This window comes from Narcine bancroftii, chromosome 2 (assembly GCF_036971445.1).
Source record: "Narcine bancroftii isolate sNarBan1 chromosome 2, sNarBan1.hap1, whole genome shotgun sequence".
Classification (NCBI taxonomy): domain Eukaryota; kingdom Metazoa; phylum Chordata; class Chondrichthyes; order Torpediniformes; family Narcinidae; genus Narcine; species Narcine bancroftii.
The window spans coordinates 90,999,433-91,071,521 of record NC_091470.1 but is presented as its reverse complement, the minus strand read 5'-3'; the positions used below and the strand labels follow the sequence as shown (position 1 = coordinate 91,071,521).

Genomic DNA, 72,089 nt, shown 5'->3' with positions numbered 1-72,089 from the left:
CTAATACCTTTGACAATGGGTAACAGGATCCTACACACCTGATGCTGGAATGGCAGCAGGTACATGGATGATTGTTACGATCAAGGACAATTAATGTCATTTGAACATCTTAGGTAGAATTACAATTTGTAAAATAAGATATTCCACTGCTACCTTCAGATAGTATAGTTTTTTGCAGATCAAATTGGGTCCAACATTTTGCCAATGTATTCCCTGTTCCAAGCAGTAGGACCCAAACGAGGTCACCATAAATCCAGACAGAGGTGGGAGTCAGCCTTAGGAATAACAATTGATGAGCGGTGCTGGTTGGCCCAGCATGACAGCGATGATCAATGCAAGATACAGTAACAGGCCAGTGCAATATAATTTTTTTTGGTCTCAGCTGTACCTGACTCACAAAAAATATGCAGGTCAATAACTGATCTGTCGGATCATTGTTTTAGATGCCGCATTGAGATAGGACCCTTTGTGCATGCGACATGGATATGTACCATAGTGAATTCCTTTCTGGACAGAACTCCAGAACTCAGTGAATTCTGAGGGAAAGCTATTGGTAAAGAAATCTCGTAGGAAATTGACCTGTTGCTGCTGGGTAATATAATGGACCTAAGACTTAAAATGATGCTTCCAAATTCAATTCCTAATGATCGCGTTGGCGGCAGCCAGGAAGGACATAGCGGTTGTCTGGAAATCTGACATTTGCCTGGGTATTGTGCAATGGAGCAGGAAGCTGCAAACCTGAGTTCTCCTGGAGACAGTTACCTATAACTTGAGGGGAAGGTATGGCAACTTTCATCAAAAATGGCAGCCGTATCTGAGACATATAGGAGAACGGTTGTGAAAATAAGACATCTTTGCCTCGCGGTCTGGCTCACTACGATTCTTTCACAATGACTAGAGAGGGGGTTGGGGGCACGGTGTGCGCCTCAGTCCAGCCAGGAAATGTCAGGAAAACAAAGTGAAATCGCCCGAATCTCTAGCCGCTGGGCAAGGCCAGACCCATCAGTCCTCGTATTTCCAACATCCAGAGTGTGTTTTTATATTTCCATCTGTAGTTTCATTCAATGATTGGTGCAGCTTTTCGTTTTCTGAATGTCTGGGATCGGCTATTCATGGTTTCACTAAATTCCTGTCCAGAGAAGCGGTGCCCTGTTGTTGCATGAATTTCCAACCTGGGAATCCGGTGTCTGTGATCGAACATAATTGGAGAAAAGCGATACATTTTATGATTGGGAATATGTCCATGTGCTGCGGGACATAGATCCTGAAGGAGAATCTACTGTTGCAGGGAACTCATGGATAAGGTAGAGGAAAGGGAACTGCATGTGTTGTCGTGTAGATTGTGGATAACAGATAATTAAGTGGAATTAGAGTTCAGGTCACAGGCCTCAATTATTTTAACTGAAAATCAACGTTGCCTCTCATACACCCCACAGATCTTCCAATGCAGTTCACCGTGAACTTCGACGTTCATTAAATTGCATTCGTTTTTCTGCCAATGTTTATTGTTTCAGGTGGTGTCTTGCATCTGTTGTTCATTGTGTACGGTCCTTGTATTACAGTAAGGCCTCTCTTTTCTGTAAATAATGCTGTACTTTTGGAATAAAGTTCCATGTGCTGTGATAATTCCTTACCACATTCTGGATATGTGGCAAGGACATTCTGGAGACCCACGATCCCTTCACCCTGTAATATCCAGACATCACAAACAACCTGTGAGATCCCCTTCTTATATTTCCCCTATCTATTCAATCTCAACTAGACCCATCTTGCGTTTATCGTCTGAGCCAACCTACCCGCCTCACATCCCCATTGATAAATTACACCGCTTTCCAATGAAGTCTAAATCTATCCATTCAGTTTTAACTCGTGATATTTCAGTCATAGAACACATTACTTGATGTTATGCATATACATATACCTACCATAAAAAATACTTAATCCTGACTACCTTGTAACCATTTACTTTTTTTCATCCTTGCTCCTAGAATCCCCTCAAATCCCCTCATCATACAGCACCAACCATAATCGTTGGCAAGGCGTTCCAAGAACATACAACTCTCGTTGTAAAAATTCAACCCATGGCGTCACCCCTAATTTTTGCCTCTTCATAGAACATAGAACAATGCAGCACAGTGCACACCCTTCGGCCCTCGATGTTGTGCTGACCACATGTTCCTTCGAAAAAGAAATGCTAAACCTTCCCTACCCCATAACCCTCTATTTGCCTTTAATCCACGTGTCTCTCTGAGTCTTTAAATGCCCCCAATGTTTGTCAAGTCTCCTCTCATCCTTCTATGCTCCAAAGTGAAAAAAAACCAGCTCTTATAACCTTGCCTCATAGGATATAATTCCCAATAAAGGCAACATCCTGACAAATCTCCTCTGCACCCCCTCTATAGCTTCCAAGTCCTTCCTAAAATGAGGTGATCAAAATTAAACACAATGCTCGAAGTGTGGTCTCTACTCTTGAATTGAATCCCCCCTATTAGTAAATATCACCATCCCAAAGGTCTTCTTCAATATCCTATCAACCTGTACGGTGGCATTGAGGTATGCAAGGAATTGGAACTCAAGATCTTCTTTTCATCCACACTCTTAAGCAACTGACCATTAACCCTGTTCTCGGTATTATGAATAGCCCTTTCAAAATGTAGCAAATCACAAATCTCCAGATTGAAACCCATCTTCAACCTTTCTGTCTATATCCTCTTGTGACCTCTGGCAATCCTCAGCTTCATTCACAACTTCTCCAACATTCATATCAACTGAAAACCTACTGAACATCCTTCTGCCTCCCCATCCAAGTCATTTATAACAGTCACAAGGACCAGAGGCCTCAGAACAGATTCCTGCAGCACTCCACGAGTTACCATACTCCAAGCAGAATACTTTCCTTCCACTGTTATTCTCTGCTTTCTTCATACAAGTCAATTATTTGTCCACACAGCCATGGTTCCACTGATCCCATGCCTTGTGAAATTCTGTATATGTCTTTCATGGTGAATTTGCCAAATGCTTTGCTAAAGTCCATGTAAGCACATCTACCGCACTATCCTCATCAATTTCTTAAGATACCTCCTCAAAAAGCTCAATTAGACCAGTGAGGCATGACCTTCCCTTTACAAAGCCATTCTGAATATCCCTGAGTAGACTCTTGTTCTCCAAATGATCAAAGATCCTATCCTTAAGAATCTTCTCCATTAGTTTGCTCAAAATTGATGTAAGATTCACTGATCTATAATTCCCAGGACTCTCCCTATTACTTTATACAAGAGGACTACATTTGACATTCTCCAATCCTCTGGAACCTCTCCCATGGCCAAAGTGGATTAAAAGATAATTGCTACTGTCCCAGCTATCTCGACCCTGGGTATATATCGGCCAGTGCTGGGACTATCAATCAATGTTTTAAGAAAATCCAGCACCTGTACAGTCTCTAGCACGCAGGGCTGTTCAATTTTTACCTCACTGTGATCACTGTCCTTTTCTCTTGTGAAAACTGACTCATAGTATTCACTTCGGACCTCCCAACCTCCTCTGACTCCAGGCACATCTTGCCTCCCTCATCCTTTATCAGGCTCATCTTCATTCTCGTAATCATTCTGTTCTTTATGTACACATAGACTGACTTGGGGTTCTCCTTAATTCCACATGCCAAGGCCTTCTTATGCCCCTTTCAAGTTCTCATATCCTTTCTGAAGCTCATTCCTGCCGACCATACACTTCTCATGAGAACCTTCTTTTTCCTATTTCCTATATTTAAAGTATTCTTCCTTCTGCCTCTTGACTTAACTGCCTCACCTACTTCATCAGCAATGCTTCCCTTTTCCTACAAACTTTTCATTATCCCAGTGGGGCAAACCTATCTTGAACCCTGCACATGTTTCCCTCCAAGTCCTCCACATGACCTCTGTGCTTTCGCCCTTGAACATCCATTTCAAATTTACTCTCATGAGTTCCTGGCTTATCCCTTCAAAATTTTCTGTTCTCCAGTTAAGCACTTTCCCATTTTGACTGCTTATGTCCTTCTCTCTGGCTAAGTTGGAACTATAGAAATTGGGGTCACTTTTACCAGAAATCTCCTCCGCTGAGAGTTCCACCATCTGAACAGGTTCATCTCCAGAACCAGATCCAGTATGGCGTTCTACTTTCGTCGGACAGCCAACATACTCTGCCAATCAGTCTTAGAGATGTTGAATAACCCATAACTGTAACTCTGTATTTCCCACACCATTCCAAAATCTGCCTGCTTATCTGCTTCTTGTTATCCTGAGTGCTATGCAGGGGCCTATAGACTACACTCAGCCTAGTGGTAGCTCTCTTCCTATTTCTGACTTCCATCCACACCGACCCAATGGACACTTCCTCTGAAACATCCTTCAGTTCTAGAGCCGCTATACTATCCCTGACCACTCCTCCATTTTCTAACTCCCATCCTATTATTTTTTAAAATATCTAAACCCAGGTACCTGCATCAGACAATCTTGCCCTTCCTGCAGCCAAGTTTCTGTAATGGCTGCAATATTATAGTTCCATATCTTCTCTTGGTTCATCTCCTTCATTCGTAATATTCATAGTGTTGAAAAAGGCACATTGCAACCCCTCTAACTAGACCCTCTTTCTGTTTTGCCTACTGCCTCTCCTTCGTTGCCACCTCAGAGCACATAGTATCATGCTTTTGTCTTACCCTAACCCTTTCTACCTTAATCTCTGCACTCACTTTCTGCTTCCCATGGTCCAAACCCCTGCCAAATTAGTTTTAGTCCTCCCCTACTGCTGTAGAATACCTGCCTGCCAGGATATTGCCAACAATCACCCCGCACCACCTCTATGATTTTTTACAGGTCATACACTCACTAGAAGAGACCGCAATGATCCAGAAATCTGAACCCCTGCCCTCTGCACCAATTTTGTACATTGCTTTGTTCACATTGAAATTAAATGTTGATGCACATGCAAACCATCTAGTAGATGCTACCATCATATTCATCATATGAACTACTTAAATACATAATATTTGTACTCAGAATCTTATCCGTTCTCGGCTGTTGACTGTGCCACTAACATGATTTTAAATGCAATTTAGAATATCCATATACATCACTGGTATATTAGTGAATGTACAGGAAGAATTGCGAATTCGATGGAAGAACCATTGAAACATAGAATGCTACGTCACAGAAGATAGGTCGTTCAACCCTTTTAGCTCCCACCAACCATTTCTCTGCTATATGCATTGACATGTTCCTTTTGATATCCATCCAAGCCTCTCCCATCCATGTTTGTTTTCCAATTTCAAATTTATTCTTAAAATTTATTATCGAGCCCACATTCACCAGATCAGTTGGCAGCTATTAGCACACTCAGTATGAATAACTTTCCCCTAATGTTCCCCCTAGCCTTTCTCTTCTCAGCCTAAAACAATGACATCTCATATATATCTCCCTCAATCTAAGTGGAAAAAGCCTACTCTCATCCAATATGTCTATATTTCCCATAATTTTGTAAACCTCTATCAAATCTTCACATTTTCTTCATCGCACCAAGACCCACCAATATCCTAGTGAAGCTTCTCTGCACTATTTCAATCTTACTGATATTCTTCCTGTAATGAGGCACCCAGAACTCCATACAACAGTCCAAATTTGGTCTCACAGTCTTAACAAACGTGAATATAACATCCAAACTCCTATACTGAATATTTTGATTAAAAAAGTCTAAGATGCCAAAAGATTTCTTTGCAACACTGTCCACATGTGACGCCACCTTCGAGTAACAATGTATCTATGTTCCCATATCTCTTTGCTGCTCCACGATCCTCAGTGCCCTCCCCTACTGTGTATATCCTATCTTGGTTTGCCCTTCCAAAATGTCTGCATTAAACTGTATCTGCCGTTTTTGACTATTTTCCCCTTTAGTCCAAATCCCTTTGAGATTCTTCATTAGTGTCCACAATGGCTCCGCTTTTTCTGTAATCAGCAAAATTGCAAATCCAATTTATCAAAAAATAAGATCCAGAACATTGACATGGACAACAAAAAACAAGACATCTCATCTCACGGAGAACTCACACATTCCACATATTTTGCACCGGATTTTGGCGTCAGCCACTTGTTAAATGGAGCTGTGCTGAAAACATATTTTGATTTCTTCGATTCGTGGACAGGAGTGTATTGCGATCCCATTATAATGTAATTTTTTCTCTTTGGCACGAGGAAAGTGCAGGCTCTCCAATTACCTTGTGGGGATTGCAGCGGCTGACCTCCTGCTGAACATCCTTGATGTCATATTATATTTCCCATTTTCATTCCTGACCATCACTCTTAACTGGGTCCTGATATGGGCAAACATAATGATGTCGTTCTGGTTCACACTGGGTTTTACATTTGATCGGTTTGTTGCCATTTGTTGCCAAAATTGTAAAATAAAATATTGCACCGAGAGAATGGCGACACTTTTTCTCGGCACAGTGACTGTGCTGAGCTGTGTTACAAACTGTCCCTGGTACTTTACAATGGATCCAGGTTTTATCACCAACGGTACACCACGGGGTTGTGTCTGGAAAAAGGCATTTTTAACTTCACCCACGTGGGCTTCGTTTGATTTGTTCATATTATCTTTGACTCTTTTCCTCCCATTCATATTGATTTTGTTCTTCAATGTACTGACCGGCAGATATATTTTCCTCTCTGGTCGGGCCCGCAAGAAGCTCAGGGGCCGCAGAAATGGAGAGAATGACCCGGAGATCGGGAAACGGAGGAAATCCATTGTTTTACTTTTCAGCATATCTGGCAGTTTCATATTGTTGTGGAGTATTTTAGTTGTATACGTTGTGACTGAGCGTGTTTTAGGCGCTGGGTGCTTCGTCGGCAGTAATTTTCCAGCATCGCATTCATGATCCAGCTTCTAAGTACTTGCACAAACATGGGGATTTATGTACTGACCCTGAGAACATTTCGAAAGGAGCTGATGGAGGCGGTGAAATGCCCAGTGACTGTCATCGCCAAATGTATGAAACCTTAGATCCGAGTGTACCAACAGGTACATGAAGAAATGTTAACCATTAGCCGACAGACACCTCACGAGTGCTGGTTACACATCCAAACCGCGAAACCTATCCGCTCATTCAAACAGATGTAATTTAAAAGCCAATAGGTATTAAAGAAATGTTGGAAAATCTGATATTCAGATTTATTGTCAGAGTACACACATCACATGGGACCCTCAGATTCTTTTACCTGTGGGCGATTCAGAATTACCACCTAATGGTAGTGCAAAAAACTGCACTCAACATGTGCAGGTAAAGAAATATAAACAGATAACGAATGTATACTGTCTGTCCAATACAAAGAGAATAAAAAATCAATAAATTGCACAAGTAAGGGGTCTTAAATGAGGTCCTGATTGAGTTTGTTGTTGAGGAGTCTGATGGTGGAGGCGGAGCAGCTGTTCCTGAACCTGGTGGGGCGAGTCTTGTGGCACCTACACATCGTTCCTGAGGGCAGCAGCGAGAACAGAGTATGTGTTCGGTCGTATGGATCCTTAAAGATTTCTGCCGCCTTCCAGTGTAGTTGATCCAGCAACAGCTTGGCATCATCCGTGTGAGTCAATGAGGAAAGGCGGCGGTTATAAAACTGAAAATAAATGTATAAATCCGTTTCCGTGCCACTTTGTTTGCTTCCTGCTCCTCGCCCCGTGATAGACGGACGATCAAGGTGGCGAAGTGAGCAATCAATCGGAGACGCCCATGGAGCCGCGGCATGGATGAGAGTGGTGTTTCATCATACCTGGGCCCACTGATCGGTAGTGAACTCCGCCTCTATGGGCAGAGCTGGATAAAGGCTCTTGAGATCAACGTTTCACTTGTGCTCTTGCAATGCGTGCAGGTCAGTGGGAATACGGGAATTTTTTCGCACAGAGTAGAAGGGCCGACTGACCAACAACTATCCACTGGACACGACAGAATAGATAGACATTTCGGCTAATCTATTGGCCTAATTATTATCTTGCCTTGTTTCACTGATCTGGACCCTGACCATATCCTTCCAGACCACACCGGTACCGTTTTTTTAAATGGAAAATGACAAATACAGCTGTTTTATACCATTTAAGAAGCAGCATGTTCCACACCCTCATTGCTGTCCAATTCTTTTCTACATCTGGACAATTTATATTGACCCGCAGTATTTCTGTCCCTTTCGTGTTTTTTTTTTTTCGGTCCCATTCTGGCACCGTTGTCAAATGGAGTTGATGCACCACAGATAAAAGTGAAGAATCTGCAGTTGGAGAAGATGGACATAGCGAAGGGCGGCACTGACCCTCGGAGAAAGGAAATTAGGATTCAAGTTTCAAAATCTAAGGTTCAAGATTCAATTTATTGTCATGTAATTAAAAACAGAACCAGTTTACAAGAAATTGTTGCAGACAGTTTTGCCATCGGTAGAAATTTCCTGAAAGAGATGCAACATTTTTAAAGAGAGTCCTCCCAGTCACCGAGTGTCCGTGGATTCTCCTCCATCGCTTCTGCAGCAATGCTGATTCCAGCCCAAACCACTGGCTCCCTGAACTCGAGTCCAGATTCGAATCTCTGATACCATCAGGAACCCTTCAAAGCCCTCTGCACCCTCTTGTACCCGGTTCTGTTACATGGTACCACTTCAGCTAGTTTCGAGCCAGTCCCCAGCAGTCCACAGTTTTGTATCGAAATCCATTGACACCCGTCTCCAGCATCCCACAGCCTCCGTCGGTTATTCGCCTCAAGTCACAAGTGGGTTCTTCAGCCAAATAACCCTCACAGCTCTGCTGCCGTGGTCACCGTCCCATCTCCTCTGCTTCCCTTTCTCACATATGTGTGGTCTCCCTGTCATCTGGTGCCCTGCGTCCGTTCTCCGTTTCCCTCAGTCTGCAACCCCTCGTGGCTTCTGTCCAGCAGAGGCTCCACAATTTTGTGTGCATCCCCTGCTGTCAAGGGATTTTAACCAAACTACCGTCAGCTCCATTAATTGGCCATTCAAAGCATAAACGGAGCGGACCCCATGGGAGCGCTGGGTCTCCGCTCCCTGCTCTCCCCTAATCCTCGCCGTACAGCAGTTCCAGGGGCGCTGCCATTTTCTCTTCTTCAATATAGGATCCAATAATGTTATGATCACCTTATTGACTCCTATAAAAACAGAAACAATTAGTTTGGTTGAACATAACCTCTCAGCAGAACCTGTCTAGTTCCCATTCAAGGCTCTGTACTATTGACCAGAACTGTTTCAGTTTATCGAGTAAAATAAATCTACACTGCCGAATCAGATCATTTGAATTTTTGCTGTGAGGGAAGATCGTTAACATACATGAACGCAAAAATCATAAATTACAGCATGGACACTTCAAAATTAAAAATAAACCCAGAAAAAAATAAAGGAACTGCCGATTCTGGAAAAAGTTAAAAAAGAGATAAGCAAGTGCAGATGGGATAAATGTCGTGCAAAAGAGCAAAGATGACAGGATTTTGAAAGAGATATGATTTTATCTGAAATGACTAAATTTGAGACTTTTTTTCTGAAGGTACCAGAGAAGGGTTATATTTCATCTATGTATCAAATATTACAGGATGGTATGGATAAAAAGGGTTGGGATAAATCTAAAAGTAAATGGGAAGTGGATATAGGTTTTATTTTTTCTGAAGTTGATTGGTTAGATATTTGTTATGATAGTGTATCTAGCTTGATAAATGCACGTTATGCAATAATTAATTATATTTTTTTACATCAATTATACTTAACACCTGAAAAACTAAAAAAGTATGGTTTTCATGAATCAGATTTGTGTTTTCGATGCGGCAATTCTGTTGGAACTTTTTTTAATGCTGTCTGGTCATGTACACATATATATAATCTTTTTGGAAGAAAATTCAATTGTTTTTAAAATACCTTTAGATCCGACAGTATTTTTATTGGGTAATTTGCAAATACTGAAAGGTTTGGGATTAGATAAATTTCAACTTGCTTTTGTATATTTAGCATTATCTGTAGTGAAAAAAATGTATTGCTAGTACGTGGAAAGATACAAATATGATTGATATTAATAGATGGCATAATGAGATGAAATATTGTTTAATAATGGAAAAAATTACATATGTTTCACAAGATAATTATAGTTTTTTTATTAATAAGTGGTTGTTATATTCAGAATGTTTACATTTCAATTTAAATTGATTAGATTTTAATATTTATGCTTAATTTTTTCTTAATTTTTTTTTTCTTTATGGGTCTCCTGAGGGGAGTTGGATGAAGGAGGGGGGGGGGTCTTTTCTTTTTTTTCTATATATAAATATAACGTTCATGTTTAGAGTTACTTGTTGTATATGTCATGTACTAATTGTTTTTTGAATGACATCAATAAAGGAAACACTGATGTCCAAAATTAACGTTAATAGAAACTGTGTATTAGAAACGGATGTTAAAATACAACCTGTAGAGAATGCAATGATGGTCATGAAAACCAATTTGAAGAAGTGGAAGAAAGAGAAAAGGTATGGAGGGAGATATGGGTGATTTGAAGGAAAAAACATATTATGAATAAATGTCACTAAGACACAAGAAATACTGACTCAGAAAATTGATGTTTAGAAAGCTTTAGCAGACACAACAATATAAAAATAGTCGGTTTGAAAGAGGGTGAAGAGGGTAAAGATATTAAAGATTTTTTAAAGAAATGGATCCCACAAGTCTTAGGATCTGAAGAATTTCAAGACAATATTGAAATTGAAAGAACTCACAGAGCTTTGACACCAATACCTCATACAAATCAAAAACCACAATCTATTTTAGTCAAATTATTATGCTACTCAAAAAGAGAACTGGCTGATTGACGAGCCAGGGAAAGAAACGAATCACTGGAATATAATGGAAGTTAAATATTGTTTATCCAGATATAAATTTTTAAATATTAAAATAAATGTAAAGCATTTAATTCAACAAAGATAATATTATGGAAGAAAGGGTATAATTTACATTATCCAGGCCCTTTAAACATAATAGATTTTTTTGTTGACCCAGTAAAAGCCAGGCAGTTTGCTGAACAGTTGCGTGAAAATCAAATGGAAAATGTGGAATTAATGCAACAAAAGGACATCTGAAGTTAATATGCATAAATTGGTTTTTATTCAAAGTAATATTGGACTGTATATATTATTATAGATGGTAAAGATTTGATTGTATTAAGTCTTTAGGTTTTTTGAAAATATGTCAATAAATTCTCTGGGGGAGCAAGGATAGTATGCTGCAGGATCAAGTCACTATTAATGTTTATACCGCAACCCAATATGTTAAGGGTGTTGTGGTTGTTTCATTAGTTAGTAAAGACAACCCAGTTAGGACTTTTTTTAAATTTTCCTTCTCTTTTCTTAAAATTCTTACTATTTTTATGTCACTTGTGTCATCAAGTATAGTCAAAAAGAATAATCTTCAAATAGATATTTTTCGAGGAATAGAGTTGGAGCATTTGAAGTGGGGATACATGAATAAATTGAAATTAATATATTGAAGACATTGAAATTTATAGCTACTAATATTAATGAAATAAAGAATCAGGTTAAAAGGAAAAATGATTAAGACGACTTAAAAACATAAAAATACATAGAGCATTTATAAGAGAAACACATTTAACTGACGCACAGCATTTTAAATTGAAGAGAGATTGGGTGGGTTATGCATTTTCCTCATCTTATAATTCAAAAGCTATTTTAATCAACAAAACATTACCCATTAAAAGAGAAAATAATAATTACGAATCCAACGAGTAGATATATCATGATGAACTGTCACTTTTATTCAGAACCTTGGATATTATTGAATATATATCCACCAAAAATGATGATGGTAAGAAATTTATGAAAGAATATTTTATGCTAATGAAATACTCAAGGATCAAACCAATTTGGAAGCTTTAGGGGCGATTGACTTGTGCTTAGTTATCAGTTATCTGAGTTTAACTCAAACTCCAGCTTGAAATTAACAATAAACGGTGAGCGTATAAATCACCAGCAGAAAACCCAGCAACTATGAAAATTGACCAGTTCATAGCGAACCCTTCAGTGGTTAATTGGAAAATGAGTAAAAAGTCAGAACTGATGGTTATAGTTGGCAAGTTAAAACTTCTTACAGTACAAACTGGGATGAAAAAGAAGGGAATTCCTTGAAAAATTGTTAAGCCCTATGTAGGAAAGGGGGTATTTGAAGAAACGTTATTAGAACGGTTTCCAAAGGAGAAAATTTCAGAGGAAGTCAAGTTGGCTTTGAGAAAACAAGAGTTAGAGGAAAAAAGAGAGGCAGAAAGGAAAGCCGAACGGGAAGCAGTACATCAGGCAGAAAGGGAAGAGAGAGAGAAAGAACAGATGTATGAGCTAGAACTAGCTAAATTGAAGCCGACCTTAATGCAAGGAGAGGGAGAAGCCCAAAATCCACGTGCTGGTTATGAGGAGAGGTTTCTGGTCAGTAGAAGTTAGTTCCTCCATTTGAGGAAAATGAAATAGACCAGCCTTTTCAGCATTTTGAGAAAGTAGCTGTAAATTTAAAATAGCCACCAGATGAGTGATCAATCCTGCTACGAAGTGTTCTTAAAGGGAAAGCCCAAGAGGTGTATTCGTGTCTCATGGTACAACAAGCAGCTGATTACGAATTTGTGAAGCAGGCTATACTCCGATGAACTAGTCCCAGAGACTTATAGACAAAAGTTCAGGAGTTTAAAAAAGGCACCAACCCAATCTTACCTGGATTTTGCTTCTAGGAAGGTTATCTGTTTTGATTGGTGGTGTGTCTCAATGAAAGTAGAAAATAACTTTGATTTATTTAGGAAGATCATTCTGATTAGCAGATTAAAAATTGTGTTCTTGATGATATTCAAGAGAATAATATAAAAACGGTAAGAATTGACTTAGTGGACACCAGGGAAAACCTTTCAAAGGAATACTGCTGACAATCCAAGTAGAGTAGAAAGAAAATCTGGAAATTAGGTTAAAGGAAGAGAGGAAGAGAAATGTATGAAGGAAAAAAAATTGAGTGTTATTTACCACTATAGTATGAAACCAGGGCACATAAGAGCAAATTGTCCTATACTGAAAAGGAAGAAATAGAAAGGGGTGGTACGAACCACCTGTGTTCAGAGTGAGAAACTTAGGGATATTTTTAAACCATTCCTGACTGAAGGTTTCATTTTGGTTAAAGAAGGATCCAATCAAGTGACAGTTAGAATCCTGCGGGATACTGGAGCAGCCCAATAGCTTGTGTTACGAGCCCAAAGGACCCCAAAACACAGCATCAATAGACATTCACCAAGACAAGTGGCTTTGAAAACAAAAGTTATATTTAATCAACTTCAAATGTGAAAATAGAATCAAACTTAATTTAACTCTATTTTTATACTGTACCCTGTACCCCAAATTACCCCATTCTAATTTTAAATGCATATGTATGTAATGTGTGCATTAATTCAAGTTGTTTGGTTCACAGTTCAATCTCACGTCTCCTTCTTACAAGTTCTCTGCTTGCAGGTAATCACTGTGTACAGAATTTAACATATAAAGTTCACCAGGCTTGGTGCTTGAAAGGTAGATTTTTACCACTCAGGAAGGTTCATGTAGGGTTTACAGAGAGAGAGAGATATTTGTTGCTTCAGGATTTCCACAACTGAGATAACATCAATAGTCACCTCAGGGTCTCGATGATTAAACTTGCCACATCAGGGTCTTCTGAATGGTAACCTCATTCTTCAAGCTACCTCAGAGTTCTATTCCTTCCTCTATTTCAAGAGAAACATCAGACAGATACCACTTCCAGCCGTCTACTGCACTGGAACTTGCTTTCATAATTTTCAAATAGTTCTCCCTGGATTGTGTTTTTCAGTTACTTGTCCGTTTCCCACACACTGACTGACTGACTGACTGAGCTGTTAACTCAACTCTATCTCTTTTCCAACTGCAACTCCAAAAAGAGCATGTGACCTATGTCTTGCAAGACCGCCACCTTCTCTAGCAAACAACAGGTGCTCTTTCTTCTTCTCAAGTTATTATCTTAGTTAAACAATCCAGAATTGACATTTCTGTGAGCACTTTGCAGAAATGGTACTGATAGACAGCATGACTCCAGCAAGAAAACAGTCAAGCATTTTATGATGTCAGTTCAATTAACACCAATTTGTGAAAGTTGCTTACATTCTCCAGAGATCCTGCAATGTGAATTCTTCAGTCTTTCAAATAAGATGTGTGTATGTATATGACCTACTCTAAATGATATAAATTTTCCCAAAATATTAAAATTGAACACCTCCCTTTCTTTAAAGGAATTTTAACTGAGTTTAAATTCAGTAATAACTAAACTCTAAAAATATAAAAATTCACAATATATATGTCATAATAAATATGTTGACAGCATATTATACAAGATATAATTTAACATTTTGATAGATAGTCCACTATTATATTATTTAAACCTCTGGTATTAACAATTTGCAAATTATATTCTCGTAATATCAAACTCCAGTTTAACAATCTTCTGTTCTAGTTCTTACATTTATTCAATAACACCAGAGGATTGTGGTCAGTAATTACAACAATTGGTTCTTGAGATACACATCAAAATTCTGCAAAGATAACACAATGGCCAATAATTCTTTCTCAATAGTAGAAACCTTCCTTAGATGAACATTTAATTTTTTTGAAAAGCAGACAACTGGATGGTTCATTTCATTATGTTTTTGCAATAAAACTGACCCTACTTCTCCCGCACTCATATCCACTACTGCAGAAAGAGATTTATCAAGGTCAGGAGATTTATATACAGGATAATGGCATAGCCTATCCTTTCAATTTTCTAAAGCTACCTGATACTCTAAAGTCAACACAAATTTCTCCTCCTTCCCCAAAAGGTTGGTTAAAGGAAGAGCAACCTCAGCAAAATTTCTGCAAAACTTCCTATACTACCCTGCCATTCGGAAAAACCTTCTCACTGCTTTCTTGCCATTGGGAATAGGAAACTCAGAAATTTCATTCAATTTTGCTTGAATAGATGCAACTTTGCCATGACTAACTACATGACCCAAGTATGACTCTATAACATTTGCAAATTCATTCATTGCTAAGTTAACTTAAGTTTGCTTTGGATAATCTTACAAACAATTTGTCCAATTTCTTCAGATGTTCTTCCCATTTGTCACATTTTATGACCATATCATTAATAAAAGCATCTGTATGTGTTAACCCTTGGATTATTGAATTAATCATTCCTTGAAATGTTGCAGGAGCATTTTTCATGCCAAAAGGTAACACATTGTACTCATATAAGCCAGATGGAGTAACAAAAGCTGAAATATTCCTTCCTCTCTCAGTTAAAGGCACACACCAGTAACCCTTCAACAAATCTAACTTAGTAAGGAATTTAACTTTTCCAATCTTACCAATACAATCCTCTATTCTTGGAATAAGATAAGCATCTGTTTTAGTTACTGCATTAACCTTCCTGCAATCTGTACAAAACCTAACAGTTCCATCGGGTTTAGGTACCAGAATACAAGGAGACTTCCAATCTGAGTTTGAAGGTCTAATAATATCATTTCTCAACATATATCCCACCTCCTGATCCATAATTTTCCTTTTCTGAATATTTATTCTGTATGGGTGTTGTTTAATGGGATTTGATTCACAATCTTAAACATTGTGCTAAATCACTGATGCTCTTTTTGGAATGTCAGGAAAAAGATCTGTGTTCTTTAAAATTAAATCCTTCAACTGTATCTGTTCTTGTGAATTAAGAGGAACTAACATTTTCTCTAAATTTCTGAGTTAGACATGTGCACAGGAACCATGGTTTCTTCAAGGTTACCCTCACAAGATTTTATTTCCATAATCTCATGATCGACCAATTCCTCCACTCTGCCAACAGCCAACACCTCTGATACAGATTGGTCTCCACCACCATGATTCTCATAATAAGATTTCAACATAATTATGTGACAAACCTGAGTTTTATTCCTTCTATCTGGAGTGTTATCAACATAGATAATATCATTCAATTTTAATTTAATTGTGTATGGACCAGAAAATCTAGCTTTCAAAGGATAGTCATGTGTTGAAATAAAAATCAAAACTTTACTTCCTACCTTAAATTTCCTCACTAGAGCTTTCATTTAATAAACACTTCATTTTACCCTGAGCAATTTCTAAATTCTCGAGCTAAAGTCCACACTTTTTGTAGCCTTACTTTAAATATAGAAACATAATCCAGCAAGTCCAACTGCTCCTCCTCATTCACCCATTGTTCTTTTATTAACATCCAAGGACCTCTAACCTGATGCCCAAACACAATTTCAAAAGCTAAAACCTAATGACTCCTTCACACCTCTCTCGCTGCAAACGACAATAAATGAATACCTTCATCCGAAACTTTCCCATTCTCCAGACAATAAATCCTCATCATATTTTTAAGAGTAGAATGAAACCTTTCCAAAGCTCTGCAAGTTTCAGGATGATATGGAGATGAAGTGATCTGTTTTATTTCCAACTCATCAATTAATTGTTGAAACAATCCAGACATAAAATTAGATCCCTGATCACACTGAATTTCTTTTGGTAATCCAAACACTGTGAAAAATCTTTCCAGAGCCTTCACCACAATTTTAGCTTTAATATTTCTTAATGGTATAGCTTCTGGAAATCTTGATGCTGCACGCATAATTGTTAACAAGTATTGATTTCCAGACTTAGTTTTCGTCAAGGGACCTACACAATCCACAATAATTCTAATGAAAGATTCCCTAACAACAGGAATAGGTTGTATTGCAGCAAATGGAGGACCCTGGTTAGGTTTCCCCACAACCTTGCAAATGCCCAAGTGCCGGAGCTGGCCACCAAAGCGAAAGGGCACGTAGCCGGTTTTCGGGGGTGGTTGTGTGGCGGTACACATCCTTATGGTGAACCGGCCCCACTGTATCGCCACATGGCAGGGTAGCCATGGGGAAATGGCATCATCAGAGGTTTCTATCTGACTCCAGCATCCCTTCCAGCGTGCACCCTGGGCAGCGATTATGATGTCACAATGCACCAGGTGACTGAGCTCTTGCTGCACTTAAAGGAGCGTGGAGAATTTGAATAAAAACAAATTGACCAGGGCCAGTCGACTTGGTGTTTCTACCACCAGCGCTGGGGACCGCCATCTTGGGACTAAAACTCAAGGATGTCTGGGTGCCCAGCAGCATGGACACATTGCTCTGCAACATCTCAACAGGAATGCCGCTCCCGCTGGTCCTGCCGCAATGGAGGGTGAAGGGATTCAGTGGTAAAGACAAACTGTGCAGATGGTAATGAAGTAGTGGCTGTGTTTCTTCCACTGCCTACACCACCATACTCTCTCTATAAAGGCTCGCAGAGACTGGCATTGTGTTCACAGCTTGCCTTTGTTCAGTTTACACATGAGTTGGGTTACATTTGGCCCAATTAAAAGTTCATACTATACATACTAATTTGACCTTTTGAATTAACTTGCCTGCCTTACTAGAATGCACCAAAATCTAGCTTTTATTCTCACTGGCTTTTAACTCCTTCCTTCCTCAAGTGGACCTGTTGACATGGTGTGTTTGGACTTTCTAATTGTATTTGTTGAAGTTCTGCACAAGAAATTGCTGTGTAAAATCAGAGAGTATTGCATGGAGAACTCATTGGTAGGGTGGAAGCAAACCTCTGAAATAAGTGAGTCCATTTATGAGGACCAGAAAAAGGTTGAGCACTGGTACAATGGAGATTTACAATAAATATTTACGATCTATCAGCGGAAAGTGAATAGATCATCAAATGAGTCTCCAGTGGCAGTTTGATCTGTGAAGTGGATTCCAGACCAGTGAAGGGTAACAGGAATAGATTATGAAAGTACACAAATGCATTGCTGTTGCAGTGTAATGCAGGTACATGTGAGGATAGCCAATTCAGTTGGAATAATCTAAAGGGAGATTGTCACCTGAACGTGTCAGGAAAGGGAGTGATGTAAATGGACAGTCATTCATAGTTTAACCATTAACTTTACACAGGACAACGTCGAAGTTAGCCCTTTTGAGATTCCTTACATGCTGTTTAATTTTTTTTGAGAACTATCATGGTTACATTCTTCGACTTGTTTGATTTGAGTTTTGAATGTGTAGGTGGCTGCAATTTTCAACTGCAATTATGAAACTGCACCACATTCCGATTTCTTCACTCAATGGAATATACTGTAACAGAGTATATAGAGGTATTTGGGAGATAAATGGGGAAAGGTTTATTAGGGCAGGTCACACATAAACACTTTAAAACACAGAGATTTTGCAGGTGCTTTTGAAAGATGCTTAGACTCATGATGGATAGTCCTGTGCAAAAGGCAATAAATGTAACAAAAGTGGCAGCTTTGTCTGGAAAAGAGCATTTGGCAGCTTTGTCTGGAAAATACCATTTACTGCCTGGAAGGTCATGTGATCTTCGCAGCCAGAGAACAGTGGAAAAACAGGCTTTGCTCTCAGAATTGGAGGGAGTGAGAGAGAGAGAGAGAGAAAGAGGAGAGAGTCATAGACATTGGCTCCAGTGGGACAAGCTGGCGAGCTTTGAAAGAGAGCCTGGTCAAAGGAGAGGACTGGCTGTCCAGTGTGTCCCTGTGATGACCTGAAAGAAAGAGGTTATCAACTGGAGAACCCAGAAGGTGGGCATGTTTTGTGAGCATGACACTGGAGTGGCTGATTAAAATGGTATCAGATGGGGATGTCCTGGAACAATAAAAACTCTCTCTCTCTGAAAACCAACAAGAGCCTTCTGAGATGTAAGTATTTATCTGTTGAGCACCAAAACCTTGTGAACTGTATGAATGTTAACTTCTGTGCACTGTACAAGTATTGGCTGCAACCAGTGAGATTGGACTGTGAACCAAAGCACTTTACTCAATTTACACACACGTGCGATTAGAATTAGAAGGGGGTGAAGTAGGTTAAGTGAGTCAAAAGAGATAAGTTAAAGTTTGATTGTATTTTCATATTCGAAGATAATTAAAAGCAACTTTTGTTTAAGTAACCCTTTCTCGTGGTGCACAGGTATTGCTGCTTGGATTTGGGGTCCTCCAGCCTCTTAATGATATCAATTAATTTGTCAAGGTCCAGACCATCTCTGTATTTGCCTCTTCCAATAATTTGAAATAAATGTTATCAACGCTTAAGGTCTACTACGACTTATGTCGGAAATAGACCCATCTCGTTCTTTTCTTTCAAACGTCCCGAGCACACGAGCCTTTTCCACACCATTCTCCTCATCTTGATTTTACATGTAACGCTCCTGGGTAAACACTGATGCAGAATCTTCATTTATCACATTTTCTCTGACTCCAAGCATAAGTTATCTTATTTTTCCCACCGATAGTAGGAATTGAGTCAGGATAAAAGAAAATGTTGATAACGCCAGTGACACTGACGTCTCTTTATAATGTCTTCCAATTGCCTTCCTCGACTGCGGTGCAGTTCTCGGTTTACCCTCAGTTATTATGGATCCACACATTCATGCGACCAGAGCAGAGCACTTTCCGATGCAGAAACATGGGAAACATAGTGACCCAATGAGTGTACATCAACCCTCTCACAATCCTGATACATGTCATCATTGCTCTCTGACATGGCATCCAAACGATGCCTTTTGATGGTGGATCTTCCACTTTGAGTCTGGAATCCCCACAGTGCTGTTATTCTAGGAGCAGGTGGCATAACTTGTTTGTTCAGTGAATGCAACTCACATCATTTACCAAGAGATCCGTGCGGCTGGAGATTCCTCTCTTCTATAAGAAGAGATGCCGTTAAAAATGTGTTTCATTGACGTTTGATTTGTCACTTCTCTGAGAACATGGGAGCCTGGTTACTAAGTCAAATCATTGCCATTTATTATCCTGTTGCGGCAGCTGTCTGTGTTCCAGGTGAGCAAATATACCCGGCGTGTTTTTCCCAGTCAGCCAGCCAGTTGCTGGTGTTGGATGGGGACCGCATTCATGGGATGCGGTTTAATAGTTATGAAATCGATGAGCGACGTCTGCTCAATGATGGGGTTTCCTTTAAATTAACCCGGTGTCTCAGTCCAAGCCGTTATCTCGGTAAAGTTGCCATGCTTCCTATTGACAGTTCAATGTGCGGACAAGTTCCATGAACACGACAGCAGTTGATAGGCTGAGTTTGTGGCCAGAGTGGAATCACACGCTGATGAGCTTGTTCTGCGAAATTCATGGTCAACCAATGCAGGGCGGTGGGGTTGGGGTTCCTGGATCTGGACGCTGTTGCAGATCTGAACGACGTTGACCTGCTCTCAACGACTTTATTTCTCATTGACGGGCCAGAAATTGGATGTGAATCCTCTGGCACGGTGTGATTCCGCGGTGGTCGCTCAGCTGACTGAGAACTTGTTCAGTTTCACATCCGTCCGGGCTCTAGATTCACTGAAGTCGTTGAATATTCCCACATCCAGAATGAAAATTTTGTCATAGATCAGTCGGACAAGCATTGTTTCTGGAGGGATCACCAGTCACCGTTCGACAGATTTCTTTTAGATTTGAGTGAATCAGATTGCACGTTTCCCCTTCGGTCGTGACTTTACACCTGCATATATATTTTACTCTCCAAAGTTTCTTTCCCCATTGACTTCCTCATCTTTTTTCTCCCATCTGACTCTTCACTGTTTCTCCGCCTCTCTCATCCTCCGCCCTATTCTCCATCAGCTCTGGGCACCTGCCTTGTTTCTTTCCTCTTTGATAGTTAGAAAGTTTACTCTTCTATTTGGGTCTCGTAAACCCGAAACTTTGATCACTTCTGCGCATCGATGTTGGCTGAATTGGAGATATCCTTCAGCAACCCTTTCTTGGATCAAGTGAAAGACTTCTTCTGGATTGAAACAGAAGGCACTTTCAGGTGGCCAATTGCCCCAGATGTCAAGCCGCATGTTTAGGTAATATGCGGCTGTTTTGCGGCCCCCTGAATGTACAGGAGAGGCGAGCGACGTCACCCTCCTGAATGCAGCTGTTAAAGAGTCAGGCTGCTGATCAACAGGAGCCCCATTGTGCTCAAAGCCGCATCCTGTGCAGCGGCGTCCTTCAGGTGACCAGCGTTGCGCTTTAAACGCTGCCACCTGAACGGTAATTTAAAGGGCCGCTTCTGCTTCTTCAGGCATGTTCTTAGCGTAGAATGCACCTGAAAAAGCCTAAAGAGAATACAAACCTGATTGACTTGTGGACAATTTATGTGATTGAAAGCGGATGTCTGTAACTCAGTGAAATGATGTGGCTGTTGACGAGGGATGGCTTATCATAATGGGCTGGATGAGGAACGATCTCTGAGCGACCAAGGTACAAGGAAAATATTGGTGCGATAACTGGCTAAATGTATAGCATTTCCGAGTTTCAATGTGAATGGTCTGAATGGAAAGATTAAGAGAAAGAGTCCTGGCGTACATAAAGAAATTGGGAGTGGACCTGGCCTTCCTCCAAGAAACTAATTTCACAGAACTCGAACACCAAAAATTCAAAAGAAAGTGGGTGGGCCAGGTACTGGCTTTCCCATTCGGTTTGAAAGCAAGGAGGTGGCAATTTTGGTCAGGGAGTGTTCTAATGAATGGATAAAAATTGTAGATTTGTAGTGGTGCACTGTCAAATATATTCCAAGTCCTGGACCCTGGAGAATCTATACGACCCCAATATCGATGATGAAAAATTTGGGCAGGACATTTTCATGATTGGCAAAAGCAAAAGAGAATATTCTAATTTGGGGAAATTTTTACTTTTGTTTGGATCCTCCTTTGGACAAGTCAATGAAAATAATAGTGAAAACAAAGATGGCCACTGGCACTATTTGCAGTATGAAGAAGCTGAATTTGATAGATGTGTGGAGACTGAAGCATCTGATTATTCCTTCTACTTGAGTCAGCATGACTCCAAATCTAGAATAGATATTTTCCTGGCTTTAGCCCATATAGAGGTTACTGAGTGCATGGCGAGACTACTTTCAGATCATTCAACTTTAGTAGTCAGCATAGAGATGCCAGACAAACAGGAAACGGTATACAGATGGCATCTCAAGGCATTGCTGATAAAGAACCTGGAGATTTGTAAGAGCACAGATAGATCTGTTTTGTGAGTGAAGCTGCACTGTCATTCCAGATAAAGTTTATCAGGGGGATTAGCGAAGAATTTGCCAGAACTAATTAAGAAAGATCAAATGGGCTTTGTGCAAAAAAGCAGGCGACTGACAAGTTGGGCAGACTGCTAAGTAGAATACATTTGACGCAAGCCAGAAATAGGTGTGGGTGGTGGGGGATCACCATTCCTCTCGATGCAGGAAAGATATTTAACAGGTTAAAGTGGAACTTTTTTATTCATAGTCGTTGACAAAATAATGTTAGGATTAATTGGATAAGAGTACGCTATTATGCACCCAAAGTTAAGGTTGTGACTAAGGGGCAAATTTCTTCAGCCTTCCCACTCACAAGGTCAAGCAGACAGGAATGCTCACTATTTCCAGCTCTGTTCATACTGGCATGGAATATTTGGCTGAGGCCATTCATCAGGATCCACACATTAAGCAGTTCCAAGAGGCACATGAAGAACATAAAATCAGTTTATTTGCTGATGATGTACTGATATATTTGACAGACCCAATAAACCCATTGCCAAAGCTGCCCTCTACTCTGGAAGACCATGGGGCGATTCTCGGATACAAGATAAATTGGGACAAGTGTGGGATCATCTCACTTATGGAGGGGATTACAGTCAATGTCAGAACAATAATTACCTAAAGTGGCCACAACATGGCATCAAGTACCTGGGAATTAAAAGAGAGAATAATCTAAATAATTTGCATAAATTAAATTCACCTTGTTGGGAAATATTCGAGGAGGACCTCAACAGATGGGCAGGGTCAACTGCACGAAAAAGGAATGTGTTGCCAAGATTCCAATATCTCTTTCAGAATTTGCCTGTGACATTGCCCAGGGGCTTCTTTCAGATGGATAAGATTATACTTATGGAACAGAAAGGTAACCAGGATCTCTATGGAGAAATTAACCCGAGACTATAGTCTGGGTAGATTACAGATGCCGATCTTTAAAAAAATACTATGGATAAGAAAATACTTATGGAACAGAAAGGTAACCAGGATCTCTATGGAGAAATTAACCTGAGTCTGAGTAGATTATAGATGCCGATCTTTAAAAAATACTATTCATCTCCTCACTCTTTGCAGGTGGGGGAACAGGTAGAATCCTTGGAACAAATTGGTCTGCGCTTGGTAGACTTGAGAGTAGCCGAGGACTTCATTTCCAAGTGGGATGCCGAATTGCGATCTTGGAAAACAGACAGTGCCATACTAAATCAGATTATTTGCATTTTGGGTGACATAAATCAGTAGTTAGGAATAACACTCGGGCTATCTCCAGAAACCCCCCTTGATTCAAACCCGCTAATACCTTTCACAATGTGTAACAGAATGCTACACACCTGGTGCTGGAATGGCATCAGGTCCATGGACGATTGTTACGATCAAGGTCAATTAATGTCATTTGAGCATCTTGGTAGAATTACAATTTGTAAACTAAGATATTCCACTGCTACATTAAGATAGTATCGTTTTTTGCAGATCAAATTGGGTCCAACTGTGCCCACCAAAGTGCAGTGACTTAGAGACCTTGATTTGAAAGGGGATTACCTGGAAATTCATTTTGTCAATATATTCCCTGTTCCAAGTAGAAGGACCCAAACGGAACCATAAATCCAGACAGAGGTGGGAGTCAGACTTAGGAATAACAATTGATGAGCGGTGATGGTCGGCCAAGCATGTCAGCAGTGATCAATGCAAGGTACAGGTACAGGCTAGTGAAATATAATTTTATTTGTATCAGCTGTTACTGACTTGCAAAAAATATGGTGGTCATTAACACACCTGTCGGATCATTGTTTTAGATGCCGCATTGAGATAGGACCCTTTGTGCATGCGACGTGGATATGTACCATAGTGAGGTCCTTCTGGACAGAACTCGAGAGCTCGGTGAATTCCGAGGGAAAAGTATTCATAAAGAATTCCCACATGACCCTGACCTGTTCCTGCTGGGTAATATAATGGACATAAGACTTAAAATGATGCTTCCAAATTCAATTCCTAATGATCGCATTGGCGGCAGCCAGGAAGTGCATAGCGGTGACCTGGAAATCCGACATTTGCCTGAAGATTGGGCGATGGAGCAGGAAACTGCAAACCTGAGTTCTCCTGGAGAAAGTTACCTATAACTTGAGGGGAAGGTATGGCAACTTCCATAAAAAAATGGCAGCTATATATGAGACATATAGGAGGACGGCTGTGAAAAAAAGACATCTTTGCCTGGTAGTCTGGCTCACTACGATTCTTTCCCAATGTCTTGAGAGGTGGTTGGGGGCTCTGTGACCACCTCAGTCCAGCCAGGAAAAGTCAGGAAAACAAAGTGAAATTGGCCCAATCTTTGGCCGCTGGGACAGACAAGACCCAAAACTCCTCGTATTTTCAACATCCAGAGTGTGTTTGTTAATTTCCATCTGTGATTCCATTCAAGGATTGGTGCAGCTTTTCATTTTCTGAATGTCTGGGATGAGCTATTTATGGTTTAACTAAATTCCTGTCAAGAGAAGCGGTGCCCTGTGGTTGCATGGATTTCCATCCTGGGAATCCTGTGTCTGTGATCGAACATAATTGGAGAAAAGCGATACCTTTTCTGATTGGGAATATGTCCATGTGCTGCGGGACATCAACCCTGAAGATGAATCTACTTTTGCAGGGTACTCATGGATAAGGTGGAGGTAAGGGAACTGCATGTGTTGTCGTGTAGATTGTGGATAACAGATAATTAAGTAGAATTAGAGTTCAGGTCCCAGCCCTCAATTATTTTAAGTGAAAATCAACGTTGCCTCTCATTCACCCCACAGATCTTCCAATGCAGTTCACCGTGAACTTCGACGTTCATTGATCGCATTCGTTTTTCTGCCAATATTTATTGTTTCAGGAGGTCTGGCATCTGTTGGTCATTGTGTCCGGTCCTTGTATTGCACGTTGTTCCTCATTACTGATATCCCTGTCCGATTCTCAGCTTCCCCTCTCGCACAGGCTGCACAGTTGAGCAGCTGCAGCAAGAACGACTGCCTCTAAGCACAGGAAATCAGCATTCGATCCTGACCTCAGGTTCTGTCTGGCTGAAGTTTGTGTGCGTGGATATCCTTTGATTGCTTAAACATGTCATGTTTCTGAATCGCAACGAACACGGACACAACTTTTCCCATGATTATTGCGAGAATTACTCTATCATATCACTACATAGTCTGCTGAACCTTATCTCAACTGATTCTAACTATGCTACATTTTGGTTTTTTCGGTGTCCATTGAATTGTGTGCATTGTTCCAGACACGTCTCCACCAATCCCCTGTATATTACAGTAAAGCATCTCTTTTCTGGAAAATAATGCTGTCCTTTTGGAATAAAGTACCATGTGCTGTGATCATTCCTTACCACATTCGAGATATGTGGCAAGGACATTCTGGAGACCCTGTAATATCCAGACATCACAAACAACCTGTGAGATCCCCTTCTTATATTTTCTCTACCTATTCAATCTCAACTAGTCCCATCTTGTGTTCATCGACCGAGCCAACCTACCCGCATCACATCCCCATTGATAAATTACACCTCTTTCCAATGATGTCTAAATCTATCCATTCAATTTTAACTGGTTATATTTCAGTCATAGAACACAGTACTTGATGTTATGCATATACATATACCTACCATAAAAAATACTTAATCCTGACTACTTTGTAACCCTTTACTTTTTCATCCTTGCTCCTAGGATCACCTCAAATCCCCTCATCATACAGCACCAACCATATTCGTTGGCAATGCGTTCCAAGAACCTACAACTCTCGCTGTAAAAATTCAACCGATGGCGTCACCCCTAATATTTCCCTCTTTATAGAACATAGTACAATGCAGCACAGTGCACACCCTTCGGCCCTCGATGTTGTGCCAAACATATATTCCTTCAAAAAGGAAACCTTCCCTACCCAATAACTCTCTATTTGCCTTTCATCCACATGTCTCTCTGAGTCTTTAAATTCCCCCAATATTTCAGCCTACATCATCATCCTCAGCAAGGTATTCATTGTATCCTCAATTCTCTCTATAAATATAAATTTACCCCTGATGTCTCCCCTAAACTTCCCTCCCTTAACTTTGCACTTATGTCATCTTGTGTTTGTTGATCCTTCCTATGGAAACCGATGCTTGTCACTCACCTTACCTTATTGACATTTGTCAAGTCTCCTCTCATCCTCCTATGCTCCAAAGTGAAAAATACCAGCTCTGCTAACCTTGCCTCATAGGATATATTTCCCAATCAAGGAAACATCCTGGAAAATAAACTCTGCACCCTCTCCAAAGCTTCCAAGTCCTTCCTATAATGAGGTGACTAGTATTAAACACAATTCTCTAATGTGGTCTCTTCTCCTGAAATTAATCCCCCTCTTAGTGTATACCACCTTCCCATAGGCCTTCTTAAATATCCTATCAACCTGTACGGTGACCTTGAGGTATGCAAGGATTTGGAACCCAAGATCTTCTTTTCATCCACACGCTTAAGCAACTGACCATTAACCCTGTACTCGGTATTCTGAATAGTCCTTCCAAAATGCAAAAACCCATCTTCAACTTTTCTGTCTGTATCTTCTTGTGACCTCTGTCAATCCTCAGCTTCATTCACAACCTCTCCAACATTCATCTTAACTGCAAACCTACTGGACATCCTTCTGCCTCTTCATCCAGGTCATATATAACAGTTACAAGTACCAGAGGCCCCAGAACAGATTCCGGCAGAACTCTACTAGTTACCATCCTCAAGGCAGAATACTTTCCTTTCACTATTATTCTCTGCTTCTTCATAAAAGTCAATTATTTATCCACACAGCCATGGTTTCACTGATCCCGTGCTTCGTGAATTTAAGGATAAGTCTCTCGTGCTGGATTTGCCACATGCTTTGCTAAAGTCCATGTAAGCACATCTACCACACTACCCTCATCAATTTTTTAAGTTACCTCCTCAAACAGTTCAATTAGACCTGTGAGGCATGATCTTCCCTTTTACAAAGCCATTCTGAATATCCCTGAGCAGACTCTAGTTCTCCAAATGATCATAGATCCTATCCTTAAGAATCTTCTTCATTAGTTTGCTCATGATTGACGTAAGATTCACTGATCTATAATTCCCAGGATTCTCCCTATTACTTTATACAAGGGGACAACATTTGACATTCTCCAATCCTCTGGAACCTCTCCCATAGCAAAAGAGGATTTAAAAATCATAGCTACCGTCCCAGCTATCTCGACCCTGGGTATATATCGGCCAGTCCTGGGGACTCTCAATCTTGGTGTTTTTAAGAAAATCCAGCACATCTGCTTCCTGAAACTCCACATTATCAAGCATGCAGGACTGTTCAATTTCAACTTCACTGTGATTACTGTCCTTTCCTCTTGTGAAAGCTGACACACAGTATTCGTTTATGACCTTACAACCTCCTCTGACTCCAGGCCCATCTTGCCTCCCTTATACTTTATCAGCCTCACCTTCATTCTTGTAATCTTTCTGTTCTTTATGTACACATGGACTGACTTGGGGTTCGCCTTAATTCCACATGCCAAGGCCGTCTTATGCCCCTTTCAACTTTTCATGTCCTTTCTGAAGCTCCTTCCTGCCTACCATACACTTCTCATGAGCACCTTCTGTTTCCTATTTCCTATGTTTAAAGTATTCTTCCTTCTGCCTCTTGACTTAACTGCCTCACCTGCTTCATCAGCAATGGATCCCTTTTCCTACAATCTTTTCATTATCCCAGTGGGGCAAACCTATCTTGAACTCTGCACACGTGGTCCCTAAAAGTCCTCCACATTACCTCTGTGTTTTCACCCTTAAACACCTGTTTCCAATTTACTCTCGCTAGTTCCTGGCTTTTTCTTTGAAAATTTACTGTTCTCCTGTTAAACACTTTCCCAGTTTGACTGTTTATATCCTTTTCTGTGGCATAGTTGGAACTATGAAAATTGTGGTCACTGTTAGCAGAATGCTCCTCCACCAAGACAATCACCATCTGAGCAGGTTCATCTCCAGAATTGGATCCAGTGTGGCATCTCCTTTAGTTGTCCAGCCAAAATACTCTGCCAATCAGTTTTAGAGATGTTGAATTACACATAACTGTAACTCTGTATTTCCCACACCATTCCAAAATCTGCTGGTTTATCTGCTCTTTGGTGTCCTGAGTGCTATCCACACCGACTCAATGGACACTCTCTCTGCAACATCTTTCAGTTCTATAGCCGTTATACTATCCCTGACCATTCCTCCATTTTCTACCTCCCATCCTAATATTTTTTTAAAATATCTGAACCCAGGTACCAGCATCAGGCAACCATGCCCTTCCTGCAGCCAAATTTATGTAATGGCTTCAATATCGTAGTTCCATGTATGCTCTATGTTCATCTTCTTCATTCCTAATATTCATAGTGTTGAAATAGGTAAACATTGCAACCCCTCTAACTAGACCCTCTCCATGTTTTGTCCACTGCCTGTCCTTCCTCGCCAACTCAGAGCACATAGTATCGTGCTTTTGTCCTACCCTAACCCTTTGAACCTTAATCTCTGCACCTACTTTCTGCTTCCCATGTTCTAAACCCCTGCCAAATTAGTTTTAATCCTCTCCACTGCTGTAGAATACCTGCCTGCCAGGATATTGCCACCACCCCCGCCCCCACCACCTTCCTCTTTTTGTACAGGTCATACCTTCACCAGCAGAGATCACAATGATCCAGAAATCTGAACCCCTGCCATCTGCACCAATTTTGTACATTGCTGTGTTCACATTGAATTTAAATGTTGATGCACATGCAAACCATCTAGTAGATGCTACTATCATATTCATCACATGAACTACTTAAATACATAATATTTGTACTCACCCTCTTATCCTTTCTCTGCTGTTGACTGTGCCACTAACATGATTTTAAATGCAATTTAGCATATCCATATACATCACTGGTATATTAGTGAATGTACAGGAAGAATTGTGAATTCGATGGAAGAACCATTGAAACATAGAATGCTATGTCACAGAAGGTAGGTCATTCGACCCATTTAGACGCAACTAACAATTTTTCTGCTACTTCCATTGACGTGTTCCCATTTAATATCCCTCCAGGCCTCTCCCATCCACGTATTTGTCCAATTTCAAATTTATTCTGAAAATTTATGATCGAGCCCACATTCAGCAGATCAAATGGCAGCTCATACCACACTCTGTATAAATATCTTTCCCCTAATGATCCCCCTAGCCTTTCCCATCTAAGCCTAAAACAATGACATCTCATATGTATCTCCCCGAATCTAAGTGGAAAAAGCCTTCTCACATCCAATTTGTCTATATTTCCCATAATCTTGTAAACCTCTATCAAATCTTCACTCATTCTTCATTGTTCCAAGGGATAAATTCCTGACATCTTCAATCTTTCCCTGTAACTCAACTCCTGAAGACCTGCCAACAGACTAGTAAAGCTTCTCTGCACTATTTCAATCTTAATGATATTCTTCCTATAATTAGGCACCCAGAACTCCACACAATATTCCAAGTTTGGGCTCACAGTTTTAACAAATATCAATATAGCATCCAAAATCTTATACTGAATATTTTGATTAATAAAGTCTAAGATGCCAAAAGGTTTCTTTGCAACATTATCCACACCTGATGCCACCTTCAAGTAACAATGTATATTTTTTTCCCATATCTCTTTGCTGCTCCACGATCCACAGTGCCCTCCCCTTTACTATGTATATGCCATATTGGTTTGCCCTTCCAAAATGTCTGCATTAAACTGCATCTGCCATTTTTGACTTTTCTCCCATTTAGTCCAAATCCCTTTGAGATTCTTCATTGGTGTCCACAATGGCTCCAATGTTTCTGTAATCACCAAAATTGCTAATCCAATTTATCAAAAAATAAGATCCAGATCACTGACATAGACAACAAAATAAAAACAAGACATCTCATCTCATGGAGAACTCACATTTTCCACATATTTTGCACCGGATATTGGCGTCAGTCACTTGTTAGATGGAGCTGTGCTGAAAACATATTTTGATTTCCTCGATTCTTTCCATTAATTATTGTAAACTAGTTTAATTTTCAAATACCAGTTATTCCACGCCAAAAAAAAATGTACGTGGACAGGAGTGTATTGCGATCCCAGCATAATGTTCTTTTTCTCTTTCCTTGAAGTTAACTTGGTGGCGATTGTGACCTTGGCACAAGGAAAGTGCGGCCTCTCCAATTGTATCATTCGTTACCTTGTGGGGATTGCAGTGGCTGACCTCCTGCAGAACTTCCTTGACGCCATATTAAGGAACATTGTTGAAATATATTTCCCATTTTCATTCCTGACCATCACCCCCATCTGGTCTCTTAACTGGGTCCTGATCTGTGCAACCACAATGATGTCGTTCTGGTTCACGCTGGGCTTTACATTTGATCGGTTTGTTGCCATTTGTTGTCAAAATTGGAAAATAAAATATTGCACCGAGAGAACGGCGACACTTTTTCTCGGCATGGTGACTGTGCTGAGCTGTGTTACAAACTGTCCGTGGTACTTTACAATGGACCGAGGTTTTGTCACCAACGGTACACCGCGGGGTTGTGTCTGGAAAAAGGCATTTTTAACTTCACCCACGTGGGCTTCGTTTGAGTTGTTCATATTTTCTTTAACTCTTTTCCACCCGCTCGTATTGATTTTGTGCTTCAATGCACTGACTGGCAGATATGTTTTCCTCTCTGGTCGGGTCCGCAAGAAGCTCAGGGGCCGCAGAAATGGAGAGAGTGACCCGGAGATCGGAAAACGGAGGAAATCCATTGTTTTACTTTTCAGCATATCTGGCAGTTTCATATTGTTGTGGAGTATTTTAGTTGTTTACGTTGTGACTGAGCGTGTTTTAGGTGCTGAGTACTTCGGAGGCAGTGATTTTCCAGCAATTGCTTTCATGGACCTGCTTCTAAGTACCTGTACAAACACGGGGATTTATGTCCTGACCCTGAGAACATTTCGAAAGGAGCTGATGGAGGAGGTGAAATGCCTGGTGACGCTCATCGCCAAATGTATGAAACCTTAGATCCGAGTGTACCAACAGGTACGTGAAGAAATGTTAACCATGAGCAGACAGATACCTAACGAGTACTGGTTAGACATCTAAACCGCAAAACCTATCCGCTCATGGACAATGATACAGGTAAAATTATCAATCTTTAGATTGGGATCCACTTAGAAAGAGTGATCTAAATACGACTGAGTTTATCATATAATAGTTCATGTAATATATAATAACATAACCAGTTTGTTATGCCAAAACGAAGGAAACTCGAAGGAGCTGCGGTTGAGTTCTGGGAACACAAGCTAGATGGAGGGACAGTTGAATACCAGTCGAGGACTTTCAAAAAGATTTCTAAATTAAAGATGAAACTTATTATCATGTACCCACAACAGTGTCATGTTACACGAAATTGCTTTTGTCTGCTGTACGGCAGATGTATTCGCTATCGGAAATAACTTGCCTCAATGGTCACAGTTAACATTTAACATTTCACTCAAGCACCAAGCACAAGACAGTCCAACGATAATTTGATACATTGAAAGGACAGAGGGAAGGATTGTCACAGTCTATTCCAGATTCGATACATTTGCAAAGACACTAATTTTTCAAGGGAGGCCCATATTAACTGTTGGAGAGTAAACAGCTATTTGAAGCAGCTCTATGGCCAGTCATTCTGTAAAATGCAGAAGGAAGTGAAATTCAAGAGCATCCCTATCTAATGATTGACCCGCACCATGAGGGTCCTTATATGGGAAGCAAAGTGCTTCATTTTGATTCTAACTAACTGTTGAGGTCATCTTGTTACTTGGTTAGACCCCTGCCAAGGATTGTAATATGAGGCCGCCCAGTTCGATCCTTGCCTATAAAAGGATCAGGAGCTCGTGAGGATGGATATTTCTTCAAAGGCAAAACATAAATAATTCATGAATCTATCGCAGCCACATTCCAGTCTTCCCATCATTTCATCATTAATTCTGGGCATCAAATCTCATAGGGCTACATTTCAACACTGAATTTGAAAGACTGATCTTGAAGTAACTTTCTAGATTATGGTCCTGATGTTAATGGTTCGGGTAACACACACACACGCACACACACACACACACACACACACACACACACACACACACACACACACACACACACACACACACACACACACACACACACACACATGCACATAGATGTGGATAGCTTTAGTGTTAAGGATAGTTTAAAAGTTAAGATTATATTTAAAGAGTTAGTAATAAAGTTAGTGTTTTAAAATTTAACACTGTCTGGTTCATTTTCTATGGTCTGCTTTATGTGCGGTTCATAGGAAAATTGGGGACTTGTCATCCGAGATTTTTATTTACCACATTTGGAGCTAATAAAGCTTAACCAAACTGGGGAGTTGAAAATGTATGTCCTACAGAAGGCAGCACAGAATTTGGAGCTTTGTAATCAATTAAATTTAGATTAGGTTGATACAGTCCTTTTTCCAAGCTAATTGAGAGTCTTGTGTGTGTTTGTAAAAGCAGCAATGGATATTGAACGGGTTTTCGAGTCACCATCTCCTGCAGAATTGCAGAAGACAGAACGGGATGATTTGATGAATATTACTTAATTGTTGGGAATTTCTGAAGTAAATTTATCCCTGGGAAATGTGGAGATAAAGGAAATTATAGCAAGGAAATATGTAGAAGAGGGTAAGTTTGAAGATGCAGAATTAGAGAAATTTCTGAGTGTAAACCTATTAAGCAAAGCTCGTGTTTGAAAGGAGTGAGCTAAAAATTGAGGCAGAGGAAGAAAAGAATGCAAGTGGTGTTAGAGAAAAAAGAAAGACAAAGACAGTTTGAGTTAAAAATGGAGTAAGTTTGCAGAGAAGCAAAGGTGGTATAAGGCAGAACAGACAAAGCAGAATTCTATCTTCTAGTCTAACTGAGAAGTTTATAGCCAGTACAGAGGTGTCGTTAATTCCTCCATTTCATAAAAGTGAAATTGATAATTGTGATTTTGCAAGGAAGAACCATTTTGACTGGAAGAGAAAATAGCTTTTGAAGGAGCTTTTTGAAGTGCCAGTTGATGAAGTAGAGAAAGACGATGTCGTCAAACAATAATCATGGCTTTTATTAGCAGAAACTCATGGTACAATAATGAAAGACAATTGGTGCACATACAGTTATACACAAGGGGAGTGTCCTTTACAGTAGAAATAATGCCCAGCCAGTGGTAGTACAGCAACGCTCGCCAGATGGGGGAGACAGGCAGCATGGCAGACATTCACCACAGCATTGAGAATACTCTAACAGCCAAAATACGCCAGTATCTAGCAAGCAATACGCCAGTATCTAGGAAGCAGTCGAAATATAATGAGATGTTTTATGAATATGTCAGCCGATCAGTTTGTTTATGAAATCTGGTGCTCCTTCTCAAAACAAATGGCTCCTTTGCAAACTTGGGAACTGGTACAGGTCCTGGGTCTGTAGTGTGGGAAGGAGTGACTTCTGGACGCGCTCCAGAATCGCCAGCATGAAGCAGTGGAGCCTCAGCAAGGCCATCTGAAAGTTTACTAGGGGTCACCAGGCCAAGGGGGTGAGCCCAATCTCTCAGGCTCACTCTGAGCATGGGAGTGAGGAAGGGGCGAACCAGGAAAGGCCAGATCTTTTAGAGGGACAGTGTCAGTTCTCCCGTCTTGGAATTTAACATGAGCATAGTTGGGTTGGTATGCAGCAACTGAACTAGTTGGACCTGGGGGTCTGTTTTACACACCCGAGTATGGCTCTTTTGCAGCGCAGTTCAGGCTCAGATAAACAGGCTGGCCAGTCCATCACAATTCCTGATTTCCTAGCAAAGGCAAGCAAACGTTCATGAGGTGTTTGATTTGATTCAATCACAATAATGATTGAATAGAATGTAGCACTTATGGCAGCACCGCCTGCCACCGGGTAACAGGGTGACCATGTGTTTTTAAAGTAAGATTAACAGTCTTCCACATTGTAGCATTAGCCCTTTCGACCTGCCCATTACGCTGCAGGTTGTAGCTTGTGGTACGGCTTGTGGCAATCCCCTTCCGTAGCAGGGCTCACCGCAGTTCAGCGCTCATGAATGCTGAACTCCTATTGGTATGAATGTAATTGGGAAAACCAAAAATGCTGAAAATTATGTCAAGTGACTTAATGACAGATGCTGACAAGACGTTAGAGCAGGGTATCACGAAGGAAAACCTGGAATATTTGTCAATTACAGTCAGGAAATATACTTTTTTGATGTTGGAAGGTAACGGTCCTTTAAAATATAAGCTAATCCTATCAAATGGTCGGGTCCCAGAGTGGCCTCTGGAGCTTTGAAGTATTGCAGTTTGCATTCTGCGCAAACGGGACAGCTTTTAGTCAGTTTCCTGACTTCTTCCAGAGAGGAAGGAAGGTTGTTAGACCTCATGTAGTGGAAGAACCTCATAACTCCTGGGAGGCACAGTCTGCTATGGATCTCTTTTAGCCCCTCCAGCTGAGCACAAGCAGTAGATCGTGACAATGCGTCAGAGGGATCATTTAACCTGCCCGGTCTGTACTGGATCTCATAATTATAAGTTGAGAGTTCTTACCGTTCTTGATTTAACTTTTGTGTTTAGTACTGAACATGTAGGCTACAGGTATCTGATCAGTGACAAGAGTAAATTTTCTGCTGGCTAGAAAGTGTCTCCAGTAGCGAACAGCTTCAATAATAGTCTGGGCTTCTTTTTCAATGGCAGGATGCTTAAGTTCAGGTCTGCGTAACGTGCTGGAGAAATATGCCACAGGTCTGCCCTTTTGATTAAGGGTTCCTGCCAAGGCACAATCTGATACATCAGTTTCCACTTGGAATGGGACATCCTCGTCAATGGATGAAAGTGCAGCTTTGGCAATATCAGATTTAAATATCTCGAAAGTCTTCAAGATTTAGTGTCAAACAGAGGATGTGCCTTCGTGGCATAGTCCCAAACCCATTTGCAGTAGTAGGAAAATAATCCCATACACCTTTTAAGGGCTTTTGCTGAGTTTTGGGGTGGTAACTTCTTAAGGGGGGGCATTCTTTCTGGGTCAAGTTGGATTTCGCCCTTGCAGATAATGTAGCCCAGAATGGGTGGTTCTGTTGCGTTGAACACACATTTGTTCTTGTTAAATGTAAGTTTGAGTTCTTTGGCTATTGCTAAAAATAAATTTAAGTTGTTGTCATGCTCAATCTGTGTTTTCCCACAGATACTGACATTATCCAGATAGGGAAACATACCCTGTAAGTCATACATCCTAACAATCTTATCCATATCTCTCTGAAACACGTACACACCATTAGTGACCCCAAAGAGGTACCCTTTTAAACTGGTATAATCCCCCATCAGCCTCTAAAGCTGTATAGGGCCATTCCCTTTTCTGAATGGGGAATTGGTGATAAGCTGCTTTGAGGTCGATAGTGGAGTACACTTTGTATTGCACTATCTGATTAATCATTTCATTGATGCGTGTCAGGATGTAGGCATCCAGGTTCGTGTAACAGATAATTGTCTGGCTGTAGCCAATAGTCAGTCATCTCTTAATGTGATTTTTCATGACTACCACTTGGGCCCGCCACGGACTCTTACTAGGTTGAATTACTCCCTCTTTAAGATGTCTCTGGGTCTCCACTTTGATAAACTCATGATCCTCTTTCCTGTAAGAATGGCTCTTAGCGGCAATGTCTCCCAGAAAGTAAAACCTAGATCCTGTGGACAATTAATTTTTGTAATTTTTTTTCAGAATATCTCCTATGTCTTCCCAGAAATATCCTACCTTTGTACATGGCGAAGTAGAGTTGACAAAAATTATGTCCTTAACACCACATCTCGAGCACTTCTGGAATTTCAGGCATTGATTTGTGTAATTTTTCAAGTATTAGGTGCACCTGGTGCAAGAACTTGCAATGCATGTGTTATGGACTTTGGTCAATATTATTTCTGACAGAGACGGATCTGTGCCTACTGTGGGGAATTAGACAGCTGCTGTAGAAGCACTGCTAATGAACTTTGATAGCTGTTAAAGTGAATTAAAACACAAAATGGAAGCCAGATGTCTAGATTGAGAAGAGGTTCCATGAATGATACAGGAGAAGAAGAGAAGACAGAGGAACTGTACAGAAAGGATTTTAATTAGTTTATATGTTGCAGGATTTGTTCTTTAAAAAGATGGGAATCTTTACTACCAATAATTGGAATTGTGAAGAATGCAGTATGGATTAATTATATTTATTATAACCAACAGAAATTTATCATTTAATCCAATGATATATTGAGTGCCCTGGGAGGTCAGGTTGATGCGATCAGGAAAATGATATGGCAGAATCCACAGACTTTGGACTGGTTAGTGGCTAAAGAAGGAGGTGTCTGCATTATGTTTGTCAAGCAATGTTGTACCTTTATTCCAATCAACACAGTTCCAGATGGTTCCTTTACTCGGGCTATGAATAAACTTAAGAATTTGCGGCAAGAATTAAAGGAGAATGCTGGTTCTGGGCACCGTTTCGTTAATTGGTTGTATGCGAACATTGAACTTTGGGGTTCATCGGTTACTAAGATTATGATAAATGTAGTAGTCGTGTTAATAATTCCCCTCTTGACCGGATGCCTCTTGTTGCCATTGATTAAGAATTTTTTTTGACTTGGGTAAGCCCAGCCTCCCCTATGATGCTGCAAAGGATGGAATCAGTGGGGGTTGGGACCGAGCAGTGGGAGGAGAAGGAGATACAGTCTCAGATAGAATTGGAGCTTTAGGAGGCTGAGTGTTGGAGACTAAGAAATATAGATGAGTATGGAAATAGGCAGTGAAGAAGTGGCCAATGGTAGGTTAGGGACAAGTGTGCAACATCCCCTTTGTTGGGATATGCCGCTTTTAATCCACCACGACTGCTTAGGAAGTTGTGATGAAATCAGGAAAGGGAAAAATTAGAAAGGAAAGGGTTAACAACTAGTGATAGTGTAGCTAGGTTTTGCAGAATTTTAGTAAGGTGGGCATGGCAACTCAAAAGGACCAATTAGCATGATGACCAACTGTAGGAATTTACACTGAACCAATCAAATGAGCAGGTCTGATAAGTCTGTCAATCATTGGTAGCAATGGAATTTCTACTTAGTAGCAATTGCATTGGGTAAGAATGTATTGTATGAACTTTCGATTGAGCCAATTATAACTTCTCCCATGTTTGAACCAGACAAAGGGAAAGCTTTGAAACACATGTTCAATTTTCTCTGCCAGCACTCACAGAGAGAGCAACTCTGGAAGGTTCTGTGCAGATAACTCACAATTCTTCAGAATAAAGGAATTCTGACTAAGATGAAAGTTTCAGTAATGTCATTTTGTAGATTCCACCAAATGAACCAGAATCCACACTAACTCCTCTGATACAGATTGTTCTCCACTAACATTTTCCTCTAAATAAGGGTTCATTAACAATTCACCCTTCAAATTATATACATAAGCCATTTCGTTAAACTCCTGTTCACTTATTTTTTTTGTCCCTTAAGTCAACAAAATTTGTATCTGTTTTCTGTTATTGAATTAACTCTTTCCTAGACAAAGGGAAATCCTTACTCTCGCAATTACCCTGCTCTTTCAAAACTATTTCAGATGCACTGGGCAAGTCTCTTTCAACTGTATTTTCTTCAACTCTCATCATAATCTTAGTCACAGACCTTGTTGCAGCACATGCAGGATATATCTCACAATCTTCTCCAACCTGATCCTTACTAGGCTGATTTGTTAATCTCGAAACTGACCCAACTTTATCCTCTACCAAATCGTTCCCTAAAAATAACTGGATACCCTGCATGGGTAACTTTCAAATTACTCCAACTACAATGGTCCTTTAATTAATTCTGAATTCAGCCCTATGTGGTGAAGAGATAGTAACTCTACCTTACCTCCAACACCTTTAATCAAAGTTGTCGCCCTGTGTCAGCATTTGGATCAAGAGTTTAAACACTTTTCAACAACTGTGACTGAGCATTTTAACTGGAACCTGTGATTCTCCCTCCTTTACTGAAACCAAACCCTCTGACATAAAAAGTTTGAAAACATCCATGACATCCTTACCGGGTTTGGAACATCTGCTCTCCTTATATTCAACAGCCTGAATACATGCTTCTGGTTAAACCTCCTTTTCTCTTGCCCTGCAGCTCTGCAGGTGATGGTTGCGACATAAATATATCAACATCCATTTCTGCTGTTATCTCCACACACAAACTTTAAATTAGCTTGAAAAAGACCAATTTACTGATAAATCACTAACCTTCAAGTTTCAATCTGAAAGGATGATTCCCCGTAAAATGTTATGAGCCCAGAGGACCCCAAAACCCAGCAGTAATAGATATTCACCAAGACAAATAGTTACTTAAACAAAAGTTGTTTTTAATTATCTTTAAACATGAAAACTGAATCACACTTTAACTTAACTAACCTAACCTAACCACTTCAAATTCTAAGCGCACGTGTGTGCTTGTTCAGTAAAGTTCTTTGGTTCACAGTCCAATCTCACTTCTCATTCCTCCAAGTTTACTGGTTTCAGGCAGTTCTTATACTGTGCACAGAATTTAACATTTATGAAGTTCACCAGGCTTTGGTGCTTGAAAGGAAAATGCTTACCGCTCAGTAAGGTCTGGTTGGTTTTCAGAGAATGATTTGTTGTTCCAGAACATCTACAACAAATGTACTTTTTAATTATCCACTCCAGTATCTTGCTGATCAAAGCTGACCCTTCAGGGTTCTCCATATGATAACCCTTTCAGGTCACCACAGATTTCCTTTTTGTTTCTCTTATTCCAAGTGAAACATTAGACAGCCAGTCATCTCCTCTTGCATGAACCACAAGGCTTTTGACAAGCCATCTTCCAAATGGGGCTTTCCATAAACTTGCTAGCTTGTCCTGTTCCAGTCCCAGCTTCTCTTCAAAAATGTCTGTTTGACTCTCTTTGCTTGCAAAATCACATGACCCTCTTAGAACATCTGCAGAAAATCTGTGGATCCAACAAATATTTTTTTTCTGTTGCCTACTGTAAACAACAATCCATTAGTGAAGTCTCTTTAAAGGTCTTGCAAAAGCTGGGGAGCTGATATATCTCGCATGGGGCTATCTGCAGTATTTTAACTGAAATCTGTTTTAAAGTGTTTCTATGTGACCTACTCTAACAAACCTTTCACAATATATCTCCCAAAAACATATCTATATACTCTATTACACTTTGAAATTGTAACCAATACAATTAATAATAGATATCTAATGGTACAATTTAATTGTTACATCAATTATATTATACTCCAGACAAATTACATGCACTTCATTCAATATGAGCATCAACATACCACCTGACAATTCTGTTGTAGGTTTCAGTTTATTTGATTGCTGGACCACGTATTAATTTAAGCATTGGAATGCTTCAGACACAAATACACTTTAAATTGTCTTTTTACTTGCACAAATTCATTAATACTGGCATTAGTATTGCTTTGAGTCATTAAGTAATTGTGTCTTTAGATTAGTATGGTTTTCCTGATCTAAGCAAAATATGGCAACAAATTATCGATCGCTTTAATTTTCTTCAATTGAAAACCCAAACCATCCATCATAATTGCGTTAGAGATTAGTCGAACAGTAAAACTGTAAAGGTAAAGCAGCTCATTCAGTCCAACGAGCCAATGCTGACCAAAATGTCCCACCTCGGTTTGGCTCATATTCTTCGCGAGATATCCGTCTTTTTATTTTGAACTGCAACTATATTTGCTTTAATCACTACTTTAAATTAGAAACTCACCAGTTCTGTGTAAAAATATGTTATCCTCATGTCCTTGTTTAAACACTCCCTCGCTCACATTAAACATTTCAACTTTGGGTGTGTAATTGCCTTCTCAAGGCAAATGACTCTCTGCCTTCTCCCAATCTCAATTTTATTCCTGAATTGTAATATCTTTCAACTGCACTAAGAAAGAAAAAAAAATGATTGCAATTTATGAAGAACATTTCATTCGAGATTCGATCACATAGTAAGACTATCACCATGATGTTGACACAAAAAATTGAGGGTCTTTTAATTCATTTTCAAGTGATGGACTGAATGGAAAAATAAAGAACGATTGGTATTTAGTTGTGAATATTTTGGTTACATTTTCTCTTCTTTCTTCCAGCTAACATGTTAACGATTGTGATTCTACTGCGTGCAAAATGTGGTCTATCCAAATGCATCACCCCGTATCTGCTGGCCATGGCAGTAGTGATTTTCTCGTCCTCATATTTACAGTCGTGCTCTTTGATCTGAATGACACATACTTCCCAAATTCCGTGTTGAATAGATTTTGCATGTGCAGATTGATATATTTTCTTGGATTTTTTTTGTGGTTGATTTTTCTGTGTGATTAACAGTTTCACTTTTTACCGGTCTATGGCAATTTGTTGTGAAACACTCAGGAGCAAATACTGCAGCGAACAGACTGCCAGTATTGTCATTGCAGTAGTCATTGTGCTTTGCATTTCAGAAAATATTCCAATTCATTTTGTGTTTGAGCCAAGGGAAATAATGGATGGAGTAGAGTGGCATTGCATGTTTCTATGCCACTGTTGGCTGGGTGGCATATTCCTGGACTGACAACGTGTTAACCCCGTTTAGTCCAATTATTCTGATTAGAACTTTGCTGAACTTACACACACATATTAAACACACATGCGCTTAGAATTAGAAGGGGCTTAAGTAGGTTAAGTAAGTCAAGAGAAATTACTTAAAGTTTGATTCTATTTTCATGTTCAAAAATAATTAAAAGCAACTTTTGTTTAAGTATCCTTTTGTCATGGTCCATATCTATTGCTGCTGGGTTTTGAAGTCCTCTGGAGTTGGTAACATTTTATGGGGATTCGCACTTTCGGATTGAAAATTTGTGTTTTTGTGATTTATTAATTAATTGGGTTTTTTATTCAAGCTAATTTAAAGTTTGTGTGCAGAAAGACAGCAGCAATGGAGGTTGATACAGTTACGAGCTCAAAGGTCCCCCAAACCCAGCAGCAATAGACATTCACCAAGACCCGTGGCTTTCGAATCAAAGGTTATATTTAATCAACTTCAAATTTGAAAATAGAATAAAACTTTAATTGAACTTTATCCTAACCCAAATTCTAATTCTAAGTGCACGTGCATGTAATGTGTGTGTGTGGATTTAAGAAAAGTTATTTGGTTCACAGTCCAATTTCACTTCTCCTTCTTCCAAGTTCTCTGCTTGCAGGCAATCACCATACTGTGCACAGAATTGAACATGTATAAAGTTCACCAGGATTGGTGCATGAAAGGTAAATGTTTACCACACAGGAAGGTTCTTATAGGGTTTGCAGAGATAAATGTTTGTTGTTCCAGAATTTCCACAACTCAGAAAATATTCCAATTCACCTCAGGGTCTCGCTGATGAAACCTGCCCCATCAGGGTCTTCCAGATGGTCACCACTTTCTTCAAGCTACTACAGAGTACCATCCCTTCCTTTATTTCAAATGATACATCAGACGGATAGCACTTCCAGCCATCTACTGCTCTGGAACTTGCTTTCATCAGTTTCAAACAGTTATCCCTGGATTGCACTTTTCAGTTACTTGTCAGTGTCCCACACATTCACTGACTGAGCTGTTAACTCAACTCTCTCTCTCTTTTCCAACTGAAACTCCAAAGAGACCATGTGACTCATGTCTTGCAAAACCTCCAAGTTGTAATCTTAGGAAAACAATCCAGAATTGACCTTTCTATGAACACTTTGCAGAAAGGGTACTGCAACATGGCGACAGCAAGACAATGGTCAAGCATTTTATGAAGTCAGTGCAATTAACACCTACTTGTGAAATGTGCTTACATTCTCCAGAAATCCTGCAATGTGAATACTTCAGTCTTTCAAATAAGATCTGTTATAAAATTTGTGGATATTTGTGACCTACTCTAAATCTTATAAATTCTCCCCAAATATTAAAATTGTTACAATACATTTTTGTCACAACCCTCACCTGCAGAACTGCAGGGCAAGCAAAAAGAGGAATTGATGGCTATTTCTAAGGCATTAAAACTGACGGACGTTAAGCATTGGATGAGGAAAATACAAATACAAGGATTCTATTGAAATACTATATATATAAGTGAGGGCAAATATGTTGAGAAAGAAAAATTTCCAGAAAATAGATCTTTTTAATTGCAATTGGCTTTGGAGAAATTGAGGTGGAAGAAGAAAGAGAGAAATGTAGGGTGGAGAGGCTGTGAAACAGAGGATATATGAGGCAGGGGAAATGTGAGTTAGAGGGATCTGAAAGGGACAGACAGTTTCAATTAGAGAAGTTAAAAATAGAGGATTGAGTCTGTAACTCCTGGGGAGAGGTTATTGCCTAGTAGAGAGGGAAATCTAGTTCCTCCTTTTGATGAGGGAGATATAGATACATATTTCATCTTTTAAAAAAGTTAATGAGAGCACAAGATGGGCAAAAGAAAAGTGGTCTCTAATGCTCCAAGGTGTATTGAGAGGAAAAGCACAAATTGCATACACTCGCTTAACTGCAGAGCAAGTGGCAAATTATGATAATGTGAAACAAGCAGTATTGAAAGCTTATGAGTTGGTTCCAGAAGCATATAGACAAAAAGTTGGGAGTTTGGTGAAAACATGGAATCAATATTATATGGATATTGCTCTCAATAAATCTGTATGTTTTGACCATTGATGCACCTCAAAAGGAATAAACAATGATTTTGACAGATTGAGAGAATTGATATTAATAGAGGAAATTAAAAGGTGTGTCCCAAAGGAGATTAAATTACACCTGGGTGAGAGAGATGTGAGGACAAGGGAACAGGCGGCTAGTCTAGCTGATGAATTTGCTCTATTTCATAAAAATACATTCCAGAATAGTAGACATTTTCAGAGAGTTCATGTGGAATACATTAATAAACCTGTTCATAAAGATAATGTGGAGCAGGATAGTGAGCCTGAAATGAAATCTGGAGAAAATATGAAGAGTAAAGATGAAGGTAAGGTGGGAAACGACAGTACCTCTGCATTTGTATGTCATTTTTGTAAGAAACCTGGTCACGTGATTGTGAATTTTCTAGTGTTGGAAAAGAAATGAGAAAAGGAGGTTTTACCAGAAGCATGTATTTAACAGTGGAATTTAAGGAGAGCAGATGTTCCAAATCCTGGTAAGGAAGTCATGGATGTTTCCAAACCTTTTGTGTCAGATACTTTGTTTCAGTAAAGGAGGGAGAATCACAAGTTCCAGTTAAAATTCTTAGAGATACTGGAGCTGCTCACTCATTGTTATTGGAAAGTATTTTAACTCTGGATGAAAGGACTGACAGATGAGAGATAACTTTGATTAAAGGAGTTGAAGATGAGGTAGAATCAATATCGCTTTGCAATATTGTGCTAAATTCAGAATTAGTTAAAGGACCTGTTGTAGAAGGAGTAATTTCAAAGTTACGCATGCAGGGAGTCACGTTTTTATTAGGGAATGATTTGGCAGAAGATAACGTTAGGTCAGATTTAAGATTAACAAATCAGCTAGTAAGGATGAGGTTACAGAGGATTATGAGATATATCCTGCATATGCTGTAACAAGTTTTTGTCTAAGAATATGATGAGAGTTCAAGAAGATCCAGTTGATAGCGATTTACCCAGTGCTTCTGAAATAGTTTTGAAAGAGCAGGGCAATTGTGAGAGTAAGGATGTCTCTTTGCCAAGGAAAGAGTAAATTTAGCAACAGAAAATACAGATCTTGTTCTCTTAAGGGACAAAGCAGTTACGGAACAGGAGATTAAAGAAATGGCTGGTGGAGAAGACTTGATGGGCGAGTTGTTAATGAAACCTTATTTAGAGGAAAAAGGTGTGGAGAACAATCTGAATCCGAGGTATTAGTTGTTGAGAGGTTTGAGGAAGTTATGGATCATAAGATTATGGAAACAGAATCTTGTGAGGATAACCTTAAATAAACCATGGTTTCCTGTGTGCCTGTCTAACTCAGCAATTTTGGAACATTTGGAAGAAAAGTTATGTCTTATTAAGTTACAAGAGCAGATGCAGGTGAAAGAATTACTTTTGAAATACACAAATTTGTTCTCTGATGTTCAAAAAAGGACATTACCTAATTACCATGATGTAGATTCAGGAGAAGTAAATCCCATAATACAAACCCAGAAAGAATAAACATACAGAAGAGTAGAATCATGGATCAGGAGGCGAAATATATGTTGGGAAATGGTATTATTAGATCTTCGAACTCAGCTTGGGGTTCTCCTTCTATTCTGGTACCGAAAACAGATGGGACTATTAAGTTCTGTACAGATTATAGGAAGGTGACTTCAATAACTAAAACAGATGCTTGCACTATTCCGAGAATAGATGACTGTATTCATATACATGTTTGGAAATGGTATTATTAGATCTTCAAACTCAACTTGGGGTTCTCCTTGTATTCTGGGTCCAGATTATAGGAAGGTTACTTCAGTCACTAAAACAGATGCTTATATTATTCTGAGAATAGATGATTGTATTCATAAAATTTGCAAAGCATAATTTCTGACTAAATTGGATTTGTTGAAGGTTTACTGGTGTGTGCGTTTAACTGAGAGAGGAAAGAATATTTCGGCTTTTGTAACTCCATCCTATTTATATGAGTATAATATGTTACCTTTTGGCATGAAGCAATGCCCCTGCAACATTCCAGAGGGTGATTAATTCGGTTGTCCAAGCGTTAGCACATACAGATGCTTATGTTGATGAATTGGTCACAAAAAAGAGACAAATGGGAAGAACATCTAAGGGGATTGGACCAATTGTTTGCAAGATAATCCAAAGCAAACTTGACTGTTAATTTAGCAAAGAGCCAATTTGCAAATGCCACGGTAATATACTTGGGTTATGTAGTTGGCCATGGCAAGTTGAATGCAATTTCTGAGTTTCCTATACCAAGAAAGCAGTGAGAAGATTTGTAGGAATGGCAGGATATTATAGGAAGTTTGGAGAAAATTTGCTGCGGTTTCTCTTCCTTTAACCAACCTTTTGGAGAAAGGGAAGAAATTTGTGTGGACTAAAGGTTGTCAGAAAGCTTTGAAGATGATGCTAAGCCATTGCACTGTGTTATAATCTCCTGATTTTGACAAACCATTTTCTTTAACAGTGGATGCCAGTGAGGGAGCAGCATGGGCAGTTTTGTTTTGTAAAAACCTTAAGAAATTGACCATCCCATTGCCTACTTTTCAAAAATATTTAATATTCATCAAAGGAAATATTCCACTATTGTAAAAGAACTGTTGTCAATCATATTTGCTCTGCAGAATTTTGACATATATCTTGGTATCTCTTATCAACCAAATGTTTTATTCACTGACCACAATCCTCTGGTGTTTCTGAATAAAATGAAGAATAAAAACAGAAGATTGTTAAACTGGAGTTTGATATTAGAAGAATATGATCTGCAAATTAACCATATCATAGGTACAAATAATGTGATACCATATTGTTTGTCAAGATATTAAAATTGATCATGTATAAAATGACTCTCAAAATTGGGTTACTGTATTATAACATGTTATATATTGTGTATTGTACCCCTTCAGTCATGTTTAAGATAGTTTAGTTATAACTGAATTTTAATTCAAGAGTTAAAATTCCTTTAAAGTGGGAAGGTGTGACAGATTTAAGATATGTTTTTGGGAGATAAATGTGGGCAAGTTTTTTAATGTAGGTCACATTAAAACAGATCTTATTTAAAAAGCTGAAGCTCTGTTCATGATAGACAGGCTGGCGCCAAGAGCCTCAGATGAAAGAACTTGTCGGAGCTGCAGTCTGTCTGGTGTAAAATTTAGTGGTCTAATAGGGTCGTACAGATTTGCAAGCAGAGAGAGTAAAACATGCTTTTCTTTGTGTGTGTGTGTGTGTGTGTGTGTGTGTGTGTGTGTGTGTGTGTGTGTGTGTGTGTGTGTGTGTGTGTGTGTGTGTGTGTGTGTGTGTGTGTGTGTGTGTGTGTGTGTGTATGTGTGTGTGTGTGTGTGTGTGTGTGTGAGTGTGTGAGTGTGTGTGTGTGTGTGAGAGAGAGAGAGAGAGAGAGAGAGAGTGAGAGAGTGAGAGAGAAAGAGAGAGAGAGAGAGAGAGAGAGAGGGATTTCAGTTCTGCGGGTTTACAGTCAGCAGCAGCAGCAGGAACTGGAACAGGACAAGCTGGAAAGCTTATGGAAACCCCAATTTGGAAGATGGGTTTGACTGCTTAGTTCAGCCTGGTCAAAGTCCTTGTGGAGCGGATTGGCTCCCTAATGTCTCACTTGAAATAAGAGAAACTAAAGGAATTCTGTAGTGACTTAAAATAATGGGTTTATCATCTGGAGAACCCTAATGGGGCAAGTTTGTTCGGCAAAACACTGAAGTGGCTGGTTACAAGGAATCAGTTATGGGTGTCCAGAGAACAACAAATCTCTCTCTCTCTCTCTCTCTCTCTCTCTCTCTCTCTCTCTCTCTCTCTCTCTCTCTCTCTCTCTCTCACTCTGAAGCTGAGAAAAACCTTTCTGAGCAGTAACCATTTACTTTTCTAGCACCAAAGCCTGGTGAACTCCATAAATGTTAAATTCTGTGCACAGCATAAGAATTTCCTGCAACCAGTGAACTTGAAAGAATGAGAAGTGAGATTGGACTCTGAATCAAAGAACATTTCTAAACTTACACACACATTGCATACACAAACTTTGAATCAGAAGGGGGTTAGATCATGTTAGTTAAGTTAATAGTGATAAGATAAGTTTGATCCTGTTTTCATAATTAAAGATAATTAAAAGCAACTTTTGTTTAAGTAAACATTTGTCTTATTGAATATCTTTTGCTATGAATTTTGGGGTCTTCTAGGTTTTTAACAATTCCAACTCTCTAAATTTCTCCAACTTCAATTGCAATTCAAAAAATCTATCTCCAGAAAATTTTCTAAGACTTTATTAACAATTTTTACCTCACCTATATAATTTTAACTACAATCTTCTCTATTTGTATTTAACTCATCCAATTCTCAATTTCAGTCAGATTTTATGCCTCATCCTTGCATCTGATGAAATGGTGCAGCCGAGATAGGTAAACTGGTTGACCGTTTTGAGTTTTGTGTGCCCGATGGAGATGTGGGGAGGCTGGTAGTCATGGTGGGGAGCTGGCTGATGGAGGACCTCAGTTTTATTCAGGCTGACTTCCAGGCCAAACATTTTGGCAGTTTCCGCAAAGCAGGACGTCAAGCACTGAAGAGCTGGCTCTGAATGGGCAACTAAAGCAGCATCGTCTGCAAAGAGTCGTTCACGGACAAGTTTCTCTTGTGTCTTGGTGTGAGCTTGCAGGCGCCTCAGATTGAAGAGACTGCCATCCGTGCGGTACCGGATGTAAACAGCGTCTTCATTGTTGGGTCTTTCATGGCTTGGCACTGCAGTTCCGCAGGTGATGTTTGAGGCAAAAATGTACTAAAATTCATTGCTGCTGTTTTCCACACTGTCATGGAGGATAAATATTTGGGAGAATTTGGTAAAATTAGAGTAGGTTATATTCATAAATACATTTTAAAACAGATCTTATTTGAAAGATTGAAGAATTCATATTCAGTAACATTGCAGGATCTCTCAAGACTTTTATTCACATTTCACAAGTAGATGCTAATTGCAATGTTGTCATGAAATAATAGACCATTGTTTGGAATTGGAGACAGGCTGGATGGTTGGATAACTACAAGGCTTCGGACCTTTCTTTGAAGTGCTCACAGAAGGGTCATGCCTGGGTTTTTTTTACCTAAGACAACAGCTTGTCCAAAAGAAGGATAACACCTGCTGTTTGGTGAAGAAGGTGGGGATTTTTTCAAGTGAGAGAGTCACATGGTTTTCCAGCAGTGGGCAGTTGGAGATAGATAGAGAAAAGTTCAAGAATCTCTCCCAGTTAGTGTGTGTGACACTGAAAGCAGCTGAACAGAACAAGCCAGGAAGCTGGTTGAAACTGATGAAAAGTTCCAGAGCAGTGGATGGTTGAAAGTGCTATCTGTCTGTTGTTTCTCTTGGAATAAGTTGAACAGAAAGTAACTCTGTGATGGCTGAAATAAAGAGGATACAATTTGAATACCCTGTTGGGGCAAGTTTAATCAACGAGACCTTGATGTGATTAATGGTAGTACGTCGGTTGTGTAAATCTTGGAACAACAAATCTCTCTCTGGAAACCCTACAAAGAACCTTCGTGAGCACTAAACGTTTACCTTTCGAGCTCCAAAACCTGTTGAACTTTTACATGTTGAATTCTGTGCACAGTTTAAGAATTGCCTACAACCAGAGCACTTGGAAGAAGGAGAATTGATATTGAACTCTGAAACAATTCTTAAATTTACACACACATCATACACCTGCGCTTAGAATTAGAAGGGGTTTAATTTGCGTTAGTTAAGTATCGAGATGTTAAAGTTTGATTCTATTTTCATTTTTAAAGTCAATTAAAAATAACTTTTGCTTAATAACCATTTGTCGAGGTGAATATCTAATTTTCAAAAATATTTAATATTAATCTAAGGATCTATTCCACTATTGTAAAATAACTGTTGTCAATCATATTTGCTCTGCAGAATTTTGACATATATCTTGGTATCTCTTATCAACCAATTGTTTTATTCACTGACCACAATCCTCTGGTGTTTCTGAATAAAATGAAGAATAAAAACAGAAGATCGTTAAACTGGAGTTTGATATTAGAAGAATATGATCTGTAAATTAACCATATCATAGGTACAAATAATGTGATAGCATGTTGTTCGTTAAGATATTAAAATTGATCATGTATAAAAATATTCTCAAAATTGGGTTACTGTATTATAACATGTTATATATTGTGTATTGTACCCCTTCAGTGATGTTTAAGATAGTTTAGTTATAACTGAATTTTAAATCAAGAGTTAAAATTCCTTTAAAGGTGAAAGGTGTGACAGATTTTAGATATGTTTTTGGGAGATGAATGTGGGCAGGTTTTCTAATGTAGGTCACTTTAAAACAGATCTTATTTAAAAAGCTGGAGCTCTCTTCATGCTAGACAGGCTGGAGCCAAGAGCCTCAGATGAAAGAACTTGTTGGAGCTGCAGTCTGTTTGGTGTAAAATTTACTGGTCTTATCGGGTCATGCAGATTTGCAAGCAGAGAGTAAAACATGCATTTCTGTCTCTGTGTGTGTGTGTGTTTGTGTGTTTGTGTGTGTGTGTGTGTGTTTGTGCATGTGTGTGTGTGTGTGTGAGATAGAGAGAGAGAGAGAGAGAGAGAAAGAGAAAGAGAGGGGGAGAGGGAGTTCAGTTCTGCTGGTTTACAGTCAGCAGCAGCAGCTGGAACTGGAACAGGACAAGCTGGAAAGCTTGTGGAAACCCCAATTTGGAAGATGGGTTTGACTGCTTAGTTCAGCCTGGTCAAAGTCCTTGTGGATAGGATTGGCTGTCTAATGTTTCACTTGAAATAAGAGCAACTGAAGGAATTCTGTGGTGACCTAAAAGAATGGGGTTATCATCTGGAGAATCCTGAAGGGGCAGGTTTGTTCGGCAAAACACTGAAGTGGCTGGTTACGTGGAATCAGTTATGGGTGTCCAGAGAACAACAAATCTCTCTCTCTCTCTGAAGTGATAAGAACTTTTCTGAGCACTAACCATTTACTTTTCTAGCACTCAAGCCTGGTGAACTCCATAAATGTTAAATTCTGTGCACAGCATAAGAATTTCCTGCAACCAGTGAACTTGAAAGAATGAGAAGTGAGATTGGACTCTGAATCAAAGAACATTTCTAAACTTACATACAGAAACTTAGAATTAGAAGGGGGTTAGATCATGTTAGTTAAATTAATAGTGATAAGATAAGTTTGATCCTGTTTTCATATTTAAAGATAATTAAAAGCAACTTTTGTTTAAGTAAACATTTGTCTTATTGAATATGTTTTGCTGTGAATTTTGGGGTCTTCTGGGTTTGTAACAATTCCAACTCTCTAAATTTCTCCAACTCCAATTGCAATTCAAAAAATCTATCTCCGGAAAATTTTCTAAGTCTTTATTAACAATTTTCCCCTCACCTATATAATATTTAAATTCAATCTTCTCCATTTGTATTTAACTCATCCAATGCTCGATTTCAGTCAGATTTTATGCCGCTGCAATGACCATCACTTCCCCTTTTCTCTTGCTCTGCAGTTCCGCAGGTGATGTTTGAGGCAAAAATGTACTAAACTTCATTGCTGCTCTTTTCCACACTGTCATGGAGGATAAATATTTGGGAAAAATTGGTAAAATTAGAGTAGGTTTCATACATACATTTTAAAACAGATCTTATTTGAAAGAATGAAGAATTCATATTCAGTAACATTGCAGGATCTATGGAGACTTTTATGCACATTTCACAAGTAGATGCTAATTGAAAGGATGTCATGAAATAATAGACCATTGTTTGAAATTGGAGACAGGCTGGATGGTTAGATAATTACAAGGCTTCTGATCTTTCTTCAAAGTGCTCTCAGAAGGGTCACATCTGGGTTTTGTTTACCTAAGACAACCATTTGACCAAGAGAAGGATAACACCTGTTGTTTGGTGAAGAAGGTGGGGAATTTTGCAAGTGAGAGTGTCACATGGTTTTCCAGCAGTGGGCAGTTGGAGAGAGAGAGGAAAGTTCAAGAAGCTCTCCCAGCTAGTGTGTGCGACAATGAAAGCAGCTGAACAGAACAAGCTAGGAAGCTGGTTTGAAACAGAATCTCTCCAGAGTGGCAGATGGCTGGAAGTGCTATCTGTCCGATGTTTCTCTTGGAATAAGTAGAACAGAAAGGAACTCTGTGTTTGCCATCAAGAAAGAGGATACCATCTTGAAAACCATGTTGGGGCAAGTTTAATCAGCAAGACCTTGGGGTGATTAATGGTAGTACCTCGGTTGTGGACATCTTGGAACAACAAATCTCTCTCTGGAAATCCTACAAAGAACCTTCCTGAGCAGTAAGTGTTTACCTTTGGAGCTCTAAAACCTGGTGAACTTTATACATGTTGAATTATGTGCCGAGTATAAAAATTGCCTACAACCAGAGAACTTGGAAGAAGGAGAAGTGATATTGAACTGTGAACCAAAGAACTTTTCTTAAATTTACACACACATCATACACCTTCGCTTAGAATTAGAAGGGGGTTAATTTGTGTTACTTAAGTATAGAGATGTTAAAGTTTGATTCTATTTTCATTTTTAAAGTAAATTAAAAATAACTTTTGCTTAACAACCATTTGTCTAGGTGAATATCTATTGCTGCTGGATTTTGGAGTCCTTTGGGCACAAAGCTTTAAATTAACTTGGAAAAATGAATTAACTAATATATCACAAGAACTCCAAATATTTAAGATCCCAACACTCCAAATATTTCAATCTGAAAGGACATCCCACCAATGTTAGCAGCCCAGAAGACCCCAAAAACAAAGCAGCAATAGGAATACACCAAGACCAATAGTTACTTAAATAAAAGTCATTTTTAATTTTCTTTAAACATAAAAAAAGGTACATACTTTAACTTATTAACCAACCCGCTTATATTTCTAAGCACTTATTTATTTAATGTGTACATAAGTTCAGAAAAGTTAATTGATTCACAGTCCAATCTCACTTCTCACTCCTTCAAGTTCACCGGTATCAGGCAATTCTTATAATGTGCACAAAAGTTAACATTTATGAATTTTCACCAAGCTCTCAAGCTTAAAGATAATTGATTACCTCTCAGAATGGATCTTGTTGGTTTTACAGAAAGATTTGTTGCTCATTGGACATTGTTATGTAGTCCAGAGGACCCCAAATACAAGCAGCATTAGATATGCACCACAACGCAGGGTTACTTAAACAAAAGTAGTTTTAATTATAATTGAACATGAAAACAGAATTAAACTTTAATTTATTACTTTACCTATTTAACTACTTAATTCCACCTCTAACACTAAGCGCAGGTGTGTGTAATGTATATTTAAGATTTGAAAAGTTCTTTGGATCACAGTCCAATCTTACTGATTGCAGGTATTGTGCACAGATGTTAGCATTATCAAAGTTCACCAGGCTTTGGTGTTTAACAGGCAAATGGTCACCACTCACAAGGGTTCTTGCAGGTTTTCAGAGAGAGAGATTCCTTTTCCAGGACATCCACAACTGATTCCTTCTTAATCAGTCTTGCTGACAATACTTGCCCCCTTCAGAGTTCTCCAAATGATCCTTTTTCTTTCAGGTCACCTTTCACACTGCCAGTCTTCTTCTTCGACCTGACAGCCTTCCAAAGTTTGCCAGCTTTGTCCTTCTGGAAACAATTACTGTGACTCCTCTCTCTGTTTCACACCCTCCCTCTCTGAGAGCAAGACTGTTCTCTTCTGCCTGCAAAGATCACATGCTCTCCCAGGCAAGCTGTTGTCGATACTTGGTTCCCTCCTGCAAAAAGCATTCTGCAAAAGTCCTGCAAATAGTCTGTGTTTTAAAATGTGTGTGTGCAAGCTGCTCTAACAATTCCTCCAAACTACCTCTAAATAATCTGTCACAACACGCACAAGATGATTCCGTCCAATCAGGCATTTCAGCATTTTGCTGATGAAACTTGCCACATCAGGGTTATCCAAATGATAACTTCTTCTTCTGCAGGTAACCACTGAGTTCCTTTACGTTCCCTTACTTCAGGTTAAACACTCTAGCCAACCATTTCCTCTTGTATGGACCACAAGTATCTGGAACAGTCTGAAATCAACCCATCTTCAAAATGGGGTTTCAACGAGCTGCCAGCCTGCCATGTCTGCAGAAACCAGTGCTCTCTCTCTCTCTCTCTCTCTCTCTTTCTTTCTCTCTCTCTCTTTTATTTTTCGCTCTCTCTCTCTCTCCCTCTCACTCTCTCTCTCTCTCTCTCCCTCTCTCCCTTTCTCCATCTCTCTCTCTCGCTGACTGAAAAACCACATGCGGTCCATTGCCGCAATCTGCCTGCTGGTAATTTGCTGTTCTATGGATACAAATTTCAGAGTCCTTTCATCTTTTGCTTTTGTAACAATAATCAATTAATCCACAGCATCTCCAATTAACACCTACCTGTGAAGTCTCTAAAACAGGGGTGGCGGTCTCTCCACTCACCCACCCAACTCACGCTGCCAATATTTCACCCGACTGACTCGTGCTGCTGGTCTCGGTCTATCACATCTTTAATAGTCTGATATTTGTCGGATTGTATCGTAGTCATAAAAATATAATTATAATAAGACTAATTTTTTAAGGTGAAAATCTGATTAAAATATCCCTAATTTTTTGGTTTACCTTTTTTTACATATTTGAGTCTTTGTGATTACAGAAACTAATACAAATTAACAGATTAAAAACTGCACGAATAAATATTATTGCATTTCATATTTATATAAATTCTTAAAATTTTTGTAACAAAATGTGCATGGAACAATAAACACGTATGTGTGAATTTTGCTCATATCCTGCGGCTCTCAAGCATCTGAGCTTTATCGTTTGTGGCTTTTACATTAAGCAGGTTTGGCCCACCCTGCCACATTCTCTCAACCCCTGCCATTGTGATAGCACCCTCTGGTGTGAAGAACATTTTAAGACAACTTCACTGCACAAGTTGCGATGATTTCATTCTCTACTCTCATTCCTACTTTTCCTTTACAATAGATAGCAAACCTTTCATTAAATTAATTGATTCCTAAGATTGAACGACAGGATTTTATGCGCACTTTCTTTCCCACCTGTCTTTCTATTTGCCCTTCTGGATAACCGATGTGCAGACACTTGACTTGTTGCTTTCACATTGACGTTTCCAGCATCATCCTTCCTTGCAGTCTTATCGTCACAGACCCACATGGTTACAGTCTTTGAAGGCAGGGACTTAAAATATTTGGCCCTACATTGATTAGAAAATGCAATCTTGAGGTTTTCAGTGTTCAGCTAATATTTTCTGCTGAATTTCTCAGCCAGTAAATTCATATGTTACTTGTTATTGAATCACAAAGCTATTTCCACAAATGTGTTGAAGTGCACTTGAGAATTTGGAGTCATAACAGTGGACAGGAGCAATTCATCTGCATGACGAACGCACACATACAATTTGGAATTAATGTAATCAATCAATTGTAGGTTCATTGGTGTATTTCAGCAGTATGGGCTCGTGCGTCTGCAAAGCCGATTTCCACTCTATATCTATATCGAATTTTTTTAAATTGTGCGCAGCACGGTTCAGTGAAAAGCTTTAAGTGCTGCGACTGTAATTCAGTCAATATGAAGTATTACAGATATTACAAACAATTAAATAAAGTGCAACGGTTAAATTTATACGCATATGCTGTTATGCTTGATCATTTATTCAGAAGCAAAATTCACAGAATAGATGATATATAATGCAGATTTTTACAGTATTGAGCCAATATCAGTGTACTGCGAAGATGTGCATTCTGATGTGGGATGATTTGCTCTAAAATATTCCTTGTGTCATCCCAACATACAGGGATTGTCAACCACAATAACTGTAGATGATGGAACATTGAGCCAAGAAGCAGAATCAGGACGGACATAAGGTGACAGATAACATTCACAGAGAGTCAACGTTTCGTGTCGGAAGGCCCTATTGGGAAATAAACAATAATTTCTCTCCAGACGTGCTGCCAGACCAACTGAGTCCATCAAGCTTCACATTATCTCCCCTCCCTTCAATAAACCTGCCCTTGTAATCGACTGTGCTCCATGATCCAATACGTGGTATTGCTGATGTTGGTTGTTAAAAGTGGGGAAGGAAGTTTACAGCAAATATGTGTTGACAGGTTAATAGAACCAGGACTGAACACAAGGCAACCTAATCATCAGATATTTATAGAGTTGTAACATAACCTCTCGACCCTTGAAGAGAATCCTCTGACTAATGAAGACGATAATCCCATAGGTCTTCTTAACTCTACTGTCAACCTGCATGGAATCATTAAGAGAGGTAGGAATTTGTCCTCAAAGTCACTCTGTTCTTCTACTCTATTAAGTATCCTCCATAAACCTTGTACTCAGCCTTCAGGCCTTCGAAAATGCATCATCTCAAACGTTTTGGGTTTGAACTCCATCTGCCACTTCTCCAACCAAGTCTGCATCCTGTCTCCACTCTGTTGTAAACTACGTCAACCTTCAACACTATTCACAACTCCTTCAACCTTTGTATCGTTGGCAAACATTCTGTCCCATCCTTCTGCTTCTTCACCTAAGTCATTAGTTCTAGGCCACAGTGTCGCCCTGTGGCACTGACCCCTACCATTATGAAATGCTCCTGGCATCTGCTGATGGAGCACATCAAAGCAACTCTCCCAGAGACACTGGACCCATTTCAATTCACCTTTAGAAGAAACTGTTCCATAGCTGATGTAATAAACCTGTCACTTCACTCCATGCTGACCCATCTCGACTATGATGCCTCTCACGCCATCCTTCTGTTCATCAACCAGCTAGGCCATCATTACTATAATTTCTCAGAGGCATTTGGAGAGACTTCCCTTGCTGGAACTCAATGCCCATCTCTGCAACTGAATTCTGAACTTCCTGAAAAAGCCACAATATTTTTAGATCTGTATCAGAACATCTAGCACTGCCACCCTGAGCACAGACCAACCTCAAGTCCTGCTCCTCTTCATGCCACTGACCTATGACTGCATCACCAGATCCAGATCTGACAGCGTCATGGAATTTGCAGTTGGCCTCATCTGCAACAACGACATTGTGCTGCAGAGGAGGAAAATCGCATGATATGGTGCTAGAGTAGCAACCAAAATCTGAATGTAGAGAAGGTGAAGGATATAATACATTTAAATTAAATTAAAATTTATATTTAGACATGGATCATGGTAACAGGCCCTTTCGGCCCAAGAGACCATGCTGCACAATTACACCCATTTGACCTACAACATTTGGAATGGTGGGAGGAAACCGGAGGTCCCGGGTAAAACCCAAGCAATGATGGGGAGAAACGGACAAGCTCTTTTCAGACAGCTCCATATTCAAACTCCTGTCCTACTTGCTATCGCTGTAAAAGCAGTGCTCTAGGTCTAACCACTATAATAAACCTGCTTCTCAGGTGATCCTGGATGTTATGAAGACCAGAAATGACCACATTCCACTACACATCATTAAACCTGCAGTTGGCAGAGTGGAAAGAACCACATTTCACAAAGTTAACTTCAGTAGTGACCTATCATGGACAAACATCTCAAATGTCAGGAAGGTGCAATCCTGACTGCACCCACTTTGAAAACTAACACGGGCAAAGATACGAGCCACCATTATCAGAGCTCCTGGCTGACTGCATCACCGTGAGGTACCAGTACTGCAGAGAAATAGAGGCCAATCCATAGGACCATAAGTTTGGCAGAGTGAAAAGTACAAAGTGAATTTACAGAAAACCCTTCTTTGAAGGATCACTGGAGTCTCGCTTCCCCATCCAACAACGTTTGAAGATGAGCCGCAAAAGCTTTGAGGACTCTTCCATCATGCAGACAATATTGTTCAGCTGTTCCCCTTGAGAATAGATGCAGGAGTAGGAGAGCCAATATGAACAGGCTGAGGAACAGCTTATTCCCATGGGAAGTGAGAATGCAGAACGACCAAATGAACTGCTCACACTAACTATCTGAGAATCTCACATTTACAAAACAATATTTATTTATTTGTATATATGAAAACTTGAACTGTGTATGTATTATTTTCCTGCGTGTGTTTTATCTGGTTGTATGTCTGCGTGTTTTGCCCACAAAGGACCAGAGAACTCTGTTTTGTCATGTGGAACTTTTGTAATCTTATGACAATTAACTTAACTAATACAAGGGCTTCAAGGGTGTTGGTATTCGGCATAATGAAGGTTGAAGTGTGAAGGCCTGCTTTTCACTTAACATTGTCACCATCAGAAAGGACAAGAGTGTGTGGATTCCAGTTGGTTCAGTGGATCACATGAAATGACGTTATCTAAACTTTTGTCATGGTCAGACTATTTTAGTCTGCAGAATTGTGAGTTATCTGTACAAAGCCCCAGAAAGGTGCTCATGTGGCGGCACACATCCTCATGGCAAATTGGCCCCGCTTTTATTTCTACGTGGCGGGGCAGCCATGGCGAAATAGTGTCATCAGAGGTTTCTCTCTGACTCAAGTATCCCTTCCAGCGCGCACCCTGGGCACCGATTATGCTGTCACAATGTACCAGGTGACTGAGCTCATGCTGCCCTTAAAGGGGAGTGCTGAATTTGAATATAAACAGTTGGTAACAACCCTTAATGTGGTAGCTGTGTTTCTTCCACTGCTCACACCGTGGTGACCCGAATCATCCCAGACGTTTATCTGGACTTAAAACAACATTGATTCTGCAGAGGTTAATGCTGTCTCCACTGACCAAGAACATGGTTCGGGCAGGCAGAAGCACAATTTCATTTCCGCAGCATCTCCTCAGATGCCATGATGTTCTATCATGTCGTGAGTGCTCTGGACCAAGATACGGCAGCGAGGGTGGGCGACATCATCCACCAGCCCCTGGCTACGGGCAGGTACACCACCCTCAAGACCTGCTCCTTGGAACTTTAAGGCTAATTCCCCAGCAATGGGATTCCAGGCTCCTTCACCTAGATGGGCTTGGGGACCATAGTCCATAGGCACTGATAGACGAAATGCTGGCCCTGGCAGAAGACCACAAGCCTTGTTTACACTTCCACCAGATATTCCTGGATCAGATGATGGAGGTCATCCAGCTGCTCCTCACAGATGAAGACTTCTTGAACCCGAGGAGATCAGAAGCCCATGCAGATTCCTTCTGGCACACGAAGAGGGAGAACGAGGCAGCCCTCAACCAGGTGGCACAACCAAAAGCCAGCTGACCGCGCCGCTCCCAAGACCAAGCCAGAGATTTTCCAGTTGACCTGATATTTCTACCACCAATGCTAGGGACTGCCATCTCAGGCCTCAAACTCAAGGATGTCTGGGCCCAGCAACCCGGACATGTTGCTTTGTGACATCTCAACAGGAACACTGCACCTGCTGGTCCTGCTGCACTGGAGGGCGAATGGCTTCAGTCTGATCCACAACTTTGCTCACACAGAGGTAAAGAAGACTGTGCAGATGGTCATGGAGTAATGACCCTCAACATGGTGGCTGTGTTTCTTCCACTGCTTACACCGCCACACTCTCTCTATAAAGGCTGGCAGAGACTGACTCCATGCTCACAGCTTGCCTTTGTTTGGCTTACACATGAGCCAGGTTACATTTGTCCCAATCAAAAGTTTATACTGTACATTCTTACGCAAGTTAAAGTTAAAATTTGATTGCATTTTCATATTCAAAGATAATTCAAAGCAACTTTTGTTTAAGTAATCCTTTGACGTGGTGCACAGGTATTGCTGCTTGGATTTGGGGTCCTCTCACCTCTTAACGATATCAATTGTTTTGTCAAGGTCCAGACTATCTCTGTATTTGCCTCTTCCAATAATTTGAAATAAATGTCATCAACGCTTAAGGTCTGCCACGACTTATGTCGGAAATAGACCCATCTTGTTCTTTTCTTTCAAACATCCCGAGCACACGAGCCTTTTCCACACCATTCTCCTCATCTTGATTTTACACGTAATGCTCCTGGGTAAATACTGAAGCAGAATCTTCATTTATCACATTTCCTCTGACTCCAAGCATAACATATCTTATTATTCCCACCAATAGTAGAAATTGAGTCAGGATAAAAGAAAATATTAATAACTCCAGTGACGCTGACGTCTCTTTATAAAGTCTTCCAATTGCCTTTCTCGACTGCGGTGCAGTTCTCGGTTACCCTCAGTTAATATGGATCCACACCTTTTTTTTTGATCCAAACCAAGGCTTTTATTAGCAAAAGACAGGAGCTCTTCACAGGTGGCTGACCAATCCGGAATGATCTGACCTGGCTAGGGACACAACCCTTTAAGGCCCAGACAGTAGGTGTGGCTAAGCTCTCAGCCAATCGCTGTAAGCACAGTCATTACATACTCTAGATACTGTAACTATATACATTGGTGATAGGTCTGTACTATCACAGTAGCCTGTTTCACCACTTGATATGATCTGAGTATAACTTCAGCATCACATTTCCATCAGTTCCTGGTAACTTTACACCTCTTTGCTTACTCCTGTCTTTTTTTTTTAATTATTTTTTTATTTTTCACACCATAAATCACATTGACCATGATACATACTTTTACCTTTTCAAATATATACAGTGCCATTTTCTCCCCCCACCCCCTCCCTGCTCCCATCCCACCCTCCCTACCTCCCCACCCCCCCCATCCATTTGAAGTACAAAATCTAGGATACATTAAACCAGTCAAACAATGTTGTCATTCAATAAAAATAAACAAGAAATTCCACTGAGTCAATTCTTTTCATTTCCTTCTCCTTTCGTTAATTTAGGTAGTGAATGTCCCCGGTAAGTTACCTCTATTGTGTTTCATGTAAGGCTCCATTATTTGTTCAAATATTTCAATATTATTTCTTAAACTATATGTTATTTTTTCTAATGGAATACATTTATTCATTTCTATATACCATTGTTGTATTTTCAAATTATCTTCCAATTTCCAGGTTGACATAATACATTTTTTGGCTACGGCTACAGCTATCTTAACAAATCTTTTTTTGTGCACCATCCAAATCAATTTCAAATTATTTGTTTTTTTATGTTACTTAGGAGGAAGATCTCTGGATTTTTTGGTATATTGTTTTCTGTAATTTTATTTAATATTTGGTTTAGATCTTCCCAAAATTTTTCTACTTTCTCACATGTCCAGATTGCATGAATTGTTGTTCCCATTTCTTTTTTACATCAAAAACATCTATCAGATACTGTTGGGTCCCATTTATTTACCTTTTGAGGTGTAATGTATCCAGTTATATTGTATCATATATAACCTCGTATTTATTATATTTCTCATCGTTGCAGAACATAACTTCTCCCATGTTTCCTTTTTTATCTTTATATTTAAATCTTGTTCCCATTTTTGTTTAGTTTTACCATTTGTTTCCTCATTCTCCTTTTCTTGCAGTTTAATATACATATTTGTTATAAATCTTTTGATTATCATTGTATCTGTAATCACATATTCAAAGTTACTTCCCTCTGGTAAACTCAGACTGCTTCCTAATTTGTCCTTCAAGTAGGATCTCAATTGGTAATATGCCAGCACTGTATCTTGAGTTATATTGTATTTATCTTTCATTTGTTCAAAGGATAATAATCTATTTCCTGAAAAACAATTTTCTATTCTTTTTATCCCTTTTTTCTCCCATTCTCTAAAGGAAAGGTTATCTATTGTAAAAGGGAGTAACTTATTTTGCGTCAATATTAGTTTTGGTAATTGATAATTTGTTTTATTCCTTTCTACATGAATCTTTTTCCAAATATTGAGTAAATGATGTAATACTGGGGAACTTTTATGTTGTACCAATTTTTCATCCCATTTATATAATATGTGTTCAGGTATCTTTTCCCCTATTTTATCTAATTCTAATCTAGTCCAATCTGGCTTTTCCCTTGTTTGATAAAAATCTGATAGGTATCTTAATTGTGCGGCTCTTTAATAATTTTTAAAGTTTGGCAGTTGTAAGCCTCCTTGTTTATACCATTCTGTTAATTTATCTAGTACTAACCTCGGTTTCCCCCCTTTCCATAAAAATTTCCTTATTATTTTCTTTAACTCCTTGAAGAATTTCTCTGTCAGGTGTATTGGCAATGCCTGAAATAGATATAATATCCTTGGAAAAATGTTCATTTTAATACTGTTTATCCTTCCTATTAGTGTTAATAGTAAATCTTTCCAATACTCTAAATTGTCCTGTAATTTTTTCATTAGTGGATAATAATTGAGTTTATATAGATGGCCGAGATTTTTATTTATTTGTATACCTAGGTATCTTATTGCTTGCATTTGCCATCTGAATGGTGATTCCTTCTTAAGTTTTGAGAAATCCGCATTATTCATTGGCATTGCTTCACTTTTATTTACGTTAATCTTGTAACCTGACACTTCTCCATATTCCTTCAATTTCTTATATAATTCTTTTATTGATAGTTCTGGTTCTGTTAAGTATACTATAACATCATCCGCAAATAAACTGATTTTATATTCCTTGTCTTTATTTTTATCCTTTTTATATTATTTTCTGTTCTTATCAATTCTGCTCGTGGTTCTTTAGCTAACGCGAACAATAAGGGTGATAGTGGGCATCCCTGCCGTGTTGACCTGCTTAAGTTAAATTGCTTTGATATATATCCATTTACTGTCACTTTCGCCAATGGCCCCTTATATAATGCTTTAATCCAATTAATATACTTCTCTGGTAAACTGAATTTTTGCAATACTTTGAATAAATAATTCAATTCTACTCTGTCAAAGGCCTTCTCTGTGTCTAAAGCAACTGCTACTGTTGGCGCTTTACTCCCTTCCACTGCATGAATTAAGTTAATAAGTTTATTAATATTGTCTGTTGTGCATTTTTTTTAATAAATCCAGTTTGGTCTAGATTTACCATTTTCGGTACATACTCTGCTAATCTGTTTGCTAATAGTTTAGCTACTATCTTATAATCTGTGTTAAGTAATGATATTGGTCTATATGACGCTGGTGCGAGTGGATCTTTCCCTTGCTTTAGTATTACTGTAATTATTGCTGTTTTACATGAATCTGGTAAGCTTTGTGTTTCATCACTCTGGTTGATTACTTCCAGGAGGCGAGGAATTAATAAATCTTTAAATGTTTTATAGAATTCTATTGGGAATTCATCCTCTCCTGGTGTTGTATTATTTGGTATTTTTTTAAATTATCTCTTGTATTTCTACTATTTCAAATGGTTCTGTTAATTTATTTTGTTCCTCTATTTGTAATTTTGGTAGTTCAATTTTAGTTAAAAATTCATCTATTTTCCCTTCTTTCCCTTCGTTTTCAGTTTGGTATAATTGTTCATAGAATTCTCTAAAGTTTTCCTTGATCTCCTTTGGATTATATGTGATTTGTTTGTCTTTTTTCCTTGATGCCAATACCATTTTCTTAGCTTGTTCTGTCTTAAGCTGCCATGCTAAAATTTTGTGCGTTTTTCCCCTAGTTCATAATATTTCTGTTTTATCTTCATTATGTTCTTCTCCACGTTATATGTTTGTAGAGTTTCATATTTTATTTTTTTTATCTGCCAATTCTCTTCTTTTAGTTGTATTTTCCTTCATTGCTAATTCTTTTTCTATATTTACCATTTCCCTTTCCAACTGCTCTGTTTCCTGATTATAGTCCTTCTTCATCTTGGTTACATAACTTATTATTTGCCCTCTAATGAACACTTTCATTGCATCCCATAGTATAAACTTATCTTCCACTCATTCCGTATTTATTTCAAAATACATTTTAATTTATCTTTCAATGAATTCTCTAAAATCCTGCCTTTTGAGTAGCATGGAGTTTCATCTCCATCTATACGTTCTTGGAGGGATGTCCTCTCACTTTATTGTCAATATTAAGGGTGAATGGTCCGATAATATTCTAGCTTTATATTCTATTTTTCTTACTCTATCTTGCATATGAGCTGATAACAAAAATAGGTCTATTCTTGAGTATGTTTTACCCGAGTAATATGAATATACCTTTTCATTTGGGTGTTGTTTCCTCCATATATCCAAAAGTTGCATTTCTTCCATTGATTTAATTATAAATTTGGTTACTTTGTTCTTTCTGTTAATTTTTTCCCAATTTTGTCCATATTTAAATCCAAATTCAGGTTGAAATCCCCTTGCGTTCCCTTGCGTATCTGCTATCTTCAAAAAAATATCTTGCATAAACTTTTGATCTTCTTCGTTAGGTGAATATACATTGAGTAGATTCCAAAACTCCGAATATATCTGACATTTTATCATTACATATCTCCCTGCTGGATCTATTATTTCCTCTTCTATTTTAATTGGCACATTTTTACTAATTAATATAGCTCCTCCTCTTGCTTTTGAATTATACGATGCTGCTGTTATGTGTCCTACCCAATCTCTCTTTAATTTCTTGTGCTCCAATTCAGTTAAATGTGTTTCTTGCACAAATGCTATATCAATTTTTTTCTTTTTTCAGTAAATTTAGCAGTTTCTTCCTTTTAATTTGGTTATGTATTCCATTAATATTTAAAGTCATATAGTTCAGCGTAGCCATTTCATACTTTGTTTATCTTCCCTTTCCGTTTCTCCATCATCACCTTTCCTTCTTATCCATTTCTGCTTTCTTGTTTTGAACACTTTATAAGACAACATTTCTAAAACATTAAACATTTTCCTTATTCTCCTATTTAAAACTTCTTTAACCCCATTCTCCCCTCCCCCTCCTGAGTTGCCCTTTATCCCTTTTCCGACAACCACATCTCCCCTCTCCATTTGGATTTGCGAATTCACTCACAAACATCAACTGATTTTGTAGTGACCGTAACTCCTCCCCACCTAGCCCACCAGAAAAGATTTCAATTTTCATATGTAACAAAGGTCACTCTTTTAATTCCCTCCTTATTCCCTCTATTCCCTTTCCCTCCCTTATTAATTCTTGTCTATACTCTATATATTTTCCTCTAAATACGGATACATTCATGTATACACACTATATATCTTCTTTTTTGGCTTGGCTTCGCGGACGAAGATTTATGGAGGGGGTAAAAAGTCCACGTCAGCTGCAGGCTCGTTTGTGGCTGACAAGTCCGATGCGGGACAGGCAGACACGGTTGCAGCGGTTGCAGGGGAAAATTGGTTGGTTGGGGTTGGGTGTTGGGTTTTTCCTCCTTTGCCTTTTGTCAGTGAGGTGGGCTCTGCGGTCTTCTTCAAAGGAGTGTGGGTATGACAACGGCTCTGTATATGCTTATCTTTGTGAGGTTTTTCAGTTGGTTGTTTTTCCAGACTCTTTTGTGTAGTCTTCCAAAGACGCTATTTGCCTTGGCGAGTCTGTTGTCTATCTCATTGTCGATCCTTGCATCTGATGAAATGGTGCAGCCGAGATAGGTAAACTGGTTGACCGTTTTGAGTTTTGTGTGCCCGATGGAGATGTGGGGGGGCTGGTAGTCATGGTGGGGAGCTGGCTGATGGATGACCTCAGTTTTATATACACACATATACCCCTTTACACACATACATATAGTTCATGGTCATTTTTACTCTCATTACATGTCTTCATCTCTCTGCTTGTTTTGTAGTTGTTCTGCAAATTTCCTCGCTTCCTCTGGATCCGAGAATAGTCTGTTTTGAGCCCTGGAATAAGTATTTTAAGTACCGCTGGGTATTTTATCATAAATTTATATCCTTTTTTCCATAAGATCGTTTTTGCTGTATTGAACTCCTTCCTCTACTTCAGGAGTTCAAAACTTATGTCTGGATAGAAAAAAAAAAATTGACCTTTATATTCCAGTGGATTTTTGTCCTCTCTTACTTTCTTCATTGCTTTCTCCAATATATTTTCTCTTGTTGTATATCTTAAGAATTTTACTAAAATAGATCTTGGTTTTTGCTGCGGTTATGGTTTTGGGGCTAAAGTTCTATGTGCCCTCTCTATTTCCATTTCTTCCTGTAATTCTTGTCTTCCTAGGACCCTGGGGATCCAATCATTTCTAAATTCTCTCATATTCTTTCCTTCTTCATCTTCCTTAAGGCCCACTATCTTTATATTATTTCTTCTATGATAGTATTCTATCATATCTATCTTCTGAGCTAACAGCTCCTGTGTCTCTTTAACTTTTTTATTAGATTCTTTTAATTTCTCTTTTAAGGCTTCTACTTCCATTTCTACAATTGTTTCTCGTTCTTCCATATTTTCTACTCTTTTTACTATCTCTGATATGGCCATTTCCATTTGATTCATTTTTTCTTCTGCATTCTTAATTCTTCTTTTTATCTCATTAAATTCTTGTAATTGCCATTCTTTCACTGATTCCATATATTCTTTAAAAAAAAGCTACATCCATTGGCTTGCTTTTCTCCTCTTCTTCCACTTCTTTCTGTTCTTCTTCTTCTTCTTCTTCTTCCTCTGGGTTGACCATCTGTTGTTTCCTTGTTTTCTTTTTACCCTCTTCTTTCTTGTTGTCGTTATTGTCTGTGTTCTGCACCTGCTGCTGTGCTGCAGGTGTCTCTCTCAGCTGTGGAGATCGACTCCGCAGCTGTTCCCCCCCTCCCGTCAGTGTGTTTTTTTTTCATGCGCATCGCGCATGCGCGATTCCGCTCTTCTACTCGGCTCTGCAAGCCATTTTTGTAGTCCCAACCTGGGACTTCCACTGACCTGCGGGAGCGGGCTTCTCTCTCTGCTGCGGACCTCTTCGCACAGGTAAGGCCTTCACCTTCTTCTTCCGACATTCTTTCTTCCTCTTTTCTTCCCGTTGTTTTCGACTTTTCTCTCTTCGCTGCCATTTTCTTCTCACCTTTATTTTTACTTTATTATAAATTTTAATCTAGTACCTTTGTGCTTTGTGTGTTTTTTTTAACTTTTCGGGAGAGGGCTGGAATTCCATAACCGGGCACCTCCCTCTCCATCACGTGACTCCTCCGGATCCACACATTCATGTGACCAGAGCAGAGCACTTCCAGATGCAGAAACATGGGAAACACAGTGACCCAATCAGTGGACATCAACCCTCTCACAATCCTGATACATGTCATCATTGCTCTCTGACATGGCATCCAAACGGTGCCTTTTGATGGTGGATCTTCCACTTTGAGTCTTGAATCTCCACAGTGCTGTTATTCTGGGAGCAGGTGACATAACTTGTTTGTTTAGTGAATGCAACTCACATCAATTACCAAGAGATCCGTGCGGCTGGAGATTCCTCTCTTCTCTAAGAAGAGATGCCATTAAAAATGTGTTTCATTGACGTTTGATTTGTCACTTCTCTGAGAACATGGGAGCCTGGTTATTAGGTCAAATCATTGCCATTTATTATCCTGTTGTGGCAGCTGTCGGTGTTCCAGGTGAGCAAATATACCCGGCGTGTTTTTCCCTGTCAGCCAGTTATTTGCTCGTGTTGGATGTGGACCGCATTCATGGGATGCGGTTTAATAGTTATGAAATCGATGAGCGACGTCTGCTCAATGATGGGGTTTCCTTTAAATTAACCCGTTGTCTCAGTCCAAGCCGTTATCTCGGTAAAGTTGCCAGGCTTCCTTTTGACAGTTCAATGTGCGGACAAGTCCCATGAACACGACAGCAGTTGACAGGCTGAGTTTGTGGCCAGAGTGGAATCACACGCTGATGAGCTTGTTCTGCGAAATTCATGGTCAACCAATGCAGGGCGGTGGGGTTGGTGTTCCTGAATCTGGACGCTGTTACAGAACTGAACGACGCTGACCTGCTCTCAACGACTTTATTTCTCATTGACGGGCCAGAGATTGGATGTGAATTCTCTGGCACGGTGTGATTCCGCGGTGGTCGCTCAGCTGACTGAGAACTTGTTCAGGTTCACATCCGTCCGGGCTCCAGATTCACTGAAGTTGTTGAATATTTTCACATCCAGAATGAAGATTCTGTCATAGATCAGTCGGACAAGCATTGTTTCTGGAGGGATCACCAGTCACCGGTCGACAGATTTGTTTTAAATTTGAGTGAATCAGATTGCACGTTTCCTCTTCAGTCGTGATTTTACACCTGCATATATTTTTACTCTCCAAAGTTTCTTTCCCCATTGACTTCCTCATTTTTATACCCCCATCTGACTCTTCATTGTTTCTCCGCCTCTCTCATCCTCCATCCTGTTCTCCATCAGCTCTGGGCCCCTGCCTTGTTTCTTTCCTCTTTGATAGTTAGAAAGTTTACTCTTCTATTTGGGTCTCGTAAACCCGAAACGTTGATCACTTCTGCACATGGATGTTGGCTGAATTGGAGATATCCTTCAGCCACCCTTTCTTGGAGCAAGTGAAAGACTTCTTCTGGATTGAAACAGAAGACACATTCAGGTGGCCAATTGTCCCGTGTGTAAAGCCGCATGGTTAGGCAATATGCGGCTGTTTTGAGGCCAACTGAATGTGCAGGAGAGGCGAGCGACGTCTCCCTCCTCCGAGAGGGATAATCAGCCCAGCCCAGCCACCTGAATGCAGCTGTTAAAGGGTCAGGCTGCTGATCACAGCTGACACTGGGCACGAGCCCCAGTGTTCTCAGAACTGCTTCCTGTGCAGCGGCGTCCTTCAGGTGGCCAGCATTGCGCTTTAAACTCTGCTACCTGAACGGCAATTTAAAGGGCCGCTTTTGCTTCTTCAGGCATGCTCTTAGCGTAGAATGCACCTGAAAAAGCCGAAAGAGAATACAAACCTGACTGAGTTGTGGACAATTTAGATGTTTGAAAACGGATGTCTGTAACTCAATGAAATGATGTGGCTGTTGAGTAGAGATGGATGAGGAAGGATCTCTGAGCGTCAATAACTGGCTAAACGTATAACATTTCCGAGTTTCAATGTGAATGGTCTGAATGGAAAGATTAAGAGAAAAAGAGTTCTGTCGTACATAAAGAAATTGGGAGTGGACCTGGCCTTCCTCAAGAAACTCATTTCACAGAAGTCGAACACCAAAAATTAAAAAGAAGATGGGTGGGCCAGGTACTGGCTTTCTCATTCGGTTTGAAAGCAAGGAGGTGGCAATTTTGATCAGGAAGTGTTCTAATGAATGGATAAAGATGGTAGATTTGTCGTGGTGCACTGTCAAATATATTCCAAGTCCTGGACGCTGGAGAATCTACACGACTCCATTATAGATGATGAAAAATTTAGGCAGGACTTTTCCTGATTGGCAGAAGCAAAAGCGAATATTCTAATTTGGGGAGATTTTTACTTTTGTTTGTATCCTGTTTGGACAAGTCAATGAAAATAATAGAGAAAACACAGATGGCCACTGGCTCTATTTGCAGTATGAAGAAGTTGAACTTGATAGATGTGTGGAGACAGAAGCATCTGATTATTTCTTCTACTTGAGTCAGCATGACACCTACTCTAGAATAGATGTTTTCCTGGCTTTAGCCCATGGAGAGGTTACTGAGTGCATGGCGAGACAACTTTCAGATCATTCACATTTAATAGTCAGGGTAGAGAAGCCGGACAAACAGGAAACGGTATACAGATGGCATCTTAATGCTTTGCTGTTCAATAAACTGGAGATTTGTAAGAGCACAGATAGATCTGTTTTGTGAGTCTAACTGCACTTTCACTCCAGATAAAGTTTATCTGGCAGATTGACGAAGCATTTGCCAGAACTAATCAAGAAAAATCAAATTGGCTTTGTGCAAAAAAGCAGGCGACTGACAAGTTGGGCAGACAAGTTGAATACATTTGACGCAAGCCAGAAATAGGTGTAGGGTGGTGGGGGCTCACCATCCCTCTCGATACAGGAAAGGTATTTGACAGGTTAAAGTGGAACTTTTTATTCATGGCAGTGGAGAAAATTGTGATAGGATTAGTTGGATTAGAGAGCTCTATTATGCACCCAAAGCAAAAGTTCTGATTAATGGGCAAATTTCTTCAGCCTTCCCACTCACAAGTTCAAGCAGACAGGAATACTCACTATTACCAGCTCTGTTCATACTGGCATGGAATCTTTGGCTGAGGCCATTCATCAGGATTCACACGTTAAGCAGTTCCAAGTGGCACATGAAGAACATAAAATTAGTTTATTTGCAAATGATGTACTGATATATTTGACAGACCTAATAAACCCATTGCCAAAGCTGCCCTCTACTCTGGAAGACCATGGGGAGATCCTCGGATACAAGATAAATTGGGACAAGTGTGGGATCATCTCACTTATGGAGGGGATTACAGTCAATGTCAGAACAATAATTACCTAAAGTGGCCACAACATGGTATCAAGTACCTGGGAATTAAAAGAAAGAATAATCTAAATAATTTGCATAAATTGAATTCACCTTGTTGGGAAATATTCGAGGAGGACCTAAACAGATGGGCAGGGTCAACAGCACGAAAAAGGAATGTGTTGCCAAGACTCCAATATCTCTTTCAGAATGTGCCTGTGACATTGCCCAGGGGCTTCTTTCAGATGGATTATAAAATATTTATGGAACAAGAATGTAGCCAGGATCTCTATGGAGAAATTAACCTGAGACTCTAGTCTGGGTGGATTACGGATGCCAATCTTTAAAAAAAATACTGTTGGGCAGCCCAATCAATGTTCATCTCCTCACTCTTTGCAGGTGGGGGAAGAGGTACAATTCTTGGTATAAATTGGTCTGCGCTTGGTAGGCTTGAGAGTAGCAGCGGACTTTATTTCTAAGAGGGATGCCAAATTGCTATCTTGGAAAACAGACAGTGCCATACTAAATCAGATTATTTGCATTTTGGGTGACATAAATCAGTAGTTAGGAATAAAACTAAGGCTGTCTCCAGAAACTCCCCTTACTCTAAACCGGCTAATGCCTTTGACAATGCTAACAGGATCCTACTCACCTGGTGCTGGAATGGCATCAGGTACATGGACGATTGTTATGATAAAGGACAATCAATGTTATTTCAACATCTTGGGTAGAATTACAATTTGCAAAATAAGATATTCCACTGCTACCTTCAGAGAGTATCGTTTTTTGCAGATCAAATTGGGTCCAACGGTGCCTACCTAAATGCAGTGACTTAGAGTCCTTGATTCGAAAGGGGATCACCTGGAAATTCATTTTGCCAATGTATTCCCTGTTCCAAGCAGAAGGACCCAAGCGGTGACCATAAAGCCAGACAGAGGTGTGAGTCGGACTTAGGAATAACAATTGATGAAGGGTGCTGGTCGGCCCAACATTACAGCAGTGATCAATGAAAGGTTCAGGTACAGGCTAGTGCAATAAATTTTTTTTGTATCAGCTGTACCTGACTCTCAAAAAATATGCAGGTCAATAACCGATCTGTCGGATCATTGTTTTAGATGCCGCATTGAGACTTTGTGCATGCGATGTGGATATGTACATAGCGAGTTCCTTCAGGACAGAACTCCAGAACTCGGTGAATTCCTAAGGAAAACTATTGGTAAAGAATTCCCACAGACCCTGACCTGTTTCTGCTGGGTAATATAATGGACCTAAGACTTAAAATGATACTTCCAAATTCAATTCCTAATGATCGCGTTGGCTGCGGCCAGGAAGTGCATTGCGGTTACATGGAAATCTGACATTTGCCTGAGTATTGCGAAATGGAGCAAGAAGCTACAAGCATGAGTTCTCCTGGAGACAGTTATCAATAACTTGAGGGGAAGGTATGGCAACTTCCATAAAAAATGGCAACCGTATCTGAAACATATAGGAGGACGGCTTTGAAAAAAATACATCTTTTCCTCGCGGTCTGGCTCACTCTGATTCCTTCCCAATGGCTGAAGAGGGGGTTGGGGGCACCGTGCCCGCCTCAGTCCAGTCAGGAAAACAAAATGAAATCGCCCCAATCTCTAGCCGCTTGGACAGGCCGGAACCATAACTCATCGATATAATTTACCCCTGTGTTTTGTTCTTTTTAATGTCTTAATAGATTTTTTATGTTTCTTATTTTCCTCTTTGTGTTAACTATTTGAGGTCGAGGGAATGGCGTGGGGAAGGGAGAAAGGGAAAGGAGTGTTAGCATTGGACTTGACAGAGAATACGCATAGGCGTGATTAGGATAAGCTGTAATTGACACAGAATTGTTAAAATGAGTTGGTGACAGATGAGTTCAATTTTGAAAACTATAATCAAAATATTCAAAAAATATCTGGGCGATGCTGTTTATGTCCCCGACTGGGACCTGCACAGCATATTTGAATATTTCCAAGTTCTCCGTTATGTTCAATTTCATTTCATACTTCCAACATCCAGAGTGTGTTTGTATATTTCCATCTGTGGTTCCATTCAATGATTGGTGCAACTTTGCATTTTCTGAATTTCTGAATTTCTGGGATCGGCTAATCCTGGTTTCACTAAATTCCTGTCCAGAGAAGTGGTGCCCTGTTGTTGCATGGTGAATCTACTGTTGCAGGGAACTCATGGATAAGGTGGAGGAAAGGCAACTGCATGTGTTGTCGTGTAGATTGTGGAGAACAGATAATGAAGTGGAATTAGAGTTCAGGTCCCAGCCCTCAATTATTTGTACTGAAAATCAACGTTGCCTCTCATACACCCCACAGATCTTCCAATACAGTTCACTGTGAACTTCGACGTTCATTAAATCGCATTCGTTTTTCTGCCAATGTTTATTGTTCCAGGTGGTCTGGCATCTGTTTGTCGTTGAGTATGGTCCTTGTATTGCCCGTTGTTCCTCATTACTGATACCCCTGTCCGATTCTCAGCTTCCCCTCTCCCACGGGCTGCACAGTTGATCAGCTGCAGCAAGAATGGCTGCCTCCAAGCACAGGAAATCAGCATTCGATCCTGACCTCGGATGCTTTCTGGCTGAAGTTTGTGTGCGTGGGTATCGTTTAATTCCTTAAACATATCATGTTTCTGAATCGCAACGAACACAGACGCAACATTTCCCATGTCTGTTGCAAGAATTACTCTATCATATCACTACATCGTCTGCTGAACATTATCTCGACTGCTTCTGACCATGTTACATTTGGGTTTTTCTGTGTCCATTGAATTGTGCGCAATGTTCCAGACACGACTCCACCATTCCCCTGTATATTACAGTTAAGCCTCTCTTTTCTGGAAAATAATGCTGTCCTTTTGGAATAAAGTTCCATGTGCTGTGATCATTCCTTACCACATTCTGGATATGTGTTAAGGACATTCTGGAGACCCACGATCACTTCAACCTTTAATATCCAGACATCAAAAACAACCTCTGAGATCCCTTTCTTATATTTCCCCTACCTATTCAACCTCAACCTACCCG

General features: G+C 39.6%; 1 long non-coding RNA gene across 4 annotated transcripts; it reads left to right on the top strand.

The window, feature by feature from the left end:
• The first annotated feature begins 21,111 nt into the window (after positions 1 to 21,111).
• LOC138752408 (uncharacterized) lies at positions 21,112 to 54,932 on the top strand. Of its 4 annotated transcripts, none has more exons than XR_011350607.1 (4): positions 21,112 to 21,371; positions 23,766 to 23,875; positions 23,979 to 24,845; positions 54,723 to 54,932. It is a non-coding gene; the product is annotated as an uncharacterized lncRNA (long non-coding RNA). The 4 variants fall into 4 exon arrangements; XR_011350605.1 differs by having other exon boundaries at positions 23,763 to 23,875; XR_011350608.1 differs by having other exon boundaries at positions 23,763 to 23,881.
• The last annotated feature ends 17,157 nt before the right edge of the window (positions 54,933 to 72,089 follow it).